Source organism: Schistocerca americana, chromosome 7 (assembly GCF_021461395.2).
Source record: "Schistocerca americana isolate TAMUIC-IGC-003095 chromosome 7, iqSchAmer2.1, whole genome shotgun sequence".
Classification (NCBI taxonomy): Eukaryota; Metazoa; Arthropoda; class Insecta; order Orthoptera; family Acrididae; genus Schistocerca; species Schistocerca americana.
Window position 1 is genome coordinate 233,442,006 of NC_060125.1, and position 72,089 is coordinate 233,514,094.

The 72,089-nt window shown below is 39.0% G+C and overlaps 1 protein-coding gene across 2 annotated transcripts; it reads right to left on the reverse strand.

Annotated features, from left to right (window-relative positions):
• Positions 1-16,800: 16,800 nt before the first annotated feature.
• On the reverse strand, positions 16,801-55,851 carry LOC124621880 (asparagine--tRNA ligase, cytoplasmic). 2 transcript variants are annotated; one of them, XM_047147346.1, is made up of 11 exons: positions 55,694-55,851; positions 55,454-55,551; positions 55,220-55,368; positions 52,899-53,160; positions 48,817-48,974; positions 36,050-36,342; positions 33,910-34,038; positions 33,625-33,760; positions 29,822-29,935; positions 29,141-29,313; positions 16,801-18,033 (listed from the first exon to the last, which is right to left on the reverse strand). In XM_047147346.1, exons 2-11 carry the CDS (start codon positions 55,491-55,493, stop codon positions 17,811-17,813), a joined length of 1,677 nt encoding a protein of 558 aa, XP_047003302.1. In that variant the 5' UTR covers positions 55,494-55,551; positions 55,694-55,851; the 3' UTR covers positions 16,801-17,810. The 2 variants fall into 2 exon arrangements, with proteins under 2 accessions (XP_047003302.1, XP_047003301.1); XM_047147345.1 differs by having other exon boundaries at positions 55,673-55,838.
• Between the last annotated feature and the right edge of the window lie 16,238 nt (positions 55,852-72,089).

Below are 72,089 nucleotides of genomic sequence, written 5' to 3' on the forward strand. Positions count from 1 at the left end.
AACTACAAAGGAGATTCTCTCTACAATTACGTGCTAGCAATAAACAATAGCTACACTAATTACACAAACTACAAGAAAAAAATCAGAAGGTTCCAGTTAGGTATCCTGGCAGGGTCGCCATATGAAACGTCCCCTTAGAATATTTTTTAGCGCAACGCAATCTGACTTTCAATAATCCCTACAAAAGAATGGCCCTGACTAACATTAACCTATACCTTTCACAAATCACTTACCTCACAAAAATCTTCGTTATTCGAACTACTGCAATACAGTGAGCGCCAATACTGCCAGCTAAATAAAAGATTCAGAGTACTGAAGGCACTAACTACTGATAGGCATAGTTAGCAAATGAAAGATTTTGATAGAGAACAAACAATGTATTTACCTCAATAGTGTTCAAAAGTCATAATGTATATAGCAGTTCATGACATCCAGTCTTACAAATTTCAAAACTCCGCCATCTCTCTCCCCACATCCACCACTGCTGGCGGCTCACCTCCAACTGCACAACGCTACGTGCTGTACACATCCAGCTGCCCAACACTACAATGGCAGACAACAATGCAAACTAGCCACAGACTGCACACAGCACAGACAGTGATTTTCATACAGAGTGCTACGTAACGTTGCCAATAAGAAAACACAAACAGCCCACTTACAAGACCTTTCGTCAAGTGAGCGGTTGTATATGATTGCTAAGAAAGGCGCTATTGTGTCTGCATACTCTGAGAGGAATCTGATTGGTATACCATCTGGACCGGAAAACTTCCTTTCTTAAGTGATTTGAGTTGTTTCGCAACTCCTAAGATATCTGCTTTTATGTTACTCATGCTAACAGCTGTTCTGGTTTCGAATTCTGGAATATTTACTTCGTCTTCTTTCGTGAAGGAACTACGGAAAACTGTATTTAGTAACTCCGCTTTAGCACCACCATCATCGGTAACATTTCCATCGCTATCGCGCAGTGACAGTATTGACTGTTTTTTTGTCACTAGTGTACATTACACATGACCACACTGTTCACAATGGAGTCAAAGGAAATGGCCATTGTTGAAAATTCATTACAATCTGCTATATGCAAGGATAGCGGAAATCCAAGTTTGGCAACAGTTGAAGGTAACACACCAACTCGTGAACTGGTCTATGGCAACCAACACAACCAGGTTGGTGTCCCATTATTAAAAAATGATGACACCGGTAATATAACTAGTCATGATGTCACTTTTACGACAATCGATGAGACAATTTCTCTGGTCTCACCGAGAAACATTTTCTCAAATACCGGTAGTGAAACTGAAGCAGGTGACAGCGAAAATTTCTTTGATTACCTTGCTCACGACATCGCGAATGCAAGGGCGGGAAACAGTTCACAAAAGCAATGCAAATACTAGAGCGGCACACACATTGACACAGCTAATGCAACTAATAACACAACAATTTGCACAGCAAAACCAGGCGTTTAACGATTTCAAGAATAGTTCAGTGAGGTGAGCAAAACTATACGCACTGAATTATCTGACGAATTATCTGGTAAGTTCACAGAGCTCAGTAAACAACTAAAACAAGAAATAATTACCGACATGTCCCGCATTATAAATACATCAACGGAAAGGGTAACATCCGTAGACTATAAACAGGAACAATCTGCAGGTGAGTTACAAAACCTTAGTGAAGCATATTCTCAAATTCAGATGACGAACACAGTCAGCGAGCTGCAAGATGTATGCAAAAACCTACCTAAAGAAATACACAAGTTGAGTCTAAGAGTAGATTATTTAAGTGTAAGAGTCAGATTTAGCAAAAAAGATAGATAAATTATGTGCAGATGTAAAGAAATAAATGAAAAAGCTGAAGTCGGGATGCTGGATAAGGGCAGCACCCTTGCTGAAAAGGGAGTGGTAGAATGCAAAATTTATGTAGATACTGTAGAAGAAGCTCTAAAAGAGAAGGAAAGTCAACTTCTAGCTAAAATAGACTCGGCTTTAAAAGTTGCAGAGGAAAGGTTGCAAGGTAGTGTCGAAACTACCGACATTCCAAAACAACATATGACAGAAAACAAACCTAATCTCTTAGAGAAGTTAGATACCGCGACTGGTTACCCACAATAAAATCGGGACAGTTTTCTGTACGATGCAATTTTTTGATAGTAGAGAAATTAATAGTTGATTGTTTAATCGGTATGGATAAATTTAGGACATACCAAGTACAAATTGATATAGGAAATGGTCAATGTAATTTCACTGTAAATAAACAATAATTTGCAAGACACCTGATCAGGAGAAATACTAATAGATATAAAACTGAAGTTACTCACGACCTTGAAGTTCAATTGATAAATCCCATAGTTATGTTTGTCAAAACATACAATAATGAAGCGTCATCGGCAGAAGAAATAAATGTCGACACAATAAACACAAAGGTAAGTGAATCAAAGTGCTTGTCTAAAGAACTGCAAGCGGAACTTCGGGAATTGATACTTGCTTATGTACATGTATTTGAAAAAGGACCAGGTATTATTAAGGATTTCGTGTGCGAAATGGAAATGTTATTAACATCTCAAAGAAGAGGGTATGCAGCCATTTCTACACCTCTAAGTTGTACATATGTATAATAATGTTAGATTTAGGATGCTGGAAAAACACAGTCTAGAATTTATGTTGTTAGTTGATAACGAAAAATTTTGTTTAGGTTTTTTCGTATATGTCAAATGTATAAATGATAAGTGGATGTAACAAGGAAGAATTTTACTATTATGTGTTTAGAGACGACGATACTTGAAACACGTTTCGCCCTGTGCGTGCGTGGCACAGTTGTAACTTGTGAAGCATACAGTACCACACTCTGCAGTAACAGAGCAATGCAGCACACTGGGGAGAAAGCTAGTCAAGAAACCGTAAGCTCGTGCGCGCCAGACACAGCTGAAAGTGTTAGATCATCCAAAACAAATAAACCCTACAAGCTACAGCCTGCGCTAGCATTTTAAAAGCCTATTGCATAAACTAGGACATAGAAAATTGGGGGAAGAGTCCATACAGCAACTGCGACTATCTACACAATACACACTCACAAAGATAAAAAAATGTTCAAATGGCTCTGAGCACTATGGGACTTAACATCTGTGGGCATCAGTCCCCTAGAACTTAGAACCACTTAAACCTAACTGACCTAAGGACATCACACACATACATGCCCGAGGCAGGATTCGAACCTGTGACCGTAGCGGTCACGCGGTTCCAGACTGAAGCGCCTAGAACCGCACGGCCAGCAAACAAAGATAAGCTAAGGGATTATATGCACGGAAAGGGAATCCTAAACTACGAGATATTTTCTAAAGTTACACTACTATGTACATTACATCTAAATATTTACAAATTTAAGTACTAAAAGTACACGCACTAATTATAATGAAGGGGCCAGAAAACCCTCGCTGCAGGTAAATAAGTGAGTACTGTATGAGTGGCGAACTAATAGGTTGCACCACGCTGATAATACACTTTACCTTTCTAATTTATAAGGTAAGTAGAGACGCACACATGACATTAAATGAGTTTGTGATAGCACGACTGCACGCTGAAGTAAATGAATACATGGCTGAATATATGAAAAGAGGTATTAGTGACCATCGAGCCACTGTACACTTGTCTATGAAGATTTAGTTTTAAGTTAGTATTAAGTTTTTCTTCCAGGGAACGATGATATGTATGAATGTGATAGTGTGAAAATATGTGTAGAGGTATACAGTTACGGTACATCGTATATCACGAGGCTGAACTAAGGTGGAGCACTAACAATCAAGGGGTCGAAACCTAACTACTGTTAGACTCGACTACTCACGAAAGCACCAAAACACCTCATTTACACTGAACGTTTTTTGGGCGTTTGTCACTTACATAAACACTATTATACGCTCATTGTACATGACATTTAGTATTGATGATACAACTCTGTATAGCTCGGCATATGAAATGGTTATCCTATATACGATGAACATAACAAGTAAATATTGAGGTGCACTTTAAACGCTGAATAAGTATTTGACACGTTTGGTATCATCAGTTTTGAGTTATGTTTATAAACAACAAATTATTTTTGTTCTGGGAATCACAATTAAGTCTAGTAAAGAGGCGTAACTGAGCACATAAATGCCTTTCTGTGAATTTTCCTCAACCCTGTAATGTGTAGATACTTTCCGGAAAATGCTAGAGAGGCGAGGCCACGCGTAGTTATTAAGCACCGCGTAGAATATGTTGTAACGACTGTTGTTTACTTCTTTGAAATTGATAAATATACTCCGACAAGAAGTCACTGTGAATTGGAATGAAACGTATGTCAATTTATGCCATAAAGGAAAAACGAATCTATTATTGTATGAGTGTCATGTAAAGAATGTAAAACCAAACGAGAGAAAAGTGTACTCATATAATTGGAACTGAACAATGTAACGAAATTATAAGTTAACAAAATGTTCTAAACAAAATGACAATCAGACTGTAATGTATATAAGCAATGATAACGGCATGTCAGCAAATGAATAGGATAAGTTCATTTTTGTAGTTGTATTTTTATTATTTCTTTCGTTGTGTGTATAGTATATGGAAAGGACACTACAGAAATTTTGTGTAATGTCACGGTATGAAACATGCTCTAAAACAAAGCGCAAAAACATGAAACCAGCCTGCAAAGCTAAGTGTGCGTGTGAGATATGTGGGTGTGCGCGTGATGACATTACTCCGTGTAACACGAATTGCCTGTGCTCGATAACGTCGCAAAAACATGAATTTTCTGTGCTCCACAATGTCGTAGAAGTGCAAGAGACTTGTCAGTGGATGTCAGATGTACACTGAATAACTGTGAGCAACGAGGTGAAATACTTTCCTTAGGCCGCTGATATGGAAACCAGTTGTCACCGCATCAAAGATTTCACAAAGGATTACGACACTGAACACCTGCTTCACGAATTTGTGCAGTAAAGACTATGTGGACGCACGGCACGCGCACTCTGACTTTCTATTAAGCACGTGAAACCGAGCAGGAACGGTAAAACGGACGTCGAGCTGCACGCGCATGCTCCGCAAGCTAAATACTGGGCACATGCTGACTGACAATGGGACTATGCGCTTACAGCACTTTGTTATGAAGGAAGACTTAAGTATGTGTGTGCTAACGGAGCTGACATGCCTATATAAACTGGTAATAATATAGGATAACTTCAATGGGCGAAAAATAAAGGCTATGCCCATACCGGCCAGGATTATCAACCCGTAAAAAAGAGAAATGAGCTCAGGCACAGTGGAGGGAGCAATTATAATGTAACATTATTATTTTTGTTTTCTTTGCTCCCCCGTGCTTTTCTCTTTATACATATAAGATATGTATAAGTGTGTATTCCAGTTGTGCGTTAGAAAGTATTAAAGACACTTATCGAGATAGCTAAGCCTATTCGTTCATTCATTCATGGTGATGATACCCGTCTGCTCATCTCTCTACGACGCACCGAGAATCCTACATCAAGAGGATCGAAGCTAACAAGAAAAAATCGCATGAGCAGAGAAGGGGCGATCTGGAACCAGTATTGTCATACCAATCTCCAAGCACAATAGCGGTAACAAGAAAAGGATGTATGTAAATTTACGAATGTTAAATGCTGAATACATGTATTGAATACTGAAGGTCTGTTTATATTAGCGCCAGTTAAAAGTTCACTCAAGATATGTGTACCTTCCAACTTTTTTTCTCCATCATTCTTTCAAAATTTCCCTTTTAATTATTCAAACAAATTTTTGAAATCAGTTTCTAATATATATAACATTCTTCCCCGCCACTATTCACCAAGGAGTAAGGCTCTATTACACACCAGCAACTGTTGCTCCTCCTCTTCATTTTTGCCAACTGTGCGCGACTAATTGAAATACATGTTCCACACATTGATTGCCATGTGGCCATAACAGAACCATGTGCCTAACACCGTGTGCCTAAACTGGCAACGAATCATTTATCACTATGCATGTGACAGTCAGTGTGATAAACAATGCGGAAGTAGGATTACAGTGTAACATACTCAATACGTTAGGGCAGAATCTATCTGATCCTCACAATCTTGGTGCTCCGAATGACCAACGTAAAATCTACAGAAAGCATGTTCAAGAGGTGGTCTGATTCACATGAGCAGATATACATCACACACTGCATCCTCTATTTCATACACTAACTGCCAATTGTCCAAAACGTAGAGTGCTCTTTCTCCTGTGTTTTCATATATCACTGCGGTTCTGGAATATTCTTCATATGGACACCCTCACCAATTTTGGTGAATTTCCAGGGGTGACAAATAATTGAAAATAACACAACTTTATTGACTTACAGTATTCCAGTATATACATCTGGCAATGCACATTCGACATAATTACTTTATAAAACAACTATTCTGTAATTATAAATGATTTAGGAAAAAAGGTTATAACCCACCTAACAGTAGAGACATTGTGTCATCAACAGGCAGAGAGAAACAATAATTTTGCTAGCATTTGGACAATTCCTTTCTCAAGCCAGAGGATTCATCTGAAAGCTAACGAAGTTAGTTTATGTGCCTGACAATGACTGATGTTCAACGAGTTGTTACTTTTACTCCTCAATTATTTACGTTCAGCCAGAACTTTCCATAGAATATCATGTTCTGTAATTCTAATAAACAACTGACAATATTTACCAATATACCACACAAAACTCACATATATCAATTCCATGTCTGTACCACGCCATTAACTCCTCGCCTTGCCCTCTTATATTAACTATGAGCATTATAATCTCTGAGATAGAAATTTCAAAGATCAAACACCACTGTCACTTTAATGTGTGATTGCACAAGAGTCATATCCGTGTATGATGTGTGAAGATGAATAGTATGCTATCGAATTTTAAATATATTTTAACAGTTCAAGTTTCATCAGCATTAACAGCCTAACAAGCAAAGTATATTGACTCTCAGAACACAAGAAATGGAAATCTGAGATGCCATAATGAAAGAAAACTTTGAGGAAAGTGACTTAAGTATAATTATTCTTAATTTTTGAATAGAGAAAGAAATCTGTGGTTTTGTATCCATTGATAGTTAAATCGGGGGGATATTATATTTGTGTTTTCAGGAAAGATTATCAGTACATACTTAGGGAATTGGAGCAAGCATCATATAGCAAAAAATAGTACAGTTTCTTTTTAGCACATACATCCTAAGAAAATTGCAAAATTTCAGACAGTTAGTGTCTTCTGTCCAAAGATAAAAGGCAGAGTTCAAGATATGGTCAATAGCCACACAAACAAAATCGTTCTGTTAAAAAGTTGCAGTTCATTTTCTGTGCTACTGGGTGAAAGTGCTAACCTTTCTAATACTGCTCAGTTGCCATTTAATGTCTACAATGTTGATAGTAGCCATTTCATTCTAGATGAATTGAACTAGTTTGCAAGGAAAGACACTGACAAAGTGGCAGACAATCTTGCGCATTTACACAGGGGCACACAATGGATTATAATGGAAGATTCTTGTTTCTGAGAGTACACATGGTGCAGTGAGCATTGTTGGATGGAACTTGTTCCCTCATACTTTCTTTATTGGAGACTTAAATACTACACATAGTTTATTCTCCACTGAATCCATTACAGAATACAAAGGGACTGATTATATAAGCAAAAAATAAACGGGGATCAGTAGCAGGTTACAATTATAGCTCAAGGAGTGTCTTATCGAGTTATCACTAAATTTTAGCAAATTAATACCTGAGCAGTGGACAGGCACCTAGGGGGGGGGGGGGGGGGGGAACTTTTCGATAACTATATAACAATTACTCAACTGAGATTGATAATAGGTTTAGGGCATTCAATGTTGGATATGAATGTATGCATTTAATGAGGTGAACATAGCTTTACCTCATAAAAATCATCTTGAGGCAATGGTCGAAGGGCATGTGTTAAACGTTTTAGTGACTGCTTGGCAGTGACAACATCTAGGAGGCAGAGGAACACCAACTCACAGGGCCACACCTGGCAGAGAGTGCAGACCATCCCCACCCATGCCAACACCAACACTGTCTGTTCTACTGCTGTCTCAGGCTTAGACATTTTACAACATTGTCTCTTCATACTGGAAAAGCCACAGACTGATAAGTGGGATTAAAGATGACAAATGACAATTCAGATTATTGAAATATGAATTGGTTTTTTGCCAATCATCTTTGTATTAAAGCTTTAGGAACACTTAAGAGAGGAATCAAATCCACAACACTTTGTCTCTCCTATTGCCTTTAGGAGCTGATATTATGTCATAGTATTCCATTTCGTTGTTGAGCTGACATTTAAATAATACTGATTATCAACAATTTAATAAAATATGATACTAAAGAGGAAAATTAACAATATTGTGAGTCTGAGAGAGTGGCAGGGTGAATAAACATCAACTGAGACAACTCTAAGGAAGGTAACACAAAAATCAGAAGCAACATTTCAGAACGACTACATTTTGGTAATGACTTTATGTACGTTAAATCAAACAATGGAAACTCCAGGTTGGAATATCAAAAATATAGGGAAAAAATAGACTGCTACTCACCGTAATGATGAGACATTGAGTTTCAGATAGGCAAAACATGTTCTTACATTAACACATATTTACCACTGAAGCATTTCTTCCTCAAACATGGTAGAAGTGCTCCAAACAGTCAGTTACCTCATGCTGAATCTTGAAATAATTTACACTCAGATAGTTTGGAAACTAGTTAAGTCAGTTTGTGTTGGAAAAGGTCTGCAGTAAGTTGGTGGCAAAACATTTCTCACAGAGAACTCATGTTTGTGTGTTCTACTTGTTATTATTCATTCTCAGGCATTTGGCAAGCCAGCCCATCCAGTCAACTTTTCAAATCACATCCGGTGCAGTCCCCAACAATAAGTCTTTCCTTCTCATCCCTACAGTAAGTCTCCCCCCGACCCGAGGTTCCGAGCGATTTTTCAGAACTCTGCCCCTTTTCCTAAACCGTGCATTCCTTTTCCATAATCCTGCTTCCTTCCCTTTCAACCCTTCTGCGAGAAGGAACCAGTGGCTCCGAAACATTGCAAACTAGTACTTTTTACATGTGTGTTCTCCTGCTGCTGCTGCTTAGTGAGGTAGATATTTTTACCCATCCGGTTACATTATATTTTCAAAAATTGATTATTTTCATTGATTTATATGATTACTTTGCAATTCACACTTAAGTGGTGGGCAATCACTTTCCAACTATTTCTTGACCGTTCCACTCTCGAATAGCACAGGTTAGAAGTGAACACACATCTTTTTGAGCATACTCATATTTTACTACAGATATTATTTCTCCCAATGTAGATGGAAGTCAAGAAAATATTTTCACGTGAGGAGAAAGTTGGTAACAGAAATTTCATGAGAAAATCCTGCTGGAACAAAAACACTTTTTTTTAATCATTGCAACACCAACTCGTGTATATATCTGACACTTTCCCCTATTTCATGATCATACGAAACAACCTACCTTTCTTTGAACTTTTCCAATGTCCTCTGTCAGTCCTGTCTAATAAGGATACCATACCACACTGCAATATTCCAGAAGAGGACAGTTAAGTGTAGTGTTGGCAGGCTATTTAGTAGATTTGGTGCAGCTTCTAAGTTTACTGCCAATACAGCACAGTCTTTGGTTCACCTTCCTAGCATGTGTTGGTTTCAATTTAAGTTGTTCATAATTGGAATGTAATGGGTTGGGTTGTTTTTGGGTTACAATATGGTCCACTCCATGTATGACGTGTCACCCAGCTGATATGTGTGCAAAAGATTGCCTAACAAATATTTTGCAGTTGCTTTTCTTGACGCTAATTGCAGCAATGGAACTGCTCTGCAGTACCATCAGACTGTTCAGTGTGACTTCTTCACTTTTGCAGAGGAGCAGGTGCCGAAAGAGAGCTCCAATCTATTCAAGCTCCCAAATGATTTAAAACATTCTGTGACAACACTTCTGAATTTTAATCACAATGTCTTCACTGTACAATCACTATTACAATTACGAGTGACACAGATATTTCATAAATTGGTAGCTCACAATAGATCATAACCTGTATTACTGTTTACTGTACTACTTTGACATTAGAGAGAGAGAGAGAGAGTTCTCATTTACGCTTCATTTGTTCTCCCTTTTCCCCATGACTTTCAAGGCACTGCCATGCTGCGATGCCAAAGCCTAAGAGCGTCTCCATAGCAGGTGGAGACTTGCATTTGCCATAACACCTTGTCAATATGATGAGACGACTTCTTTTGCAACAATCTGTACATACAGCAAACCAGAGAGCCTGCAGTAGGATATCCCACACTTAGTAATTACCTAAACAACATTTTTGATTTCCACAAACATCTTTCGCCAGCCTAAGTGGTTACAGGTGGAACATGCTTTTCTGCAGAATCGCCGTGTTACACACAGTAGTTGAATCGACAACATTTAAATTTAGGCAATTCATCATGTAACCAAAATTTAATGTTTTTGTGCTCTACTGAAGGGCTTCACGTTTTATTGTTTAGGATCAGTTGCCACTTTTGTCGCCATACAGATATCTTGTCTAATCAATTTGCAATTTATTTGGATCCTCTAATCACTTTACTAGACAGTTAACAATAGCATTATCTTCAAAAAATCCTAGAGGGCTGCTCCAACTGTCTCCTACACTTTTTACAGTGAAACCTCCACATATATCATTGTTGAAGAGACCAAGAACTCTGAACACTGTATGCAGGAAAATATTATAAAGAAGAAGACTTCCAATTCATAAGCACGAAACTTGAGTCAAATTTTACTGAGGATGTATTACAGAAAACACGGTAAAAGGTACAAATTTAAAAAAAGCATTAAGTGCAAAAAATTAGTGTAATAATTAAATTGTAAAGTGCAACTTTAGTCAAATTTTCACGAAATCTATGAATTGACAACTTGACATCACACACCTATGATTTTTTGTGATAGTTAAGCAAGCATGTTTTCTACCTATTTCTACCGGATTGTATCAGATCCACTTCTTGCTCCAAATTAGAAAGTTGTGGTACTGTTGTGTCTTCAAGTTTATGGGCAGTCATAAACCTGGATGTTTCAATTCTTTCAGCTGCCTTAGTGTATGTGGGAGGCACAGGGTTGTCTTCTGTTTCACTATCATTTTCATTTTCCATGCTTCAGTCACCAGACAATTCCTCAACACTCAGCACTCTTGTGGTTGTCACACTATCATCTATGGTCACAAAGTCTTCAAAACGACAGAATTATTACCTGCTAATTCACAGAACTCCTGCAATTTATGTCCAACTTCTTCCAAAGGAGCAACCATCTTGATCACATGGTTTGATAGTTTCAGCACTCACTTTGCTCCATGAATACATATTCCAGTTTAAAGCTTGGTAAACATTTAGCTTCAACTGTGAGTGAAATTGGCTTCCTGGCTTTCTTTGACCCATGGCATCCAAGGCCTCTCATTCCAGAGCTGTCCTGTATTTAACCTTAAAGATACATATTACACCCACATCCAGACATTGCAGGTGACTGGTGCAATTGATGGCCACTTTTACATTTTTCAGAAATGAAATATGCGAGGGATGTGCGACAAATCTATCTACAAACTAACTACTGCACTCTCCTTGCAGCACTCCCCATTTTGGCATCAAATTCTCTAAGAAAATTTAAAAATATTTTGTTAGTCATCCATAATTTAGTACTGTCCGTGTACTTGCATTGAGAGAGAGGGAAATATGCTTGAAGCATTTTGGAAGTTTAGGCTTCTCGATGACCAAATGCTTTAATTTCTTGTTGCCATTGACATTTGTGTACAACAAAATGTTAAGGCACTACACCCTTTTTGACTGCCATGGAAATTTTCACCACAAAAAGAAATATCTTGTCCAGCATTAAATTAAAGAACATGCTGTTTTTGTCAACATTAAAAATGTTAAGCAGCTCATGGGCAGGTTTTACAGTATTTCCACCTTAGACAGTCTGCAGCTCATGAGCTACAGTGTGCTGGTATTAGGACTGTTGATAAAATATTGATACTTTTTCCAAAAACTATATCAGTGATATTCTTTGAAATTGGCCTTTTGAAATTGTAGCAGAACATAATTTTACTTTCACTGTGTGAAGGAATCTTACTACTTTTTGAGCTTTCATCACATCCAGTCTCTCTCTCTGACTGTGTGAAGCAAGTACAGATGGCACAAAGTAGTAGTCAGACTGCACCGATGGGTGGCAGTGTGAATAGAATAATACGATATTCGATGTGAAAACAATTTTTAATGCAACTAGTGTGCTATTTCTTCACATTGCCATTCTCCAAAAACAGTTGCTGAAACTGATGAACAAAAATCTAAATGACAAGATTGGTCTTTGAAGTGAGTGGAGACGTGTGAGGGAAATGCTGACGTAATCGGCATTCACTGCTACCAACAGAAACTGCAACATTGAACTTCACCATGCAATTTTGACACTACAACTGCTAGTTTGCTGGCATTTGCAGAAATAAAAAAAACAAAAACAGGGAAGTCAACATGAAGTATTCCAGATAAATCAGATATGTGAGGAAACTGAACAACAGACCCATCGGACACCTTTTATTGTAACACTTCCATGCATCGTTTTCATTTCAGTTCTTGCTTTAAGAAGGATAAGCAGGCTGCTACCTTGTTGATGTAAAGAATATTGAATAATAAATCAGCACTTAAATATACAGCTCTAAAACTGGCAGCATATTTACAATGTGCGGCCAATATTTTTTTTGCCAGTACATCGATATTTTTCAAGCAATATATTGATAATTTATTTCGATTTATCACAGGCGAATAATGATACTTTTTTTTTAAACACGGATAGATTGGATTCCCAATATTTTTAAAAATATCACCAGTCCTAGCTGGTATACACCTTCATTCTGCCCACATTCTGCTTAGTACACAATGCCACCCCAGCGTCAAAATTCATCAATACAACCACTGGAAGCCTTGAAATTTTCAACCCCTAATTGTAAAGCTATTCATACTGCCTTCTCCTTCAAAGTAGTTTCATTTATGGGGATATTTGTGGCATGTTCTTGTTAAAGCCACATTTTTAATACTAGCGCCATTTGTCCTAGGTTGAAGGTTTCATCTGCACACAGTTTGAATTTCCACGTTTCTCAGTGTTGAGAGGGGCTAACTGAAGTGATGCTCCATAAGCACAGAGTTTGTTTGTAAATTGGTTGTGAGGGATAGTGTTAAAAACCATTTTAAATTACAAATGTGGAATTAACCTGAGACCCCCTGTCAATAACACTAATTATGTTGTGTGAATAAAGAGCCACTTTCCCTCTTAAAAAATATACTATCCAGATATGACACTCAGTACCATCTCTGTTTTCTTACATGCTGTCCAGCAAACTTTAAGGGTGTTGCAGGCCAGGTTGTGGTGATAAATAACTGCTAAGAAAAAAATTGGTACATAGTGCCATTTTTGAGTTAATTACCATTTAAGTTCACCATTCAGGCCATTGCAGACAGTCTCAAGTACACCAATATATATAGTTAGTGTAACTTGTTCTCACAGCATAGATGATAGCATATGAGATTGACAATCTTAAATTGACATGGCCAAATGAGCCTTTCATTTCCAGCACTACCGTATCACAAATTATGTCTACTGATCTGTGAAATGTCATGCTGCCAACAGAGGATATGGCAGTGGAACCTATTATGAAAAAATAAATAAATAAAATCTTCCAATTTCATTTACCTAGGTTTTGACACCTCTACAGATGTCTTCATCAGAATGAAAATTTAAAAGTCCTGAGTTACATTGCCAGAAGCCAATAGTCTAAGTCTTGAGCAAACACGCTCAAGTCAAAAAACAAAAGCATTTCAGCCTTTGGTACGTACACCCTGCAAGGTATATCAGACTTTTAAATATTCCTTCTTATGAAGACAGCCTTAGAGGTGTTGAAACCTAGGTAAATGTATTAAACAATTATTTACAACCAGTTGGCTGTGTCATTTCTCCATTGAGAAATAAATCTTCCCTTTTTTTACGGACTGGTATGGATACTTTAAGCATGATCCTGGATTTTACTATACTCTGTTCATTGTACGTTTAACATGGAAGTAAACCTTGCACTATGTATTCCTCCACATTTGTTGTTACCTCATTGGAGTCTCCTTCTCACTGAATTTAAATAACACTATGTCACGTACAGTTGCATGTGATCTTCACGCAGTTCACACATTGCCTTACTGGCACATTGAACTTGCATCTGTGCTGCCCTCCCCACTGCTGGAATCCATACCATGCAATAATTCCACTGCAGCTAGAGCATTAGCAGAGCTTAATAGCTGAACAACAGAAGTCAAATATCCTGCACATCTGAGCAAGCACAGGGTGCCTCTCCTATTGGGACAGCAGCTTATTTTCCTGCCTAGTCCAGACAAGTGCAGAGGGTGGGTATGCTTGTCATTGGGAGGTCCACTGTTAGGCAGATGATGGAGCCTCTCATGGAAATAGCAGGCAAGGTGCACTTAGTATATCTGCTGTGGTCTCATCTGTGATTTGGAGGAGGCCCTGCTGGCAGCTATTGAATGCACTGGGTGCAACCGGCTGCCCAAGTGACATGTTGGCACAAATGATATCTGTCACTTGGGTTCTGAGGGCACCCTTGGCTCCTTTCAGTAGATGGCTGGATTTGGTGAAGGCAATGAGCATCACCTTCTGGGTGCGGGCTAAGCTATATATATGTAGCATTGTACACAGTCTTGATTGTGGTCCTTTGGTTTGGAGCAGAGTGCGACAGTATTGGATGTGAATTTCTTTACCACTGCTACTGAGTGCAGTATTTTAAGGCTCCCCTTAACACGTCAGGGGGATCCTAGGATAGAGGAGTAGGTGTTGCATGAACATGGGCTTTTTTAGGCTAGAGAAACCCTCCCTTGGGATCAAAGGCGATTCACCTGATAAGTTAGCCACAATGTCCTCAGAGAATGTTCGTACTTGCAGAGCACAGATAGAAAAGAATAATATCATTTCAGTAAACTGCAGGAGCATCCAAGGAAATGTCCCCGAGTTAGCATAACTTACTGCAGGTCATAATGCACAGATAGTATTAGGAACAGAAAGATGGTTGGAACCAGATGTTGACAACGAAGTCCTAAGTTCAGAATGGAATATTTATTGTAATGATGGGTTAGTCGCCATGGGTGGTAAAGTGTGTATTGCAGAAAAAGAATTTTAAAAAAATCTAGCAACATTATCAATACTGTTAACAATTTTCCTTATGCCGTTGTAATAGGGAGTGACTTCAACTTGGCAGGTATAGATTGGGAGTGATATGCTATCAAAACTGGTGCCAGAGATAGGGATTCATGTGACATCGTTCTGGACATCTTGTCTGAAAATTACTTTGAGCACATATTTAAGAGAACCAGCTTTTGAGGAGTAACATCATAGAACTGGCAACAAACAGACCTGAACTTATTCCACCAGTTAATGGCGAGGAAGGTATCAGTGATCATAAGGCTGTGATGGCATCTATGACAACGGGTATTATAAAGCTTGTTAAGAAAGGAAGTAAAATATTTTCACTTAGCACGAGTGACAGGATACAAATTTCAGAGTGAGCATAAAATATTCAGTGATAACGATGAAGATGTGGACAACAAATGGAAAAAATTCAAAGGCATCATGCAATATGCTCTACACAAGTATGTTTTGAGTAAGGTCTTAAGAGATGGGAAATACCCACCATGGTTAATAGCCATGTTAGAAAATTGCTACATAAACAAAGAGAACTTCATATCAGATTCAAGGGAAGCAATAAAAACTTAGCTGACAAACAAAAGCTGAACGAAGCAAAAATGAGAGAAGGGGGTCAATGATTTTGAAAGTAAAATTTTGTCAACTAGTCTGAGTAAAAACAAACAGTAAGGGGTTTTAGTTGTATGTAAAATAAGTAAGTGGTCAAAATCATGTATTCATTCATTCAGTGACCATACTGGCACTTAAACAGAAAATAACAGAAGGAAGGCCGAAATACTGAATTTGGTGTTCCAAAATTGCTGCACTGCAGAAGATTGTAATACAGTCCCTTATTTCAATTGTTGTATCAATGTCGAAATGGCAGATATTGAGATAACTGATCGCAGAACAGAAAAACAACTGCAATCGCTTAGTACGGAAAAGGCATCAGGACCAGATGAGATACATATAAGATTCTACCAAGATTATGTGAAAGAACTTGCTCCCTTCTAGCAGTAATTTATTATAGATCGCTTAGGCAAGGAAGGGTACCTAGCAACTGGAAGAAAGCCCAGGTCAGGTCATTCTCATTTTTAAGAAGTGCTGCAGGACATATGCACACAACTATAGACCTATATTGTTGACATGAAACTGTTTTAAACTTTTTTGAAAACGGAAATGTTATAAAAATCAACAGTGATCCCATGAACAGAGGTCCTGCGAAACTCAGCTCGCTCTGTTCCTCCATGAGAGCCACAGCCCCCCCCCCTCCCCAATTTTCTCAGTAAAACAGAGGCCACAACACTCTCTTTGTGTATGTACTGTCAAGTCTGAGTCATCATCTTTCTTGTTCAAGGCAAGAATTCTGTGCAAGTTGCCCAATTTAGTAGCTGCTTTGACAAGAAAATGGTGATTCATACAATTTCATATTGAGGGTACTTAACCAAAATAGGAGGTGGAAGATGTAATAACTTATTCATGTTCACAATAATGAGACAAATTAACACATGAAGTGAAACAATTTAAAGTCATTTAATAAACATTTTTATTATTGCCATAAAGCACATTTTTTTATTTTGGTGCAATTTGCATTGAAGATGCTGTCAACAAGCCTTCATAATCCTTTCAGTTTTACACCTCCCTTAATAACATCCCACATTTGTCAGCTCTGTTACAAATGTTACTTAATCACATCCACATAAGAGAGCTTTTATTTTCATCTTGGTATGGTTGTACCTGAATAACACACTTTAATCACGGAAAATTATTTTCACCAATGTTATAGTTTCTATAAAAGTTGTTGATAAGATCTGATGTTCCTTCCACACAAAAACACATTACAGTTAAAAGCACTACTGCATCACTGCAACAGATCTAAACAGTAACAGCCATTGTAACAATAATTACAGAATTCAGCCAGAAATTAAAACCACTTTTTTTCCAGCATTCATTCCTCGTGCTCATTAAAATTTCGGACATTCTGTTGTGTATTAAACTTTTTCACTTACAAATGCTATGTCAGATCACTTTAAATAACAGATTCACACTCCTGTGAACCTGAACTGCCTCAATGCACAAAACTGCCTATGTTACATGCAATAGTGAAACTGCAAAAGCCCATTATCACAAGCTGGTTTTTCAATTGCAGGACACTTTGCCAGAAAAACAATACATTTTATGGATGAAACCTTGCACAGATTTAATAACACACCAAGATGAGAAATAATTGCCCTGAACAACATCAAGATCTTACAAGGAAAGTAAGTAGGAATGAGGCATGAACTAACTGTTTGCTATAATTCTGTAATAGCTTTACTGTTCACTGTCATAATTATTTCTTCTGATGACAAAGAACTTCACTTTCAAAGCCTGTTCAGAGCAATCATGTATTTAATTACATCCACAAAAGTTCTTAGCCCTTGAAACTCCTATTGCTTTCATTTTATAACACAATGTAACTATAATCCAAGTAACTATGAACAGTTAACAATGTGTGGAATGACCAACTGTGAAAGGAGCATATAAATTACAAACTGTTTATGGCTTACAGCGCTCAAGAAATCTTGGATAAAGACAGACTTCACGAATATGTTGTCTTGCAAGTAACCAGCACAGGAACCGTTCAAGACCTAACCCATAACCACCATGTGGGCAGCTGCCATACTGTCGTTGATCAGTATACCAATAGTATGGTGTAGGGTCAATTCCTTCACGGGCATAACCCTGCAGAAGAGGTTCCAACTGCCAAATACGCATGGATCTGTGAACAGAATATTATCAGAAATTTTTAAAAAAGATAAGATTTCATATTAAAAATGCTTTTCTGTATCAGAAAATTAGAAGACAATAGTAAATTTAGAAATAACTACAATGCAAGCAAAATAACTGCCATTTATGACCGACTGATTTTCAGTTTTAATCCACTGATCAATGTTTTTAAACATTGTGGATAGAGAATTAATTAAAATTAAGAAACAACGTAACACTGGCATATTACATCATTTGTAGGCACACCATGCTATTACAAGAACATCTCAATACCCTTGAGGCAAAATTCAAATATAGTTTAAATAATCTACATACTATTGTGCACAGGCTCAAATGACACACACTGACATCCATAGCGCTAATCCGAGGGGGTGACAGAGACACCACAACTGGAAGATTTCTATACTGGATGTATCACACTTAATAGCAGCTGCTTCCAGTTGAGTGTGTCATCCAAGCACAAGTTTTGTGCACATTGTATATCACCATTAGTCAGGAAAATGATACAGCAGAAAGTGTATGAAGGAAAAGGGGGGAGAGGGAGCTAAACGATACAGTTTTTGTGGAAAAATGTTCTGAAACCAGCCCTGATCGTGCATCCTTGTCATAACCCACTGGTCACTGGAATCTCTCGATATATATTTGTACATACTTTAATTCTACAAGTTGTGCCTCTACATGAATCTCTAATGGCTTGAGTACAATGAACAGAACCTTCATACAATGATGTGACACTGTTAGAGAAGTCCTCCTTTGGGATGTTGCTCATCTCCTGCATCAGACTGGCTTCAATGTCAGTTACATTGTCAAAGTGTTGATCCTTCATATGAATTTCAGCACTTTGATTTCATCGTAATTTGTATCTACAACACCAAGTCTCATCACTCATGATGATTTTTTCCAGAAAAGAATTGTCCACATTTTGCATTACAATCAGGCCGTGGCAAGCACCCATGCATCTTAGTTTTTGTTCAGGAGTCAGGGTGTACACAACAAACTTTGCACACAGCTTTCTCTGGAGAACGTCTTGAAGACTCAATTTAAAACTGCTGTTCCATTTCAGTTTCGTGGTTCGATGCACTTAATGCAACTTGCAGAGTATCCATGTAGATGTAGATGTGACACAGCAACGGTGACACACTACGGAAGCACGTCCATTACGTACCACTGTCCACTCACAACTGACGGACTTCTTTCAAGCTGCCACGGTAGTTACTGTGCTGATGTTGCTTATACACCACGAATATAATCGGTCTCTGGATGTTTTGGGTAGACAGTGTATAAATGACTCACTCCATTCTCTAACACTGCAGTCCACAATTTACACAGGCGAATGCTACAACAGGTTTTTGTAAGGTCAGTGAAAACCATGTGGCACTCTAAATACCAGGTCAGTCTTTTTTCCACAAGCTGTTTTAGGTGAAACATACTGTCTGCGCAAGATCTTCTGGTATTCTGTTTTTCTGCATCCACAATGTGTGATTCAATTAACACATTTACAATTTTTCCATATAATCTAGATGGTTGGTTGGTTTGTTTGGGTGGGGTATTTGGGGGGGGGGGGGGGGGGGGAGGGTGAAGGGACCAAACAACATGGTCATCAGTCCTTTGATCCACGAGTGACACATCCAGAAGTAGAAATGTCCACAGACAATGTTCTCAGATCTAGCCAGGAGATTCATAACAGTAAAAGCGAGAAGGCTACAAATGTAATGGATGTCTTTGTAGCATCAATAATAAAAACAAGATGAAGGAAACAGAGAAACCAGCAAGCGGGCATTCTAGGTGCTCTGCATGCAACAGGAAATTTCCCCCCCGTAGCTGTCCCCACCTAATCCTTTAGTCAAGAGTGCCCAGAATGTAACAGAGTTTGGCACATTGAATAGAAAAATAGGTGTGGCAGAAAGGAGGCAAAATGAATCTAAAAGTGATTGAAATACAGTAAAGAGGGATGAAAGAGTAACCTCGTCAAGGACATATGGTCCATGATCTATACTCCAGTGGGAGAAGCCCTGTCCCCCCAACCACCCTGCACCTGCTATGGAAATAGAGCAAAACCTTGTAACTCAGAATGAAAACCACTTTCATAGAGAAAACTGAGAAGCAAGTGAACCATCCATGAATCACCTGCTAATATTAGAGGTATTAAGTCCAGAAGTTCACACACAGCATCAAGGGAGCGAGCATTCCACCAAGATATAAACTACTGTCTGTGAGGTTCCACAACCACAATGTGGGGGTGGCCCATTTCACAAAACTCTGGGTGAATCTGGTACGACCAACGCAGAGATGTCTTAGGACTGTGGATTCCTTCTGGTAAAGGGGAAAGAAGACCGCCATGCTGCAGGAACCATGTTTATTGTGCGGAGTTTATTAGATAGGGCAGTAGCCCACCAGATGATGTTCCATTTCTGGGTGAGCAGAGATCTCAGATGCATCCATAAATCTGCATTTGGGATTGGCAAAGTTAATGGGGAGCAAGCAAACACTCCTCTAGCCACGGGATACCCACACGACTTTGCATCCAGAGAGTGACAACTGATTAGGCACATAAAGATCAGAAAGACGGTCATCAATAGCAGAGACTAAAGTGTGGCAAGAACAGCATTGGTCAATAGCCTGGAGACTGCTCTTGAGCCATTACATATTAAATCATGGTCCATGGAGGGCTCTGCTAAAGCTGTCAGCTCTGCCACAAACACAACACATGTTCCTGGCAGCGAACAGCGTTCCATAGCGGCAGTTGATGTAAATGCATCTCTCTTCTAATCCACATTTTTAGTCAGTGTAAAAGATGGTAGCATCACGGAACTCTTGAAGAAATGGACCTAACAGGTGCCAAAAGATCATGGGGGCAACAAACTTTAGGCCCCTGGAAGTGACTGGTCCTAATACGTAGCCTGGGCACCACCCAAAGGGGTGTGTGCAAGGAAAAATGGGTAGCACAGTCCATGGAAGGGTGATGGATATCTTGGCAGATGGAAGCTACATGCATTTCAACTGGTAATCCCACCTGATGGCAGGTATCAGGAGGACAACAGCCATCGTATGCTAAGACAATGGGATAGGTGGTATGATCAGGGAATTGTCAAATGCCAATTGCCTAGCAGACCAAGAGCTAGTACCATCTAAGCTGAAGAAGGAAGATCGCTGCTTTGGCAAGGAGACTGTGTATGGAACTAGTCCAAAAGACACCATCAGCCGGTCATTGATGGACTAAGTCTAAAAGTTTCAAAACTGAAGATGCCACCAAGCCATAAACCTGGAAACCATAGTCCAATTGGGACGAAATGAGGGCCCAGTAGATACGGATAAGAGTAGCAAGATTCAAACCCCAAAATGTGTGGTCAAGGAAGCACTGAGCACGAGCTTCTGCATGTAGATAGTCTTCAGGTGACGAATATGGGTCAGCCAAGTCCTCTTTTTATCACAAAGGAGGCCCAAGAAAAAAGACTATGCCACAATGTCCAGCTGCTGGATACCTATGTAGAGTTCTGGGTCAGGATGGGACGTGGTATGACAGCAGAAATGCATGACCCACTTTTTGTAGGTGAGAATTGGAAACCATGGGAAAAAGCAGAGCCCCACCAGATGGCACAGTGGAGCTAGCATTTAGCAGATAAGAGCTGTACTAAATGCAAAAATCATCGACATACAATGCAGGGGTCACCAGTGACCCAACTGAGGTCACTAGCCTGTTGACGGGATGAGAAGATGGTAACATTCAACACACAGCCCTTTGGGATGCTGTTCTCTTGTATCTGTGGGGAGATGAGTGAAGTGTTGACTCTAACCCAGAACAACCAGTGATATACAATCAGAGGAATAAAAAATCAGTATGGGCCTCAAAAGCCTTCAGGAGGGTAAGTAATACATGATGACACCAAGTGGTGTCTTTAACGTTCCCTGGCAGCACACACACTATTAATAAACTGAAATGACATTTAATTGTACTATGTACGCCGCTATGAAGCAATTCGTATATACTGTAATTGTTTAACAAAAAATATTATTTAATTTTGTATAAAGGACGTTGGTTATTATTGTAATATTTTCTGTAATAATATTCTCGATGTATTTATGATTTTAATATTTCTATAATCATAAAGTAATTACGAAATATGTTAATATCTGCGATGAAAAAAAGTAAAATACAGCCACAGAGGAAAATAATGTTGTAAGATTACAAAGAGATATTCATAATCAGCAATAGTATAAATAGCACTACATAATGTGCATTCTTTGTCGTCTTCCTCAAGAGCTGAGAGAGAGAGGAACCTGTGACGTAGCATTATATGAATGAGCAGACTTCTTTTGTCTGTATCTTTAGCCACCATTAGAGGAGAAATTATAAAGGTGTGTAATTTTAATTATTGTTATGGTCTAAATACATTATAATTTATCAAAATCGTGTATTACTAATGTAAATTAGCTTGCCCATGTCATCTATAATATTTCTTTAAAGAATTTTCAGCACTTTTAGCGATTATCGTTGGTGTTGCTGGGCTGTGCAGCGACCGAACGATTTGCAGCAGCGGTACATTTAAAAAATTGTTCCGCTATAAAATTAACCAAACCCGTAAATCGGGAGCAGGTAAAATTAGCAGTGAATTACGAAATATTTTTCTTTTACAGCGATCATGAGGCTGACTGAATTTATTACTGGCTTTACATTTGTGCATTCATAGGCGGATAGTTAACGTTGAAGTATCTGTTGGTTCTTTCAATTTCTAAAGCAAATAACTTAAACGTATAGTGAAGTGTGTTTTATCAATGATAATTAAACGTTCAGGTCGGCTTGGCAATATTTAACCATTTTATGCTAACAGAGACAGTCTTGTGCTCCATAGCTAATGCCGGGAAAGAATTCAGTAAATATTTAAAAACCCACTGCATCTAGAAAATATGTGCCAAGGCCGAAATATGTAAAAAAATTTAATTTAAATAATTTTCAAAGTCATAAATGTTATTAATCAGTTAGTTTGAATTTATCAGCATGAGAAGATTGCTAAAGTTCTCGTAATTTTAAATGTGCTTAATTCTGTCTAAATGAATTTTTATTACCACACGTAAAAAATGGAGTTCTACAACAAAGTTCATACTGAAAGAGTAAATAACAAAAATATTTAAAGCCATTTCTTCCCCATTTTCATCCATTCATTTTACATAATAGTATATAAAAACAGAGATGATGTGACTTACCAAAAGAAAGTGCTGACAGGTCGATAGACACACAAACAAACACTAACATACACACAAAATTCAAGCTTTCGCAACCAACGGCTGCTTCGTCAGGAAAGAGGGAAGGAGAGGGAAAGACGAAAGGATGTGGGTTTTAAGGGAGAGGGTAAGGAGTCATTCCAATCCCGGGAGTGGAAAGATTCACCTTAGGGGAAAAAAAGGATGGGTATACACTCGCGCGCGCGCCCACACGCCCACACACCCACACACCCACACACACATATATCCATCCACACATATACAGACACAAGCAGACATATTCAAAGGCAAAGAGTTTGGGCAGAGATGTCAGTCAAGGCGGAAGTGCAGAGGCAAAGATGTTGTTGAATGACAGGTGAGGTATGAGTGGCGGCAACTTGAAATTAGTGGAGATTGAGGCCTGGTGGATAACGGGAAGAGAGGATATATTGAAGGGCAAGTTCCCATCTCCGGAGTTCGGATAGGTTGGTGTTAGTGGGAAGTATCCAGATAACACGGACGGTGTAACACTGTGCCAAGATGTGCTGGCCGTGCACCAAGGCATGTTTAGCCACAGGGTGATCCTCATTACCAACAAACACTGTCTGCCTATGACCATTCATGCGAATGGACAGTTTGTTGCTGGTCATTCCCACATAGAATGCGTCACAGTGTAGGCAGGTCAGTTGGTAAATCACGTGGGTGCTTTCACACGTGGCTCTGCCTTTGATCGTGTACACCTTCCGGGTTACAGGACTGGAGTAGGTGGTGGTGGGAGGGTGCATGGGACAGGTTTTAAACTGGGGGTGGTTACAAGGGTAGGAGCCAGAGGGTAAGACAAAGAGTTTGGGCAGAGATGGACATATGTCTTTAAATATGTCTGCTTGTGTCTGTATATGTGTGGATGGATATGTGTGGATGGATATGTGTGTGTGTGCGCGCGCGCGCGCGCGCGAGTGTATACCCGTCCTTTTTTCCCCCTAGGGTAAGTCTTTCCGCTCCCGGGATTGGAATGACTCCTTACCCTCTCCCTTAAAACCCACACCCTTTCGTCTTTCCCTCTCCTTCCCTCTTTCCTGACGAAGCAACCGTTTGTTGTGAAAGCTTGGATTTTGTGTGTATGTTTGTGTGTCTATCGACCTGCCAGCGCTTTTGTTTGGTAAGTCTCATCATCTTTGCTTTTAGATATATTTTCCCACGTGGAATGTTTCCCTCTATTATATATATTCATCAATATTGTACTAAAATTTTGTGACAGCCTGTAGGCCAGATTATTCACTGAATTAACTACCAATGTAACTGGATTTCTCTATTTTTAGGTGGGGGGGGGGGGGGGGGGGGTTGTGCTCTTACACACAGCACTTTTGGGATCATAGAAATGACAGATTTATTTACTCTTGTTGCACGCAAGTAAATGTACAGTGAGATGGGTTTCTCTCATACTAGGGTGTGAGAGACCTGCCCTAGGTTTTAACTTTGACAGCCAATCTTGTCAATTAATGGGATGTGAAAATTTCAGTAGACTCTCAATCCTGTCACTTGACAGGGTATCGTTTCTTCCACTTTTAAATACGCAATGACATTGTGTTGTGAGGGACATGTAGTTCCTAAAAGCAGTGTTTACCATATGAAGTCAAACTGCTGGAGGGCAGGAGTGGTTCATTCAGTACATAAAGTAACAGAAGACATGGCTTTACATTTTTTATGGACGACAAAATTTTGCACGTATTGTAAGAACATGTTGTTGACAATGACAGTGAGGATCAAGATATATAAGAATTGGGTCATAGTGCAAGTGAGTATTTCTTGTTTTGATTTCGTAAAACGATATTTTGTTTCAAAGTGTATCAACATATAAAATTGTTTTGGTTAGGTGTTGTTGTTGTGGACTTCAGTCTGAAGACTGGTTTGATGCAGCTCTCCATGCTACTCTATGCTATGCAAACCTCTTCATCTCCAAGTAACTACTGCGATCTACATCCTTCTGCTTACTGTATTCCCACATTCATCTCTTGGTCTGCCTCTATGATATTTTACCCCCCTCCAGACACACACAAACACTGCTCTCCACTGTACTTCTATTCTTTCCATTCTATTCAGTATCTCCTCATTAGTTACGTGATCTACCCATCTAATCTTCAGCATTCTTCTTTAGCACCACATTTCAAAAGCTTCTATTCTCTTCTTGTCTAAGCTGATTATGGTCCACGTTTCACTCCCATACATGGCTATACTCCCTACAAATACTTTCAGAAAAGACTTCCTGACACTTAAATCTATACTTGACGTCAACAAATTTCTCTTCTTCAGAAATGCTTCTTTTGTCATTGCCAGTCTACATTTTATATCCTCTCTACTTCGACCATAGTCAGTTATTTTGCTGCCCAAATAGCAAAACGCATCTACTCTTTAAGTGTGTCAGTTCCTAATCTAATTCCCTCAGTATAACCTAATTTAATTCGACTACATTCCATTATCTTCATTTTGCTTTTGTTGATGTTCATCCTATATACTACTTTCAAGACACAGTCCATTCTGTTCAACTGCTTTTCCAGGTCCTTTGCTATCCCTAACAGATTTACAATGTCATCGGTAAAACCCCAAGGTTATTATTTCTTCTTCCTGAGCTTTAATTCCTACTACAAATTTTTCTTTGCTTTCCTTTACTGCTTGCTCAACATACAGACTGAATAACATTGGTGATACGCTAAGGCCCTGCCTCACTTCTCAACTGCTGCTTTCCTCTAATGGCCATCGACTATTGTAACTGCCATCTGGTTTCTGTAGAAGTTGTAAATAGTCTTCAGTTCCCTGTATATTGCCCCTGCCACCTTCAGAATCTGAAAGAGTATATTCCAGTCAACAATGTCAAAAGTTTTCTCTAAGTCTGCAAATGCTATAAACGTAGGTTTGCCTTTCCTTAATCTATCTTCTATGAGAAGTCACTGGATCTGTATTGCCTCATGTGTTCCTACATTTCTCCAGAATCCAAACTGATTTTCTCAGAGGTCGGCTTCTACCCATTTTTCCATTCTTCTATAGAGAGTTTGTGTTAGTATTTGGCAACTGTGACTTATTAAACGGATAGTTCAGAAACTTTCACTCCTGTATGCACCCGCATTCTTTGGAATATGAATTATTACATTCTTCTTGAAATCTGAGGGTATTTTGACTGTCTCATACACCTTGTTCACAAGTTTTGTCATGGCTGGCTCTCCCAAAGCTGTCAGTAGTTCTAACAGAATGTTGTCTACTCCTGGAGTCTTGTTTCCACTTAGGTCGTTCAGTACTCTGTCAAACTCTTTACACAGTAACTTCCTCCATCTATGTCCTCTTCCATTTCCATAATATTGCCCTTAAGTACATCTCCCTAGTATAGACCCTCTATATACTTCTTCCACCTTTCTGCTTTCCCTTCTTTGCTTAGTACTGGTTTTCCATCTAAGCTCTTGATACTCATACAGGTGGCTCTCTTTCCTTCAAAGGTCTCTAATTTTCCTGTAGGCAGCATCTTTCTTTCCCCTAGCAATATATGTTCCTAAATCATTACATTTGCCCTCTAGCCATTGCTGCTTAGCCATTTTGCACTTTGACTTAGGTAAGCCTTTATACTGTTCACAAAACTTAACCCCCATTAAAAATTTAAGCAAATAAACTGGTAACTCAAAGAAGATGGAAATTATAATCCAGAAGAAGAAATTTTATGTTTTCATAAAAGGTTATCATCACAGTTAAGTGCTGGCTTGCGTTCTCAATTTTTAAAAAGAATATTTGAAAAACCATTCTGAGACATGGCAAGGTTTACACGGCCAACAATTGATGTGTTAATCTTCCCCAACCTATCCCTCACACCTTCCTGATAAAGGAACTCTTTGTTTCAAAAGCTAGATATTCTATTATTATAATAGAGGGAAACATTCCACGTAGGAAAAATATATCTAAAAACAAAGATGATGTGACTTACCAAATGAAAGTGCTGGTAGGTCGACAGACACACAAACAAACACAAACATACACACAAAATTCAAGCTTTCGCAACAAACTGTTGCCTCATCAGGAAAGAGGGAAGGAGAGGGAAAGACGAAAGGAAATGGGTTTTAAGGGAGAGGGTAAGGAGTCATTCCAATCCCGGGAGCAGAAAGACTTACCTTAGGGGGAAAAAAGGACGGGTATACACTCGCGCACACACACACACATATCCATCCACACACATATACTTACTTTGATATCTATTTATTGGCAGTACTACACCTGTGCTGGTGAAACACTGACCTTGGCAATTTGCATGATGTCAAAATTAGGCTGGCTATACTGCAATAGCGATGTTGCAATAGCAGCCCTACGTAGACAATATGGTAAATGTAAGCTACTGAGTGAATAACTGTATATATAAGAATTCATTGGAGCAAAGAAATACAGAAAATAAGCATTTGGTGATGACCTGTATCTTTAAAACAATACAGTACATGGTTTACAAAATAAATAATAACCGAGATTCCAACTTCTCACTATACATTTTATAATGACAATCATGCACTAAGTAACCAATATTCGTAGCTTTTCATTCACCATTTTACGGTGATTGGTGCAATCTCACCATCTAGATCCCCACTGTTCCTGTAGTCTGAATCAATGCCAAAATCATCTTCATAGTTGTCATCACAAACACAAACTGAATGAATGTCTTTGCCCAAAATTTTGTACAAGAATATGCTTAGAGCCGTAACACTATACACCTTTTCTAACAGGACTGTGTGTTCGTCCACTGCTTTGTAATGGAAATCTGTACTTTTCAGCACAATTTTTAGTGACTTTTCCCAGCCCTGAAAAATTCACTTTCTTTTATCAACACTGATAACTTTGCTATGGTAGGATACCCTTTCCTGCTCCAGTAAGCATAAATATGCCTGCAAATTGCACTAGTCGTGAAAGAATTCCAGTTCGTGACAGGGTGAGGCTGCTTTTTCTTATTTCAGGGGTTGCTAAAAATACATCATCTGATCCAGAAAGCTTGGAATCGTAATGACTCGCATCTATATCTTTGAACTTTTGGAATAACACTCCTTTGCTTACTGTTCTTGCACTAATTCCAATAGTTTGATTTCATGTTATCAGCAGAACTGACAGCAGTCTGTGAATACTTGCATATTCTTTTTCCTTCTTGCAAAAATCACAAGTTCCCGGCAGTAACTTCAGTGGCTTGCTGTCTAGCGGCACACCTTGATGCAAAGGACAAATGAAGTTTTTCCGAGTATCAGAATTTTCTAAACCACATTGAAACAAAGCACAGGACAATGCAAACACATGGTAGCAACCATATACAACACATGTTTATGTTCACATCAAACAGAGCCAGCAATGCAGGAGCTTAGACATCACGACCAGCAATGATTACCATGCTGGGATTGGTTCACACCACATGCCTAGCACCTTGTGCTTCTCGTTCTTAACTTGTTAAGCTGCAATGCCAACTTGAAATGCATATGTAAAGTGCAACTTTTCAGCAGCTTGGGTATACACATTTTGCATCCTGAAAGTAAGTATTGGACAGCAATTGTATCTTATAATTTATGTCTTCTCAACTGAATTTTCTTTGAAACTGCTGCTTCGCTTCCTCATAATAACATGGGCTGACAAGAATGAGTAGTAACATGTCCACTAAAGTGAGAGCAATTAAAAAAAAGAATAAGAAGAAAAGTACCAAGCCTTTTCTGAGGGATTCTGTTGTGAACAACAAAACAACACTGGTGTGTTTCTGTGTTTGAAATATTATAGCATGCATCAGGACAAGATATGAAAGTTCAAGACAAAATTCCCAAGCAACATGCTACGAAGGTAACAGACAAAAACTATGTCAATAGTTTCCTTTTGAGAGACCATATGATAGCATTAATACTCACCCGCCAATGACTTCACCCACACCTGGCAGCAAAATATCAACAGACTCTGTCAGCCTGTTGTCTTCTGGGCACAACGACATATAAAATGATTTGATGTGAGCTGGGAAGCGTGTCAGCATTATAGGTTTCCCAATTGCATCTGTCATGCGTCGCTCAGGCATTTCAGGGATGTCCTAGTGCCAACAATAAATGACAGCAACATAAAATTCCAGGTAAGAAACTTTAATAAGTTATGCTGATTCACATATAGCATATTTTAAGTAAACTTTATAGTCCATTCTATTCTTGTCACTCCACAAATTATATAAAAGAATAGTGTTTCAATCCAGTTACTGTTCTGTGGAATTGTGCAGTAAACTAATGTAACAACGATATGGTTAGATAATCTGGATAAAAAGGACAATGCAGGAATTCATGAAATCAGTTATGGATTTTGCTCAAACTTAAAAAAAATGATAATATAATCCAGCTTTAAGTTTGAATAGAACACAGCACAAAATGTTAACAGTGTAATTTAAGAATCATACACAAAAACTAGATACAGGATAAGCAATGAATAAGAAACATTGTTATAATGATAACGTCATACATTTCGATGTTGGGCTCAATTCACATGACATTCTGAGTAATACCTGAAATTACATATTAAAGGGATTATTAAATTTTTGTTACATTACTTACCTCTCCAAACTCATAAAAACTGCCATCATCTTTTTTAATGTTATTTTTACGTAGATATTCAATGGCTTCACCGTAATCCATGCGCAGGAAAGGTCGCGACGGGGGCTTGAAATCCTGTAACAAATTATAATGATCAGCATTAACAACAAAATTACTTATCAAAAATAACCACAGCTGTTGTGTTAAGATTAGGACATGGTCATCATATACCACCTCAGTTTCTGTCTAGGTACCTTATTTTCTAATTTACATTGCTGACTTTCCTGCTATGTGTCTGAAAAGTTAGCAATGACAGGCACCAGTAACATTCTGTCTACAGATCTCCACTGTTTACACGTTAACTCTCCTTCAGCCAACCTAAGCAGCATCTACTTTGTTCAATTTAGTCTAGTCTTAAAGTGCGAGAGAAATTCACAGTGATATTTAGTAACCAGCTGCTTCAGGGAGTAGAAAGAGCCAAGTTACTGCAAAGTAGATGGGGAACACTATATACTTCAGACATTTAGAAACATATTCACTTCTTTTGTATTAAGAATGCTCTCTCTCTCTCATTGGTTACCGGATGATGCACTTCATTATGTCAAAAAGAATCAACATTTGCGGGAACGCTTCCCTTCTCAAAAAGGAAAGAGTGATTAGAACCATTTGTAGATCATGTCCAAAAACCTCTTGCAAAAAATTATTTGTGTTGGTGGTGCTAATCAAAAGTACATATTCCCTCTGCCTAATTCTTTGTTATGAAGGACCACACTCCCGACCAAAGGAACACAAATTTGCACATGCGGGACACGAGACATAGGGGGCAACATACACTACAAATTAAAAAGATCTGTCATTGGCTCAAAGCGGTGTTATGCAGGTTGTTGCCATAATTTTCAACTAGCTTTCTATAGACTAAAAATCTCAAGAGTCAGGGATTCAGTTTTTAAGCTTAAATTTTTGATAGAAGGCTAATTTTTTCTTTTCTACTGACGCGTTTCTGAATGTGAACATACCGAATGAGTGACTATCTAAAACAGTTTTCACAATTCCTATGTGCTGGTGCTAGAAGTGTGTGTACAGTTATCATCATTGAGTCACTGCGTAGTTTGTGTATGAATTATCATTGTATTCTAGACTGACAGTGCAGTATATGACAATTGGGTCAGTTAAACTATTCTGACCATGTCACCTTGTAAGACTGAAGATAGGGGCGTTTGTGTGTGTGTGTGTGTGTGTGTGTGTGTGTGTGTGTGTGTGTGTGTGCGTGTGTGTGCGTGTGTGTGTGTGTGTGTGTGCGTGTGTTTCATTGCTGGGATAAGGGAATAGACAGTGAGGTCACCAGTCCCTTGACGAACAGGTGGTTTATCTGAAGTTAGTGATGTCAACCAGAAACTAGCCTGAATTAAAATTTGACTGAATTACAAAAATATGTAGCAGTGATAAAAATTTAGGCATTGGAAGCAACATTCATGCCAGAGCTGGGAAATTACTTAGAGGTAAAAGTATATAGGTCAGACTGGTACACCCAGAACTCATCTGTGGCGAGAGAAAGCCTGCCCATATCTGACTGCCCATCAACCTAATTAAGGATTGAGACAAGTTATACAATAAAGAATCCTTCCTAGTTGGGAGACACACAGTAGTAGAAGTGAGGAGACTAACTCAACACACAATGAACATCAGTTGGACCTACAATAATAAAATAAGGTGTGAGAAATAATTAGGTCAGTAGGCAGGTGGGGTTATGTAAGTGTCCCCAGGGATCTGCATGCGCTGGGGCCTGTCACTCCCACAGCTGTCCAGTCCTGAACCATGACAGCCAAAGTGTTAAAGATGGGAACAGCACCCACTGTTCGTTGAGAGCTGCTCCTAAAATGGAATATATGGTGTGGCAGGAAAAAGGGCTATCCATATCTAAAAGCAATTAAAACAAAGTAAAAGTGGAGTGACTAAGGCAGTCAGCAAATGAGAGCTTCGAGCTTCAAGCCTCCCCCCCCCCTCCCCCTCTGATACAGCAATGAGGTGGGAAGACATCCCAACCCAACCACCCTGCATCCACTCTGCAAGTAGTTTAAAACATTACATCCAAGAATAAAAACAACTTTCTCAGTGAAAATGAAAAAACAACTTCGAATATGAGAGTTGTCCACCAATATTACAACAGGTAAATGGGGCACCACATTCTAAGAGGGTTAGGCAGAACAGGTCCCAGCAGAGGACCTCGACGCACGTGCCAACTGCTAATCCCACACAAAGATAGTTATCACGGATCGCTGCCCCTTACATGTAAAATTTGACGAGTTGGATGATGGTGACTGCGTAAGTAGGCATTAGTTGGTTCTGTTGGTACTTAAGCAGTAAGCTCACTGCTTTGGCAAGGAGGCTGCCTATGGTACTAGTCTGGAAGGCACCAGTGGCCAATCTGTCAAATAGCAAGGTGGGTTCTCCCTACTAATTATGTTTTTCTGCTCCCAACAATGAACCTACCTTTTTGTCTAATTTTTATCTTATATTAGAACAAATAAGCCCTCAGTCACAAATATTAAGTAAAAATTGACCAGGTTTCGACACTACTATGAGCGTCGTCTTCAGAATTAGACCAACTGTTCTAAAACATATTAAGTATATAATACATTAATAAAATTAAAGTTTTTACTGACTGGAAAAAGATACAGTACTTACAAGTCACATATAAAAAAAAGATCTAAGCTGGAAAGACGATGTCATGAATAGTTGTAAGTAAGATGGCGAGCTGCTAAGGGCTGCTCGTACTTTAGTGAACAGTCTTGTTGCAACCCTTGTTCACTAAAGAACGAGCAACCCTTAGCGGCTCGCCATCTTACTTACAATTATTCATGACGTCGCCTTTCAAATGGACAAGCATCTATTTCTCAGTTTGCATGGGGAGACAAGAGCTCGAGCACCAATAGTTAATCAAAATAAGTGGTGTAAAATAAAGCAACAAAGTGGGAATAGCCATAGTCAATATCATATGAGTAAACTAGGTTCTCAGCAGGGAATCTGTACTAGAGACAAAGACTGAAAGAAGATACAGACAGCGTGTAAGATTGCAGCACAGGAAAGAAATGGAGAAATGGCTTCAGGCCCTATAGCAGCAGCACACACACTCCCAAAAGAATCGTGAGCCCTGTACATCCATGTGTGTATATCACCTCCTTCCCCCCCCCCCCCTCCCCCCTCCCCCTGCCCTCCACAATAACAAGAAGCCTGTTGAGTATCTAATTACAACTAAATATAAGCCAATCTTGACAAGTTTCAGATTACAACAGACAAAGCTCATCTGCATTTATGGTACATATACACAATACCTTATTTTATACATATTTGTGAATTCAAATACTTTTTCAAAACTTTGTGAGAGGCACTTATAAATGTGCTCTGGTTGTAAACTCCCTCGGATATGCAACCTTCATTATGTACTTTACTTCTCATTCTGTGTGTGTGTGTGTGTGTCCCAATATATTAATAAACACACCTAGTAGAATTCAGAAAAAACCTGACGAATCATAAAAGCTTTTTTTTGTAAAATACCCTACAAACAATCCATGCAGCATCCCAAGTACAAGATATACATAAGCTCTCAGCGATCATATGCTGTTGGTGTGCAGTTTGTGGTTATATGATGTAATAATAAAGTATATGAAATATTAATTTTAAATGAGACAGGGAGAAGCAGCGCAGCAATGAAGCATATTCAAACAGAATGTGAGCTCAGTCATTGTAAGGGAAGACAATGGTCAATAAAGATGAAATGGCCAGTGCACTTCTCTTATTTCTTCTCCCTCTATGTATATACTTACAGGATTGAGATCACTGACAATTTGTCCTACAGGTGAATCCAATACCCTTTGCACAACATCACATACAAGATCCTCCAATCTCTCTAAAAGATCCTCAAATGTTATAAAAGGACATTCTGCCTCAATGTGGGTATATCTGAAACAAAATATGCCTGTTTATCTGCAGGAAGTTGACTTTCAACTACATTCTTCACTACATAGTCTAATGTCAAGATTGTAAAAGAAAAAAAAATCTAGTTTTCAGGTCAGTGAATACTTCAGATCAAATCTATTTTTAACACTCACTCCGCTAAGTGCCTCCTTGTGCGACTCTGTTCAGCACGATAGCTCTCTGCTATACAGTAAACATCCCCCAGAGAAGGCAAACAAGTCTCCAGGTAGAGCTGAGAACTCTGTGTTAGATATGCCTCTTCACTGTAAGGCAGTATAAAAGAAATTAAAATTAATAATTTCCTACAATTAAGGAAATTCCAGGATGGAAACAATGAACAAAAAAATGAAGAAAAACCATTGGTGTGCAAATGAAGAAAGGTGATGGTGCATCAATTTCAGTACTTTACACATAGCAGTACAACAAACACCTGCTACAATAAATTGTAATCCAATTCTCCATCTTTATTCTCACTCATTTTTCCCTAAATATAGTATCACAATGAGAAATTGTGTTGTTACTCTCTTGATTTTTTAATCTTTTGGCTGTCCTGCCTTAAAACATGTCATGCCAGAGTCCTGATTTTGAATGTATCATTACACTCATTTAATTCAACAGCTACCGTTCCTCCCAACTGTGAACACATTGTTTCCTAATCAGATAACTTGACATTATATAGATGAAATAAAAAAAATCAGTTTGCTTTCATTCTGTTTTCATAGTAAAATAATTATTTTTAGTGTAGTATTGCTTGGCATTATAAAGTATTTAATGCTATTTTGTTGAAAATTGAGATTTTGAGAACTGTGGCTGTAATACTATAAGTTTCATAATTGAAAGAGCAACCAGCCAAACTATAGTTTAAAATGGTTTGTTTGAATTGGCAGTTGACTCTAAATAACGAGAAGTGTGAGGTCATCCACATGAGAGCTAAAAGGAATCCATTTAACTTCAGTTATACTATAAATCAGTCAAATCTAAAGGCCATAAATTCAGCTGAATACCTAGGAATTAAAATTACGAACAACTTAAATTGGAAGGAACACACACAAAATGTAGGGAAGGCTAACCACAGACTGCATTTTATTGGCAGGACACTTAGAAAATGTAACAGAGCTACTAAGGAGACTGCATACACTACACTTGTCCATCCTCTTTTAGAATACTGCTGCGCGGTGTGGGATCCTTACCAGATAGTATTGATGGAGTGCATCGAAAAAGTTCAAAGAAGGGCAGCAAGTTTTGTATTATTGTGAAATAGGGAGAGTGTGTCACTGAAATGCTACAGGATTTGGGGTGGACATCATTAAAACAAAGGCATTTTTCATTGCAACGAAATATTCTCACGAAATTCCAATCATCAACTTTCTCCTCTGAATGCGAAAATATTTTCTTGACACCAACCTACGTAGAGAGAAATGATCACCATGATAAAATAGGGAAATCAGAGCTCATACGGAAAGATATAGGTGTTTGTTCTTTCTGCACACTATACAAGATTGGAATAATAGAAAATTGGGAAGATGGTTCGATGAACCCTCTGCCAGGCAATTTAAATGTGATTTGCAGAGTATACATGTAGATGTAGAATCAAACCACGACTGGTTTCAGATTTCTTACAAATCCACCTTCAGATGGTTGTTACAGGTTTTGTTATTTTCTTGCTGGGGCCTCATTTTTTATTTGTTATTGGTTTGCTGCACTAGGAGAGAGAGTTTTTTTGTTCATTGTTTGGTAAAATTTACTAGAGAGATACTTCTTATGACCTCTGTCAAACCATTTATAAAAAGTTTTACAGTTATTAAAAAGTGAAATGTGGTGAAGATTCTGGATGACAAAATCCCACTGTGTTTTTGTTACACAGAATCATACAGCACCCAAAGTTTTCGCCACATTTCATACTTTAAACCCTTTGCTTTGATAGAGGTCACAAAAAATTAAATCTTTAGTAAATTTTACCAAATAGTGAACACAAACTTTTGTCTACCCCAGTGCAAGCAAATGAATACAAAATGATGCCCCAGCAAGAAAACAATGAAACCTGTAACAACCATCTGAAGCTGGATTTGTTAGAAATCCAAAACCAGTCATGGTTTGATTCAAATAAACCTTTTTAAACCATGCTTGTGGCTGGCTGCTGTTTCAATTAAAATGATATAGCATTTAGTTTTGTAAACTACATCAGATACCAGGGGTCAAATTTTCCCTACAAAATAAAATAACTTTCTAGAGTCACTACCTACAACCTGAGACCTACAACCTGAATATACTTACCCAAAATAGTCAAGCTTAAACAAAGTTGAACCACCCTCAACTTGTGTTTGTACAAGAGTCGGTGGAGTGACTTCACAGTAGCCCCTGTCTGCATAATGGTCACGGAATGCCTTCAGCACTGCGGATCGTGCACGCAGCACTGCTGATGTGTTCTCACCACGAATCATAATGTGCCTGTTGTCTAATTGAACATCTGGTAAGGCTTCTTCATTGAGGACAGCATCTGCTCCTCCTGCAGGGGCTGTGCCAATTAGCTCCCAATAGTCGACATGAAGTTCAACACCTCCAGGTGCCTGCAATGTAGGTAACAATTACTAACAATATCACTAAAAATCACACAATTTTCCAAAGTACCCTGCTCATTAACAAGAACTCTTATCAGCATAGGAGTAAAGAAATCTCTCTCTCTCTCTCTCTCTCTCTCTCTCTCTCTCTCTCTCTCTCTCTCACACACACACACACACACACACACACACACCACAATTTTGACTGGCTGATTGATTATTGAGGCTAAATGGACCAAACCACAAGGCCTCATCTTCCTTAAATAATCAAAGCCTCAATGATTCCACATGGAGAAATGGTGGACAGCCAATTTTGTGTGTTTCAGTTTCATCCGAGGCACAGAACCAGGTAAAAAGATGAGCAAATAACAACAATAATAATAAAAACAATGATAAGTTGTAAAATATAGCATTGCTACGGAGGTGACCTGTCTCAAAACAGCCAGAGACTCTCTAGGGCTTGTCTTGTGATGGGAAATCATCTGACCAGCAGCCCTCCAGTTACTGTAAAAGAAGGCAGAGTGTGGAAGTCACAGAATTGGATCCTTTCAGTTTCCAGGCATGTACTTTACTGAAGACAACAAGGTCCAACTAGGTAATGTGATAAGGTATTATGCCATGAGTTGTTATACATGTTCTTTTAGTCAATGTAGACACAGATGAGAGGTTGGTGATGGTGCCCAGTAGCTAGTGTCCAGCATGTCATGCTTGAATAATTGTACTAAATACATAAGTCATGACTTATAGGAACAATGAGACCATAGGTATCAGAGCATCTGGGATTCCAGTGACTGCTATCAGAAAATGGGTCACACTCGGCACACTTCTCTGTGGGATTTCATTCTTCTGTGTATGGAGGGTACTGTAGGATGCACCAAATGAAACATGAAGTAACTGGAGAGGGAGAAAATTCTGATTAAAACCCAGGAAGGTGTCTCATACAGTGTGGTAATGCCATAATTATAATTTTATGTGGCTGAGGGGTTCAAATGGCTCTGAGCACTATGGGACTCAACTGCTGAGGTCATTAGTCCCCTAGAACTTAGAACTAGTTAAACCTAACTAACCTAAGGACATCACAAACATCCATGCCCGAGGCAGGATTCGAACCTGCAACCGTAGCGGTCTCACGGTTCCAGACCGCAGCGCCTTTAACCGCACGGCCACTTCGGCCGGCGTGGCTGAGGGGCCTGATGCAAGTCTTTGAATAGGACACTACTTCTGCTACCTGTGTGTCCCTAACATACCCCAGCTATCCAACCAAGGAAAAGGAATGTATAGTTTAATGTGGGATCCAAACCACATGTCATTTCTGGTGGATCCTAATACTATTGAGAGGTGAAGGTCAGTTTAAAACAGACTGAAAAAAATATGTGCTCCAACCAGGATTTCATTCTGTGACCTTTCAATTTCCAGGCATATGACTTACCACTAGGCTACAAGGTCCAACTGAGTGAGGCTATAAGGTGTCATGCCATGAATTATCATAGGCATTCTTTTAGTCAATGAAGACATAGATAAGTTGTTGGCAATGGACAAAAGCCACCCTTATATTAAGTAGTCATTTGTGGACCAGTGTTCCAAAAATCAGCACAGGGAGCCAGACTAAAGATCCCCTAAGACCTAAAGATATCAACAGAGCCACTGGTTCACCATTGATTTAAGCAACTCACACTAGAGACTGACTGGTCTATGCTGTCCATTCCATTTGGTTTTTTGATCTGGTTTGTGGACTGGGTCCATTGCAGCCAGAGTCAATCGATTAATACGAACCTTTTGTTTGTTTATCTTGATTCTCCTTACATAGTTTCATCTATAGTTGGGGGTATTAGTGTGAAAATGACTGGGAAGATGAACATACCATTCTGAGGTCCAAAGTCCACACCTCGTCCAACCACTTGGCTGACACTGGGGCACAGATCAGTATTAGTATGGGCTGTAAGATATACTGCTGGAGGGGGGGGGGGGGGGAAGAGGTGGATAGGGCCCTTTTCCATCATGGGATGAGGAAATGAGTTCCCTGATGTGAGTACAGCAAGAACAAAGAACAAAGAGGGAGGGTATCTTATCCCCCTCACAAACAAACCACAGCCTAACAGTGAGGGAAATATGGGTGTTTTCACTCCTGCTAGAAGAGGACAATCATTCATCATGTTTGAAATATTTGTTGTTGTTCGAACTGGATGGATACATTCCTGTTTTTTTGTTTACATCAAAATATAAGGATGATCAAAAGTTCAGAACTTCTATACCTTTCTTTCCTTCTTTAAAATTGAACACTTTGATCATCACAGGGAATATTGCTCTCCACTGGCGATACATAATGGCAGTTATGTTTTACGGAATGTTCTCATGCAACAACTGTCCACACAGAAGGAGTAATTTGTGTAGTGTGAAAACATGTATCCAAAACGGAAACATCTGGGGTTTTACATTGAAGCCATATACTACGAGGCGTGTTTTTTAAGTACACAACAAAAGGTTATTTCACAAAAGTAAATTTATTTTCAGAAAGTACATACTTCACTGTATTTTTCGACATAGTTGCCAAGTTTGAACAAACACGTATCATACCTCTCAACCAATTCTAAAAGACCCTCTTCATACAAACTTTCTACCTGCTCCGATAACCGAGAGTTCACTGCCGTTTTCATGTCATTGTCGTCATTATTGTAACGATCGCCACTGAGGTGGTGTTTGAGGTGGAGGAAAGATGGTAATCGCTCAGTGCAAGATCAGCACTGTAGGGTGGGTGGTCTAAAACCTCCCAGCCAAAACTGTCCAATAAATCGCGGGTCTCACTTGCAGTGTGAGGTCTTGTACTGTCATGGAGAAGGACAATTCCCCTTGTCAGCATGCCACGTCTTTTGTTTTGAATCACTGTACGAAGCTTTCTTAGGGTTTGGCAGTATGCTTCTGCATTGATAGTGGTTCCTTGTTGCATGAAGTTGACCAACAAAACACCAAGCCTATCACAAAACACCGATGCCATGATTTTGTGCTGGGACAGAGTCTGTTTGGCCTTCACCTTTACAGGCAAGTGTGTGTGTGTGTCTTCATTCCATGCTCAGTTGCTTCAATTTGGGCATGATATGTGAAACTCATCTTTTGTCTCTAGTTACAATCTGACTCAAGAAGCCATTACCTTCTTTGCGATAACAAGTCAAGAACTTCATCGCACACTCAAATCTTATGGACATTGTCACGGCCATCTTTGAATTCTCGCACCAACTTATACACTTTGCTTTCACTCATAACAGTGTCACTATACACTTCGCAAATCTGTTGATGAATTTCTGCAGCAGACAGGTTCCTTGCTGACGAAAACTGTATCACTGAGCAAACCTCAAACCTCATACGTGGCGGGCGAGTTGATAGTCTTAAACATTTTGAAAGCACAGAACAGAACCGTACAGGTTAGGTACAGAACAAACTGAGCATAGTTGTTCCCGAGGCATGGCGGTACATGACGCATGGATTCATTGTGGTATGTGCGTGAACTAATAGTATCTACAACAAAACAGACCTTACTTAAAAAACATGCCTCGTATAACTCTTACCTCTTCAGGTAACATGACCCCCTTTGAAAGCCAAAATAAAATCACCAGTATCAAATCTGTTATGTATTGGCACCCAATGGAAATGGGGTCAAATTGGTCATCTAGTTGCATAAGGTTTGTACTCAGCTTTTCATCAGTCTGAAATGTGAGGTTGCAATGGAAATTTAGATCCTGTATAATACTGAGGTTCTTTTGAGGAGAGAAGATTCCCGGAGTGGGGAGAGCAGATAAAGGGAAGAGACTGTAAGTGTGTTGGTGGAATAAAGGGAGTATGTTGCATTGGAGTGGGAGCAGGAAAGGGGATAGGTAGGTGGGGGACTGGGTCTAGTTAAGGTTGAAGCCCAGGGGGTTACAGGAATGAAGGATATGTTGTAGAGAGAGTTTCTACCTGAGCAATTCAAAAAAGCTGATGTTGGTAGGGAGGACCCAGATGGTGCAGGCTGTCTTGAAGCAAAGCACAGTCTCATATTACTGTTACTTTTGTACATATTTCTCTACAAATTATACTGCTGAAGTCTAGATCAGTGCCAGTGGCAGTCACGACAGTACTTACTTCGTTCTCAGAATTTAGAAATGCATCAGTTCATGTACCCAATGGGATGAGTCTTTGATGCAACCAACAAGAGGCAAGAAGAGAGACAATTTATTTCTATAAGTGAAATTGAAACCATTGTCCTGTTTACTGTTTTTCTGTGTATTACTGAGTTTCGAGAGAAACATTGTGTGATTATGGCAGCAAGTGCTATAAAGTGGACTGATTTAGTTCCGTATGGTACTGTCATTCATTGGTGCAAGTCTCATGAATTAATTGCAGAGACACGAAAATGTATCAGATGTGGTGGTGAACTGACTACGATCAATGTTTTATAATTAAATCACGGAAGAAGGTAGGTGGCTCTATGTTTATTATTAATAGAGTCGCACATTTGATATACACAAAAACATTGATCCTCATACCTTCTTCCATGATTTAAAAAAAAACATTGATCCACCTACCTCCTTCCATGATTTAATTAAAAACACTGACCCACTTTCCCAGTGTGCTTGCACAGATTGATTGCTTAGCAACACAGAGTAGAGAAACATTTCACTGCTTTTTCGAATATATCATGGGTTGCAATGCTGTCCTTGGTTAGCAGATACTAGAATAATTTAAATAGCTATGAATGAAACAAGGAGCAATTAAATTTATAATCCTCATTTACAGCATTGTTTCACACTGTCTTCCAACACATTACTTTGAAACACATTGTCTGCCTGCTGCTCTCTCATTGGCTGTGTAAAACAAACAGCTGACGCACCTTTTGTTCCTGTCATACCTCATGGCAAGAGCCAACAACATGTAAGTACACCACTGGCCCTATTTTAGACATTTAACAATTTAAATACATATCTCATTGTTTAGCCAGGCCATGAAAGCCTGCAGTAAACATTTCCTGTGGCAGATGTTGAAGCCAACAAGTGAGCTCTTAAAGTGTCCCAAACAGATGAAAATTAGTAGGTGTTCAGTCAGGGATGTTCCAAGCATTCCTAATAATTTGTTTCCAGTAACATTGGTGTTTGTCTTGCTGTGTAGACAGGCATTACCATTCAGAAGAATCACATCTGCTGTCAGAGGGCTGGGGGGAGGGGGGGGGGGGGCAGTTGTTGGAAGGATATGGCCTACATTAGATGTCTAACAAGGGGAGGCCGCCAATTGTGAAATTCAGATTCGATTCATACTGCGCATAATAACAGCTCATGGCCAGAGGTGTAATGTGGCAAAGCACCAAGATGCACTTCTCAGCCGTTGTCGAGAAAATAGAAAGTTAAAATAAACCGCTGCGGAGAAATACTCTCTACGATTAATGATTTCCTACAACGTCGTGGCGCAGCGGTAAGCGCTCGGGTTCGTAATCCGAAGGTCGCCGGATCGAATCTAGCGCCATCCAACTTTTTTTTATTATTTGTTTTTTGTAGTACACACACACACACACACACACACACACACACACACACACAGAAAGGCTGTCCTGGTAACCCGACACGACATTAACAAGGTGACGCATTTGTATACGTCACAATATTCAATCACGATGTCTGGACAAGTCTTGCCACTTGTTTTCATTGCCTCCAAGAGTCCACAGGTATGTTTGGACCCAGAGTACAGAAGACAGTTGACGAGTACGCCAAGAAATATACCAACGTTGTTATTACATCCTCCAAATCCGGTAAACTAACAACGGGTTTGTTCATGGACTTCTTGCGTAATGCTTTGCAACCACACGTACAAAAGAAAGAATTTCTCCTTCTGATCGACTCTTGGGGTGGGCAAACGAACCCGGCTTTATACGATGAGATGTTCCAGGACGATAAGAAGTTACCAACGTGCACTATAAAAGTCATTCCTCCAAAGTGCACTCCTCTCGTCCAACCGTGTGACGTGTATTTTTACCGGCAGGTAAAAAATTTGATCAAGCGCCTTCAAAATTGTGCTTTTTTAATCAAGCGAAACAGTGACATCAACTCCAGAGAAGATTGTATAAAAATCCAATCCATCGTCCACCACCAATTGTCTTCTCCGATTTTTGCCGATATGATACGATACAAGTGGTATGCATCAAACTTGACGAACGATGGAACAATTTTTCAGAATGTCAATCAGGTGTGTTTCCCAACAGATAATTTAAAAAACAATTGTTCTTGTAAAAACGCATCGTTCATCAGATGTGCTCGATGACGTGCTGTTTTCTGCTTTCCATGTTTCTATGATAACTGTCACTCTGGTTCCTCCGATACTCCAGCTACTTCTGGTCACTAATTGTTAATTATGTGCGAGTGTATACCGAACTTTTCAATAAATTGTATCCACTTGAATATTATTTGTGATATTGTGTTTTATTTCAAGTATTATTTTTCCACGCGAAACGACTTTCAACAACTTATTATATGCACAATTGTTGCAACTGATTGCCGGGAATTGTGTGTGTGTGTGTGTGTGTGTGTGTGTGTGTGTGTGTGTGTGTGTACACATTTGAATTACAAAAAAATAAAAAAATTTGCATGCACCGAGATTTGATCCGGCGACCTTTGGATTATAAACCCGAGAGCTTACTGCTGCACCACGATGCTGCAAGAAATTATTAATCGTAGAGAGTATTTCAGCGCAACGGTTTCTTTTATCTTTTAACTGTCTATTTTCTCGACAACGGCTGAGAAGTGCATCTTGGTGCTTTCCCACATTACACCTCTGGCGATGAGCTGTTATTATGCGCAGTATGAATTGAATCTGAATTTCACAATTGGCGGCCTCCCCTTGTAAGAGCAGTACAGCAGGTTACAGCATTAATAGTAACACCATCAAACTGGAGCTTCAGCATTATGACATCCTAGATTTTTTTTTTCTTCTTCTATGGTTGAATGATACTTCCATTCCATATAGAATTACCTTGATTCAGTGGAAAAACTTTATGAAAATTCAGCCACTTATGTACCCAGTTTTGTGAGAGCAATTTACCTAGGGTAAACACAAGTTTGACTGTAACTGAGTGATCTTCACAGACAATTTCTTCCACATGTTACAATGTGGCTTTATTTAAAATCTCCAGAGGGCCACCAGGACACACAGTGATTCTTTCATGTCCTTTGTCAAATTTCTGAATCAAACTGAACACAGCTTTCCATGAAATACAGTTCTCACCATTTAACTATGGAAGAACTATGCAGATAATTCCTTGGTTTACAAAAACTGCATAACTGCAGAATCCTAGTATTGGCTATATTCTGTGCTGACACTTTTAGAAAAACATGTGAGTGGAATTTAAAATGGTATGCAGTATTTTGGCATTCATTACATCTTCACAGACTCAGTTCTGTACTGAGACGAATCATATGAAGCATGTTGATTTCACCAGGGGAGTTATGTAAGAATTTTACGAAAGAGGATCAGGTAGTGATAGTGGGTGGAGCAGGGAACAGTCTCGATAGGGACGGGGCATATGATGTCAGTGGTGACTTGGTTAAGATAGCTACTCAAACTGGTGGCACTAATGTGCATTTCATGCAACTGTTTCAGCGTCATGATCGGCCTCACCTTAATGCGGCTGTTAGGTGCGTTAATGTGGGGCTGTGGAGGGCACTGATGGCAGAGGGCATGGATCACATCTCAGTGGTGCCAGTTGGGTCTATCAGTAGATGGGGTTTCACTAGGCATGGCCTGCACCTCAATAGGTATGGGAAGGGGAGGCTGGCTAAGCTTATAGGTGACAGTGTAGTGGGTGGTGGTGGTGGTGGTATCACTCACGGAAAAATTCCGGTAGTAGTTGGTGTTAGAGCTGCACCTTTTTTAGACTGAAGTCAGCTGATAGGTATACCTGCTTAAAGGAAGTGCCTCTAACTAAGGGCTCACCTCCAGAGGATGTAATGCTTCCAAATAGAGAAGGAATTAGCATATTTCATCAAAATACAAGAGGTATTAGAGATAAAGTTAGTGAACTGCTAATAGATGTTAACTCTGAAATTATTGGTATATCCACTCTGAATTCATGCAACTGTTTCAGCGTCATGATCGGCCTCACCTTAATGCGGCTGTTAGGTGCGTTAATGTGGGGCTGTGGAGGGCACTGATGGCAGAGGGCATGGATCACATCTCAGTGGTGCCAGTTGGGTCTATCAGTAGATGGGGTTTCACTAGGCATGGCCTGCACCTCAATAGGTATGGGAAGGGGAGGCTGGCTAAGCTTATAGGTGACAGTGTAGTGGGTGGTGGTGGCATTAAAATTCATGGAGAAGAAATAAAAACTTTGAGGTTCGCCGATGACATTGTAATTCTGTCAGAGACAGCAAAGGACTTGGAAGAGCAGTTGAATGGAATGGACAGTGTCTTGAAAGGAGGATATAAGATGAACATCAACAAAAGCAAAACAAGGATAATGGAATGTAGTCTAATTAAGTCGGATGATGCTGAGGGAATTAGATTAGGAAATGAGGCACTTAAAGTAGTAAAGGAGTTTTGCTATTTGGGGAGCAAAATAACTGATGATGGTCGAAGTAGAGAGGATATAAAATGTAGGCTGGCAGTGGCAAGGAAAGCGTTTCTGAAGAAGAGAAATTTGTTAACATCCAGTATTGATTTAAGTGTCAGGAAGTCATTTCTGAAAGTATTCGTATGGAGTGTAGCCATGTATGGAAGTGAAACATGGACGATAAATAATTTGGACAAGAAGAGAATAGAAGCTTTCGAAATGTGGTGCTACAGAAGAATGCTGAAGATTAGATGGGTAGATCACATAACTAATAAGGAGGTATTGAATAGGATTGGGGAGGTGAGAAGTTTGTGGCACAACTTGACCAGAAGAAGGGATCGGTTGGTAGGACATGTTCTGAGGCATCAAGGGATCACCAATTTAGTATTGGAGGGCAGCGTGGAGGGTAAAAATCGTAGAGGGAGACCAAGAGATGAATACACTAAGCAGATTCTGAAGGATGTAGGTTGCAGTAGGTACTGGGAGATGAAAAAGCTTGCACAGGATAGAGTAGCATGGAGAGCTGCATCAAACCAGTCCCAGGACTGAAGACCACAACAACAACAACCACTCTGAAATTATTGGTATATCAGAGCACCACTTAAATAATTTGATAATTCAGAGGCTTCCTTTACCAGGCTACAGATTAGCTGGCTGTTTCTTGAGGAGTTCCTTGCAGGGTTGGGGAGTGGCTCTGTACGTAAAAAACAGTATTTCATTTGAGTCCACAGACGTATCACGACACTGCACTGAACAGATATTTGAAAGTTGTGCAGCATTAGTTGAATTTAGTGAAACTAAACTTCTAATTGCTGTTGTCTATAGGTCCCCTAACTACAACTTCAGAGCATTTTTGCTTAAGCTAGAGAGGGTTCTTGATTCACTTTGTAGGAAGTACCAGAAAGTAGTTATATGTGGTGACTTCAATATTAATTTTGTACATGATTGTGTAAGAAAAAGGACTTGGTAGATCTCCTAAATTCATATGATCTGATGCAAACTATGTTTTTTCCAACTAGGGTGCAGGGGAACTGTAGCACAGTCATAGACAATATTTTTATTCATTCTTCATTACTAGATGGGCATTCTGTTAGTAAAAGGGTGAATGGCCTTTCAGACCACGATGCACAAATTTTAACACTAAAAGGTTTTTGTACTCAAACCAATGTCGTATTTAATTACAAACTACGTAGGAAAGTTAGTCCAACAGCAATAGAGAGTTTTTCAAAACTTGTTAAGGAACAAGAGTGGCAGGATGTTTATAGTGCCAAAAATATAGATGATAAATACAATGCTTTCCGTAACACATTTCTCATGCTCTTTGAGAGTTGCTTTCCATTAGAACATTCTAAACGGGGTAATGGACAGCCCGGTTGGCTGACTAGTGGGATAAGGATATCATGTAGAACAAAGCGGGAATTATATCAAAATGTTAGAAGTAGTCACAATCAAGCTACAGCAGCCCATTACAAACAGTATTGTAAGGTGCTTAAAAATGTTATTAGCAAGGCAAAAAGTATGTGGTATGCAAATAGAATAGCTAATTCATAGGATAAAATTAAAGCCATATGGTCAGTTGTGAAGGAAGTGTCTGCTCAGCACCACAAGGTTGATGATATAAAGTCAGTTCGCAGTAATAATATTTCTGTTACTGATAAATCAAATATATGTACAGTATTCAACAACCATTTTCTGAGCATTGCTGGTGAATTAAATAAAAATTTAGTTTCTACAGGAAATCATATAAATTTCTTAGCAAATGCCTTTCCGAGATTGATGCCTGAAATACTCCTCTGTGATACAGACAAGAGGGAGATTGAGTCAATAATTAAATCACTGAAGACTAAGGACTCTCATGGTTATGATGGAGTGTCTAGTAGAATATTAAAGTACTGTGTTGCACATGTTAGCCCTGTATTTAGCCATATTTGTAATTTTTCCTTTAGGAATGGTCAGTTTCCTGAGCGATTAAAGTACTCAGTAGTAAAGCCACTTTATAAAAAGGGAGAAAGGGATAGTGTAAATAATTTTAGACCTATTTCTACGCCATCAGTGTTCACAAAAGTTATCGAAAAGGCTGTGTATGTAAGGTTAATTGATCATTTTATATCACACGATTTGCTATCAAATGTACAGTTCGGCTTTAGAAGTCGTTTGACAACTGAAAATGCTATATTCTCTTTTCTCTGTGAGGTACTGGATGGGCTAAACAAAAAGTTTCGAACACTTGGCGTATTTTTTGATTTAACAAAGGCATTTGACTGTGTTGATCTCACAATATTGCTCCAGAAATTGGACCATTACGGAATAAGGGGAGTAGCTCACAATTGGTTCACCTCTTACTTTAGCAACAGGCAGCAAACAAAAGGTCATTATTCACAATGTTGATAACGGCTGTGATGTGGGATCTGAGTGGGGTACTATCAAGTGGGGGGTGCCCCAGGGATCAGTGTTGGGGCCGCTCCTGTTCCTTATTTATATAAATGATATGAACTCTAGTATTATGGGTAACTCTAAAATTTTTCTGTTTGCTGATGACACTAGCTTGGTAGTAAAGGATGTTGTGTGCAACATTGACTCTGCTTCAAGTAGTGCAGTACATGACCTCAGTTCATGGCTTGTAGAAAATAAACTAACGTTAAATCACAGTAAGACTCAGTTTTTACAGTTTCTAACACACAATTCAACAAAACCTGACGTTTTAATTTCACAGAATGGGCATATGATTAGTGAAACTGAACAGTTCAAATTCCTAGGTGTTCAGATAGATAGTAAGCTGTCGTGGAAAGCCCATGTTCAGGATCTTGTTCAAAGACTTAATACTGCCATTTTCACTATTCGAACGGTATCGAAAGTGAGTGATACTTCGACACATAAATTAGTCTACTTTGCTTATTTTCATTCACTTATGTCGTATGGTATTATGTTTTGGGGTAACTCTTCCCATTCTAGAAGGATATTTTTGGCTCAGAAACGGGTGGTTCGGGCAATGAGTTGTGTGAGTTCACGAACCTCTCGTTGACCTCTGTTCACGAGTCTGGGTATTTTGACATTGGCCTCTCAATATGTATATTCCTTATTGGCGTTTCTTGTTACCAATATTAGTTTATTTCCAACAATAAGCAGCTTTCACTCGGTTAATACTCGGCAGAAATCAAACCTCCATTTGGATCGGACTTCCTTAACTCTTGTGCAAAAAGGTGTGCAGTATACTGCTGCATCCATTTTCAATAAGCTGCCACTCGAATTCAAAAATCTTAGCAGTAATCCACGCACTTTCAAATTGAAACTGAAGAGTTTCCTCATGGGTCACTCCTTCTATTCTGTCGAGGAGTTCCTTGAAAAATTAAGCTGATTCTCATTGTATAGCTGATAGCGTTTGCTTAAACTTATGGACTGATTTTCTTGCACGTTCATGAATATTTATTTTTGTCTGTTATTACTTTTATGTTGTAAGTTCACGTACTGACACGTTCCATGACCTTGGAGATTTGCTCCTCAATTTGGTCCTACGGAACTTGACGTGTAAATAAATAAAAATAAACCATATCACTATTATATTTTTGAGAAAAAGCAAATGGTTGGTTATCATCACAAAAGCAATTTTAACACATTTTTGCAGTTGTCAGCGCAAGAACTTATCTGCAGAAATTTTAAATGACTGAATAATTTTTAAATTCACTATATATGTGTTGTCTTTGCTGTGAAGGTACAAAGTAAAGTTGCAGGTCTAACATTGCCCCACATAGCAGTCTACATACAAAATATTCCTTATACGTAGCTGGATTAGGCGGAAACAGAGCACGACTAAATATTATTTGTAGCAAGTAAGTCTGTAGTATCAAACGACTGGTAAATCAAGAAATGATGAGTTTTTATTATTAAGTTTGTTAACATACAACACTGGATGTGTAACTCACCGTTTTACCCTCAGGAACCTTCTTGACTGTTCCAAATAACTGGACCGATGACTCTGTAGTCAAGACAATAGCCTCATATGTCTGACACAACAGGTCATTCAGAACACACTGTAGAAAGCCAGACCCGTCACGCAGAGTGATGAACATCAAGGCCTTCCCTGGGCAAAGTAAAATGGTGTGGTACATAAGGAAAGGTTGTCATTTATTAGAGAAAATATTGTTGTATCACTTCATACCACTACCTGACAAACACGCCAAATTGATAACAGGCTTAAATTTATTTGAGAACAGTTCACTGTGTTCTACGAATAGTTTACAAGATAAAGATAAGTCGTATACTAATACAAAATCCAACTCAATGCCAGCATTGCTGAAGTTGAGAGAGGGGAAAGAAAGAAAGAGGGAATGATAACAGACATTATATCCATACTCTAAAGCTGCGGTTTCAATACTGTTACTTCAACTATAAATGAAAGTGCACAGTCCAAATTGAAGGGGTAATCAGTACAGCAATCACCAATGTAAATTATGATCTATGTGACATACTACGCTTGACTGCTCCATGCCTGAAATGTCTGAAACATTATGAGAAATTAAAGTGTGAAACAACATTACAAGATTACTGTAATGGGACAAGTGAGTAACAGAATTACAGAACTCCCTTATTTCAGCTGTCATGAATTAGAGCATTTATTATAAAGGCAAACAAAAAAAAAAAAAAAAAAAAAAAAAAAAAAAAAAAAAAAAAAAAAAAAAAACATGAACCTTGTCTTGTAGCTTACATTTATAGAAAACAATTTACTTTGGCACAAAAACAATAACAAGTATGACCCAGTGGAAGTTATGAAAAGGAAGTCTAGATGTTAATGTTCGTCAAAAATCAATAAACATTCAGCAGCAGTTTACAGTACTACCAAAAAATGCTGAATCAAAATAATTAAAGTGATTCAATTAGTTTAAAAATTAGGCAGAACTCCAGGGAGACAAGCTCTGAACATAAGTTAACTAACTGTAACTTCACAGAATTATCATTAAAAGGAAGAGCGTCAGGACTGTACATACAAAACCATGTCATAAATACAACTTCCCAAGAGACAAGCTGTGCCTTGTGCCACCTACGCACAGTTTTTCAGTAAAGGAACCAAACTTTGCCTTAGACCAACTAAATTTGGTTCTTTAGTAAAGGACTCAAATTTTAGTTCCAGTCCTAAATGCAGTTTAATCTGCCAAGAGTTATAGATTCATTCTGTTCCACAACACCTCTCAGGTTACACTGAGCACCTTCCTCTTGCTTAAAGTGGTCATTATACTTTGTCTCTCATGTAAAAGGCATATGTTTGTAACAGAAGCTAGACCCTTCCTGAAAGATTATTTTCTTGATCTGCCCCCCCCCCCTCTCTCTCTCTCTCTCTCTCTCTCTCTCTCTCTCTCTCTCTCTCTCTAATAATCTGGGCTCTAGTCTGATAGTGTTACCTCTCCCATCTTACACTAAAACCTTAACTGAGATGACAATGATCTGCAGCTGTTACCAACATTGATTCCATTTTTAATCTACTTTCCTTTATAAATAAATAACACCACCAGATAAATTCTGAAATGTGTGATTTCTGTGACAGAGAAACATCCACTGAGAAAATTGGTGCATTTGGCGCAATCATCAACATTGAAAAATATCAGGGGCTCATTATGAAACATTCACCACTAACATGAACTGCACTGCCTTCACAATCTGGATGCTTGTGTGTTGTTATAGAGATGAACTACATCCGAGCTTGTACACAACAAGACTTTCATATGGATGAACCAGAAACTTAGTAAGCCATCACACTTTAAAACTGGTTTATTTAAACAGCCACTGGGCTGCACACAGTCTGCCCTGCCCTACTAAGTACCAATTTTCACATTATCAGCAAAGAAACAACATTACAAATGCTCCTGGAGGCATAACTGAAGTCACTTCTGACCAGAAATTGTTACAGGATAGGTGTATGAACAACTGTTGCAGACATGCAACTGACTAAAATGCCACAGTAAGTCCTGTACAGTGAAGCTTCAAAATAAGATAAATATATGGGCAAACTTCAATGAACGCTCATAAACCCTCTATTAAGTAAAAAAGAAGCTGGAATGGAAAAGGTAACTGGCAGCAGGAATGCTGAATAAAAAACTGCTTCAATTTAAGTACTGATTTCCAAAAAATGAAGGTAAGTAATATCCCAAATTTTAACACTGTCTGCTGAATTTAAATAACTGCCACCACATGTGCATACTTCTTTGTTTTGTCAGTTCTGCCTCCAAGGGCTGTTACATAATAAAGTTGAGTTAAAAGGAATCTAAAAAATCTTATCTTTGTTTTTTCCCATTAACTTCAGTTTACTGGTAGAATATTGGGGAAATGCAAGTATACATAGGAGATTGCTTACAAATAATGCATGCAACACATCCGAGAATATTGATCAAGTGTGAGAGACCGGTAACATACAGGATATTAAATGCATACAGAGAAGACCAGCACAAATAGGTTTATCTGACAAGCAGAAGTTTGTCACAGAGATGTTGAAAGAATTGAACTGGCAGACTCTTGAAGACAGAAACTATCCTGAGAAAGCCCACTTACAAAGTTTCATGAAGCTGTTTTAAATGATAACTCCAGGAATATATTACAACCCCCCTACATATCATTCACATAGGGACTGGGAGACCAAGATTATATTAATAGCAGTATGCACAGACGCACTGCATATGTAAATGGAATGTGGAAATACAGAAGCATCCGATTCAACCCATCTGCTTTGACCCATGACATCACAAATATGGCGGAAACGACCATACATTACGACTTCAATATGGCGCCTATGACATCATTATGTAAACATGGCCACAAACACGTAAATACATTGAAAAACCAACACACACACACACACACACACACACACACACACACACACACACACTCACACACAAGTTCCACACAAAAACCTAATGAAACTATCGGGACAATCGTGGGAAATTGGGGGTTTTTGGGTGAGGGCAATGTAAATATAAACAAATTTAGACACACACCACCATACCAAACCACACAAAACGACGAAAAAAAAAAAACCAACACAAAACTCCCCAAATTCCACTAAAAACAATATCCTCTGGAATCTGACACTTCCCTTGACCTATGTAGGTCAACAGAAACTACCGATACCAAACCATAAAACCCAAAACTACAACCACGTCCACAATCATCACTACCTCAAAAAACACAACAAACCAACAAAATTGGAATCTAACACTTCCCTTGACCTGTTATCCTTACGACATCTCCACATACAGCCATCCCTGGTCAGAGACGCCGGAACTTTAGTAAGCCTCATTTCTTCACGGCATACTGAACACTTCACAACTTCATCCAAAAACCCGAATAGTTTAAGAAATTTTATTGGAGACAACACACTGTCCCCCCTCATCAAACGACAGCCGAAAACTGTTGACCTGGTCAGTCATATCCATACCTACCAAAGACATAAAAAAAAGCAATTTACCAAAATTCACACACGACGAACAGGAAAAAACTACAATAACGTCGAAATGACAAAACTAAAATCATTAACTCACTGAAAAATGTTCTGCTGAAAGCACAGTCCCAATACCACACACGTGCAATGCTATGATGCATAACCAGTGACCACAACAATACGCCACCTATAAACAAGCCACACATGCAAACTAAACCAGAAACATCACCCAACACACCACCAGAGAGAACCACCGATCACATCAAAACGACACCTACAAACACGCCACTCTCACAAACTAAATTCCACGCCGTCGTGACGTCACACACCACATCACCCTTACGTCACGGGTCAAAGCCGACGGGTGGGATTGGATGCTTCGGTCGACTTAATAACTGGCACAATGGGATGTATCCTCTCCCATGCACTTCACAGTGGTTCACACACTATAGGTGCAGATATAAATAAATGGCACATTCTGGTATCAGACATTCACAGTACGCGTAAAACTCATTGTACAGCAATTGGAACTATAGTTATCACATTCTGAAAGGAAATGCCCCCTTAAAACATTACCTTGCCTGCGCAATCGATGCACCCAGCCATAAATTTTTACTCTTGTGTCACAACTTGAAGGTGCAGATTTTATTTTTATCTCTTTGGCCTTTGGTAGGCTCTCATCTTGTTTAATGACAATTTTCTTGGCTTCTTCTAAATTTTTTGCTCGTTTTTCAGCATCTTCTTCTTCTTTCTTAGCAGCGTCTGCTTTCTTGTAATTTTCCCTTGTCCATATTTTCTGTATCTTTTTCAGTTGTGATTTGGCTGCTGGTTCATACCTCTGAAATTTATGATCCTAGATGTAGATTATTACTATTTTAATGGGAAAATGAGAACAAGTTTACATGACTACTTCTGGTTTACTCTAACAGTGTGTCATTACTGAACTATTAACCCAGTCCACAGCAATAGTATCTCATCTTTCTTAATTTCTACTACAGTTCAATCTGACAATGCTGTGACATATATGAAGACAGTAACTGTTCTCAAAAGAACAGATACTGTTGATGACTGTGCAGCTTTTCCCTGGACTAAATGATGACTAACTGAAACCCTCAGCTGCCGGCAGGTGTTGTTGATATACCTCGATGAGGGCAGTTGAAAATGTGTGCCCCGACCGGGACTCGAACCTGGGATCTCCTGCTTACATGGCAGACGCTCAATCCATCTGAGCCACCGAGGACACACATGAATAGCGCAACTGCATGGACTTATCCCTTGCACGCTTCCCACGAGACTCACATTCCCAACTGTCCACAAGTCTACATATTTAATGTACCTTATAGACATTTGCCCATCCACTCATTACTCGCGCACATTTTGGCGATTCCCGTAAGAGTTTGGGCAACCTGTGCGCATTTGCACAGACGAAGGTCAATGGCTGGGTATCCTTTAACTATATATATGAAGACAGTAACTGTTCTCTCACGGGAAGCGTGCAAGGGATAAGCCCCTGCAGTCGCGCTATTCATCTGTGTCCTCGGTGGCTCAGATGGCTAGAGCGTCTGCCATGTAAGCAGGAGATCCCGGGTTCGAGTCCCAGTCGGGGCACACATTTTCAACTGTCCACATCGAGGTATATCAACAACACCTGCCGGCAGCTGAAGGTTTCAGTTGGTCATCATTTAATGCTGTGACAGTTCAGTGAAACATGTTTATCTGTACAACACAGTAAACTTTTTGGTATATAAAATACATATATTTTGCTGTGACAGGTCTGCTTTGCAAACTATTACACTCCAGCTTCAAAGGAATTTCAGCAGTTAGATATTATTCAAAAAATTAGAATTATCCCTGTGACAGATTGAAGCAGACAGGTAAAAAAATGTCTGAAATTGTGTGGACATGCATAAGTAGCTAAAGCATTTCTTAATTTTTTATATAAATCCACTGTTTTATAAATGATTTCACACATCATATTGTGAGAATGAACTCTATGCCGAGGAAACCATATTGATAACAATATGTGAAAATTTACCAGGTGTTCAAAATTACAACAGAGGAAGGGTTGAGATTACTAAATACTACTATCTGGCCAAACAGGTGTCCATTAACAAAACAAAAACAGATAAACTTTATTTTAATCTCAGACAAACTAGGCCTAAGACAGAGGATAAGAATGACAGACAGACAGAAGAGTGTCACAGGATGGACTTAAATTGCAAACTTTCAAGAGTAATTGTTTTATTACATAAATTAAAATAAATGTCAGTAAGTATCTGACACTATAGGTGACTACTCTTATTATATGTTGTTCTACTCACATTGGCAGTATAGAATACTGGTGAGGGAGGAGGGGGTGGGAATGCATCAGCTTAGTTACATTCTCTAAAGGCAGAAGAAAGTTATTAAATGTATTCTAGGTTTGTCTCCCAGAGAAACTTGCAGAAACCAGTTCAGATCATTTAAACTGTCAAAAACATAGCTCACTTGAGTCCCTTACACAGGCGAAAAAAAGTTGTAGAAACTTTGCTAATTAAGAACTTGAATTTTATTTATGTTGTCGAAACAATGAAGAGTTACAGTCAAGAAATGTGCTATGAATATGTGTACTTATAGGGTAAACTGTACATAATAATCATACCATTACATTTATGCGTTTATATAGGCTATACATTGGTATATTAGCTGTATGTACCTCACATTTCTTCGTCTATTTCTCAGCTGTAAATGTGTGTGCACGTACGATATATGTAACTAACAATGTATGTAATTTGCTTTAAGCACATACACCCTTTGCTCCAAATGAACTTATTTTCACATAAAGCTGTTGCCATGTCCAATATTGTATAAAACCATACTGAACGGTTGATAATACACATTATAACGATTTCACTAACCTGATCATCTGTTTTGGAATCCACATAGATTACTGGAAACGGTTCACGTCCTGCGTGTCGCATTGCTTGTAGAATAGTTTTAAAAGGTTTACTTTCTGTTCCATCTCCGGACTCGTCGTTTCCACTCTTTTCAGAGGTGAAAATTTCACCTAGGACACGTCACAATAATAAATGTAACATTCCGATAAAATTTGGAAGCGTAATATATATATATTTCAGTTAGACAATACAAACCTATAGCCAATTTTCCGACGTCAGCTGTCACCTCCGGCATTTTCAGTAACAAGATGTATCAGCGACGGTCAAAGCGTGGTAACGTGGCCCGGCGTCGTCTGCAATGGTTTCAACACAGTTAACAGTAACGTCAAACTGCACAAGGAAGAAGCATGACGCAACTCCACAGTAGCAATGAAGAAGGAAACATGATGCAACTCCAAGGTAAACGTGACGTACCTACAAGTTTCGTCACTGTACCTGAAAACGGGGCGAAATACGTCCTAAATGACTGTCAACACAAACACTACGGTAAAAACATTCACACACCGCTCGACACTTAACCTACAATTCTTCCATTCCTCATCAATCTGCTCTGCGCTTCTGCGCCATCTCAAAGAAATTGCTCATCGTGGCAGTAACCATTGACATTGGTGGATAATATTTTTTATTTCTCTAGCATGAAATTTAAATTACCGTCAGATTATTTAACATGAAAGCCATTCCAGCAGGCAAATGTCTAAAAATGTGCAATAACTGTGCCATTCGTTTTAACACAGGGATGCATGCATTTATTTTTAGAGTTAAAAGCTCGGATTTTAATTAATGCAATTCTCTTTCAAACAAAATATTTTAATTCTGTTCTGTCCAGCATATAAGATAACTCTGTACTTCGAACTCACACTCCAGTACATGATGCGTTTGAACGGGAAATAATGAGGAATACCGGTACTAATTATTTCCTATTCAAATTTCTTTTCTTATTCCCTGCTTCATTAAAAATGCATTCAAGATCCAAAACTGAAGCACATAGGTGGAGAAAGGTCTACGGCTTAGAAGTGAGCACCTGAATGTGTACAGTTTATCAGTTCAAGTGAACACTCAGTGATTCGCAGGACGTCACATTGTTGTACGAATGGGTGTACTTCCATCTTTAGGTATGCAATACTAGCGCAAACTAAGTTGACACCCAGCGCGTTGACTGATGGGACCGACCTTAAAGGCTTTTTCCATTTACGGTCTACACATTAAGTTCACCCTTAAGTGGTAGCTGTCGGGAACGATAGGATGCGTGTCTTGCTTCTGCATTATAGTTGCAAGGGGAGGGGGAGTGGCAATTGAAATTATCGCATGGCATTATTGGCTGGGAGAACCTGATGGGGCTGTTTCCCCGCCTTCTGCATACATAGTCGTATGAGACGAAATGATTAGGGCAGCATAAATACCGCAGTCCACGAGCGAAGAAAATCTCTGACATAACCCGGAATCGAAGTCGCAACCCCCCGATCCAGAGGCACCCTCTTATACTCGCAGCACTGGCACCTTCACTCATGTTTTATGCTTATACGAAATCGTAGGTGACGCACACCGAAATATCGACAGTGCTTGGAGACAATATAATATATTCAAACCAAGTCTACATCCACAGTCAAGCTCAGAAAACCACTGTGATGTGTGTGGCAGAGGGTATGACCCATTGTACCAGTTACTAGGGCTTTTTCCCGTACCAATCGCGTATGATGCTCAGGAAGAGCGATTGTTAAATGTCTCTATTCATCCTGTAATTAGTCTGATATTGTCCTTACGATCCTTAATGTTGTGATATGCAGGGGGTTGTTGTATATTCCAGTTACTGCCGTTTTCTCCGCTACTATTAGTACCAGTAAAAAGGGTCATCTAATCGTGGCCAAACTATAGAGTGAGATGGACAATTTGCCACATCAGCCATGACTTATCGAGTATTGCCTCATTTTTTAACCACCCAATAAATCAGAACGTAAAATTCATATGCTACATTTTATCTTTTAGTTGTGGCGCCTCTGGCGTTCCTCCCAGCTCAGCATCCCAAGCAGCAGCTTGTGTCGTTTGTGCCTTAAACTGTACCTGGGTGCTGCACACGCAAGAAGAAGATGGATATCCGTCTAAACTACAGTTAAATCGAGCTTCAGGGTAACACAAAGAAAAAGAAAGAAGAAATTCGAGGAACTGATGCTGATCTGAACCATACAAACACACAGAAGAAAGAAGATATCAAGATGGCAATCACTGCAACAATGAACCTATTGTGTTTGTCACTAATGCTGTCTCAGTGCGGAGTGCGGTGTGTTTGACGTGTTTGGCGGTGTGTTTGACGTGTTTGCCAAACACAGACCTTTTGGTAGATGTCAAATTTGACAAGATGGCGGACGTTGTCTGTGTTGATGTTTCGTCACGTATGTCCAGTGAAAAAGACTTTTTTCATCGTACTAAGACTTTCTAAAATTCTGGAAACTATGATGTAAAGAGTATATGGATAAAAACAAATGAAAGCTGGCAGTTAACAACACAGCAGAGGTATTGCGTTTTTCACAGTCGCAATCAGAAATTGAAAATATTTTCAATAATCATTTTTTAAATTTTGTGAAGAAAATAGCTTCTAGATCTTCACTAGAAGAGGCAACGCTACTAATCGAAGAGGCCATACCTGTGCAGATTGAAACAACTGTATTTCCACCAACCTCTCCCTCTGAATCAGTAAAATAATAAACTCACTGAAAAGTAAAAGCTCTTATGGAATAGATGGCATTTCCAGTAAGGTACTTAAAGCTTGTTCCCCACAGATAAGTAGGATTCTCAGCCACGTATGTAATAGCTCTTTGGAGCAGGGTGTTTTCCCCGATAGACTGAAGTATGCCATCGTAAAACCATTGCATAAAAAGGGGGATATGTCGCATGTCAACAACTATCGCCCAATCTCTCTTCAGACAGCTCTACCAAAAATTTTTGAGAAAGTAATGTATTCAAGAGTAGCCTCCCACATTTGTAAAAATAAAGTACTAACAAAATGTCAGTTTGGTTTTCAGAAAGGCTTTTCAACAGAAAATGCTATATACGCTTTCACTGATCAAATATTAAATGCTCTGAATAACCAGACATCACCCATTGGTATTTTTTGTGATCTGTCAAAGGCCTTTGATTGTGTAAATCGTGGAATTCTTTTAGATAAGCTAAATCATTATGGTTTGAGGGGGGCAGTGCACAAATGGTTTAATTCATACTTAACTGGAAGAATGCAGAAAGTTGAAACAAGTGGTTCATGTAATGTTAAAACAACAGCTGATTCCTCAAACTGGGGGCTATCAAGTACGGGGTCCCACAGGGTTCGGTCTTAGGTCCTTTACTGTTCTTGATATACATTAACGACTTACCATTCCACATTGATGAAGATGCAAAGCTAGTTCTTTTTGCTGATGATACAAGTATAGTAATAACATCCAAAAACCAAGAACTAAGTGATGTAATTTTAAATGATGTTTTTCACAAAACTATTAAGTGGTTCTCAGCAAACAGACTCTCTTTAAATTTTGATAAAACACAGTATATACAGTTCCGTACAGTAAATGGCACAACTGCAGTAATAAATATAGACTTTGAACACAAGTCTGTAGCTAAGGTAGGATTTTCAAAATTTTTAGGTGTGTCCATTGATGTTAAACTGGAAGCAACACATTGATGGTCTGCTGAAACATCTGAGTTCAGCTACGACTGCTATTAGGGTTATTGCAAATTTTGGTGAAAAGAATCTCAGTAAATTAGGTTACTATGCCTACTTTCATTCACTGCTTTCATATGGCATCATATTCTGGGGTAATTCATCGTTGAGTAGAAAGGTATTCATTGCTCAAAAACGTGTAATCAGAATAATTGCTGGAGCCCACCCACAGTCATCCTGAAGACATCTTTTTAAGGATCTAGGGATCCTCACAGTAACCTCACAGTATATATATTCACTTATGAAATTTGTTGTTAATAATCCAACCCAGTTCAAAAGTAATAGCAGTGTTCATGGCTATAACACCAGGAGAAAGGATGATCTTCACTATGCAGGGTTAAATCTGACTTTGGCAGAGAAAGGGGTAAATTATGCTGCCACAAAAGTCTTTGGTCACCTACCAAACAGCATCAAAAGCCTGACAGATAGCCAACCAACATTTAAAAATAAATTAAAAGAATTTCTAGATGACAACTCCTTCTACTCATTGGCTGAATTTTTAGATATAAATTAAGGAAGGGAAAAAAAACCAACTTAAACATTAGTGTCATGCAATATTTTGTGTAATGTAATATCTTGTACAGATATCTTTTATTAACCTGACACGTTCCACATCATTACGAAATGTCATATTCATGATCTATGGAATAAGTATTAATCTAATCTAATCTATCTTGCTGTAAGACATAACAAGAGTGCCAATATTGTACGTAAAACATACAAGAGGGAATGCAATACAATAAAAAAAATCGAAGCTCTCCGGTTCTTCCACAGACGATGTATATGTTCTCACACTGTGTAATTTTACTGAGCTTTTTTTAGCTTTTCATTAGTATATTTATTTCTCAAGTTCAACCATTCCATAGATCAGCGTCTTGTTTTGTTTTCCTTCTTTACACACAGTGCTGGAATCAATGTAAGAGATCCTCTGTCTGTATTAAAAATCATGCCAACTTGTTTTAAAATACTTAGCGATAGCATCGACAGCTGCTTCAAAAGTCTGGTTAAATTTGGAAAACTGTACTTGTATGTCTGCTCGCCTGTTTGACAAACTTATGAATAGGAAACAGCTAATTTGGCAAACAGGTCTGGTCATTACCAGGGTACTTTGAACTTTACCTACATTGGATGTGAGGAGCCTTGCAGCGCCAGACCGTGCACGAACAGAGCAGCGCTGAAAAAAAGTGTGTTCGTAGGTGTGCGGCACGGTTTCTGTGCGGGCGCACACGCCAATAAAAATGAAACACGAAACTCTAAAATTTACGAGTGCTGAATTCATAGTTCTTTTTAATCAACAGAAGAGGAAAAATTTTAAAGAAACATCGTCAGTGTGTGACGCCAATATTGAAAATTTGAAAGGTATTTAGCGCAAATAATCTTGTAAGCGATTTACGTATCGGCAATGATGGAAAGTTCGAAAATTTTTGTCGCAAGTCGTCTGGAAACTCTGAACGTTTTGTCAGTTTCATTGAACCAGATATACAGAGACAGGACACAAATTGTAGGAAGGTCATGTGCTTCTAAGAGAGAATAGCAATAACACTGCGGTTTTCGGTTACTAGAGATGCATTTCTTCGAATTTTCTAAACAAAGCATGTCAGTGGTTATTCCTGAAATGTGGAAGGCTTTTAATGATGCACTGAAGTAATAGATATAAGCAAGTAAATTATATTCTTTATTTTAAATTTCCATTATTGCCAGTACAGCTTAGGAGCGGTCATTTTCGTTTACACATCAGCCCCAAAAATGTGTTTATTTTGAAAGCTGTCTGTTATGCAGTTTGGCACCTAACTGGTGGAAGTTAGATTATGAGGGACTATTCTCATTAGAGAAAAATCGAAAGATAGTAAAAGTATGTAGGAAAAAGCAATGATAATAGAGTGTATTTACGATCAAAGCCAAATACATAGTGAATGTTCTTTTCAAAGGAAAATTCTTAACACTCGTGAGAACTGAAAGAATAGGAAAAGTATCTCCAGACGTTTCAGGCTACATACATTTATTTGCTCCAGAAAATATATATTTTCAAACATGTCAAACAAAATCTAAAACGAAATAAACAGCACCTTTTTATTTTTTCCTTCGGTTCTTGGGTTCTTGCTAAATGCCACAAGATGTCGAAAATTATTCTTCTCATCAAATAATTCAGTATTTTTATCTGTTAAAATGAAATTCGTTAAAACACTCTCGTATCTATTTACGTTCCTATTTACATATAGTGTGCACTTTTTATGTGAAGCCAGCCCCTGTGGCCGAGCGGTTCTAGGCTCTACAGTCCGGAACCGTGCGACAGCTACGGTCATAGGTTCGAATCCTGCCTCGGGTGTGGATGTGTGTGGTGTCCTCAGGTTAGTTAGGTTTAAGTAGTTCTAAGTTCTAGGGGACTGATGACCTCAGATGTTAAGTCCCATAGTGCTCAGAGCCATCTGAACCATTTTTTTAATGTGAAATGTAAACACCTTTTTGCTTTCAGATATTTCGTCTGTCTTGTTGGGGAACACTAGCGGGAAAGATACCAGAACCTTGACCAATTTTTCCAGCGCGTAACGAAAATAAAATAAACAACACAATTAAGAATAAGAAGATACGAAAACACGAAATCCAGTCTCTTATTTCTGCGCATGTACAATGTACAATATACTGGGAAGTTTGGAGTTGAGTTAATTTGGGGGAGAAGACCAAACAGTGAGGTTATTGATCTCAACGGTTTAGGGAAGGATGGGGAAGGAAGCCGAGTGTGCCCTTTCAAAGGAACCATCCTAGTATTTGCCTAAAACGATTTAGGGAAATCACGGAAAATCAAAATCAGGATGGCCAGACGCGTGATTGAACGGTCGTCCTCCCGAATGCGAGTCCAATTTGCTAAGCATTGCGCCATCTCCTTCCATCGGAAATTTAGAATTCCAACTTCACGTCATCTGTAGATTGTTGATGTCATTGACATATTCGCGAAGCAGTTGGCTGCTCATTCACACACAAGCATGAAAGGCATACACACTTTGAGAAGTCGATTGTGAACAGAAAGTCATTTGTGTAAAAAGGGCTTAAGCGAGCGGTGCTTTCATTGCATGTGATCAGCGATCAGTGATCTCGAAAACTGAATGTGTGTGCACCCTTCCATCCTTCCCCTTCTGCCTACATTTTCTCAGTGATGTGTGCAGCCACCTCACTGAATGCTTCACTTACACAAGCTCAGCTTACCTATTGATGGATGATGTTTCCCCTGTTCCTCTCTAAACCTGAGTCATTTCAGTAGGAGGCTATTGCCCTGTAACACACTGAGTGTTTGTCAACCTTGGTTTCCATCGTAGGTCATAGTTAGCCATACTAGTGTACAGTAATAGAGCAGAACACAATGCTCCATGCCCTTCGACTAATTATTTTCCAAAAATTCAAAAAAAAGGAAGTATTCATAAAATGAATACATGCTCATATATTGAAGGATGCATCCCACACATTTCATCTAGCTGTCAGGAATAAGGAGGGGGACAGGGGTTTGGATCTTATTGCTCCAGGGATGGGGGAGGGGATGGGGGGGGGGGGGAAGGAACCCTGTGTGGGCAAGAAGTCTAACCTGATACTTGAAGTCAAAGCTGCCTAGCCGGTCAGGGTGGCCGAGCAGTTCTGGGCGCTACAGTCTGGAACCGTGCAACCACTACGGTCGCAGGTTCGAATCCTGCCTCGGGCATGGATGTGTGTGATGTCCTTAGGTTAGTTAGGTTTAAGTAGTTCCGAGTTCTAGGGGACTGATGACCTCAGAAGTTAAGTCCCATAGTGCTCAGAGCCATATGAGCTATTTTTCAAAGCTGCCTAGAATTGGCAGTGCCTCAGTTGTGTGGGCAGACCAATGAGGAAGGAAGTGGTGCTTTAGTGACAATAGTAATAAAAAATATGCATATTTCATTTCAGTAAATCATTGCAATTTTGTAAGACCACACATCAGTCCCTACTTATCTTTCTGTTTGATGTTTTCAGTGGTCCAGTGGCTGAAATTCACTTATAAGAACTGTTCAGATTGGTGGTCCAGGTTGCGATTTGTAAAAGACTCAAGCACCAATTTTCTTTTACAGTTGCTAATTTATTTCTCCATTGTTCTTGAAAATGGCTCTGAACACTATGGGACTTAACATCTATGGTCATCAGTCCCCTAGAACTTAGAACTACTTAAACCTAACTAACCTAAGGACATCACACACATCCATGCCCGAGGCAGGATTCGAACCTGCGACTGTAGCAGTCGCGTGGCCATTGTTCTTGAATCCAGACTATTATTTGCCATAGTTTTCATCACATTGTTCTTCAAGTCAGATTCGTATCTCTAATACACGACATAACTTTACAAAACAGAGACAAAAAACTTAACTGTGTCGAGCCCTAACTATAATAACACCATTACACAGACTGCTTTCTTTACCTATTCTTGTAATTGAACTCAACTGAGATGAAACACAGATTGTTTCACATAGTATCAACTTACAACTAAACACTCTCATATACCAGAGATGATTTTCGAAGAAGTAACATTAATCTATATCCTGACATTACAGCTGGGTTCACACACACAACGAAAGTGTCACCACAGTGAGAGACATACTGCAGTTGCATGCTGTAGCAGGTTTGAACTCCCAGTTTTTAGTGCCGCAATTTAAGAACGAACCTTTTATCAAGCCTCGATAGGTTCCATTTGTTTGTACTTTGTTGCGACACTTTCCTTCAACCACTGCTGTCTGGTGGCAGTATTTCGAAACACGAGCATTCTGCCACAGTTACCACAGAGTAATTACTGCTGTATGCCATTCTATTGCTATGTTTTTTCATTTTATTATTAAAAAAGTGGAAAACTGGTTGGCAGGTTCACTTATGCAGCTTCTAAAACTACAAGAACTGCCATCTCTGCGTGTGTGTGTGTGTGTATGTTTAATATTTGGAAACCAATTATGTATACCATAGTCTTAAAAAGTTTTTGGATGGATAAATAAATAAATGTAATACATGTAATCAAAAAAGCAAGTCATATAATGTTTATGATTTGTGAGACCAAAAATTGTGTAAATTGTGGATTATATGCAGAAAATAGCTCCTGAGTGTGATGTGACAGTTGTTAAACAACGGTAAAAACTAGTTATTGAAAATGCCTATATCACCAAATATATAAGATTCTAAAATCTTGGAAGAGTGGCATGCCAGCAGGTGATATTTACACATCGTCTTCAAATGTTATTTCCTTTATAAATGTGTTTATGGCCCCTGGTTTATCCCTGTGCAAAATATATTTTCAGATCCAGCATCTGGGTTTTGTCTTCCTCATATTTAACTCTTGTCACAGCTGTAATGCCATAACCTGAAGTGTTACAGTCATACCCACCCATGTGATTTTAATTGATGCCATACTGAAAGCTGTGCATCCTGTGTGAACAGCAACACACAATGTCACTACAGAAATCCATAGAGTGTGGCATCACATCAGTCACATGTGTGAGCTAGGGTAAAAAATAGAGATTCATGCATTACTGCAAAAATAATTTTATCCAACTTTGTATTAAATGTACATATTTTAGTATAAACTGCATACCAAATATTTTCATAACCATCTAATACAATAAAGAAATAGTAATAATGGATACATAGAATAAAAAAACAACTCCACAGCAAAAGCTGAGAATTATGCAAATAATGCCAAAAAGTGGCATCAGAGGATTTATTAACAGTGAGACTAGGAGGAATAGAGTCAATATGCAAGAGAGAAAATCACCCTTGGGTTGTTACAATTACTCTCCCCACACAATTTAATGTGTAGCATATGTATGGCATTTTGTGACCATAAGGGACATACCAGTTCCAAAAATATGGGCACCCAGTATAGTAAAACAAAACTTTTTTTTGTATGTGCAATTCTCGAATCTTCTGTGAATGTAATGTATGTGATAAAACTTTTCATATTAATTAACTGTGTTATAACAAAATTAAATCTTAATTTTTGTAAAGTTGTTGCTTAATTAGTTGTGTCATAAAGTACGAGAGTCTTGAGTTTTTCACAGCATGATGTATAGTCTGCCTGTAAACTCAAGGTAGGCCGTAGTGGTCTCGCGGTTCTAGGCGCTCAGTCTGGAGCTGCGGACTGCTACGGTTGCAGGTTCGAATCCTGCCTCGGGCATGGTTGTGTGTGATCTCCTTAGGTTAGTTAGGTTTAAGTAGTTCTAAGTTCTAGGGGACTGATGACCACTGATGTTAAGTCCCATAGTGCTCAGAGCCATTTGAACCATTTTTTGTAAACTCAAGAGCGAGCAACGCTTTTGGTGGGGGAAGTGGCCTTTCCGGGTAGAACGTGGTCACCGGCCCACAGGGGCACCCAAAATCTGTTGCCCATTATCTGCCTAGCAGTACAGATCGGCGTGCAGTGATATACGTCATTTCTGTTATGGGATCTTAGTTGCCAGTGTTAGTGAGTTAACTTTGTATACTTACTTATGTACTTCGATATCTGGAAGTGATGGATAATTATCTAGCATTGCAAGACAACGTGCAGAATACGAAGAAGAGGAGGTATTTGGGGAGTAACGAGCGTTCGATCGTCTCTAATGTTATTACAGCGTATATTAAAGAGGCGGCCCAAAAAGAACTGTTGGCTAATATTACCAGTCCAAATCAAAGGGCTGCAATTTATGCAAACGCCAGCCTCACCTAATAGGACACATAAGTAAGGAATGGAAAAATAAGCTGCGTGGTTTACTGGAGTCGCCATAAAGGAAAACTAATAATTTTTTGAGGAAACCCATCGTTATAGGTAGTTTCAAAATCACGTTAAACCTTTGATGCTTATGGAAATCTCTATCTTGGTCACTATTCACCTGATTCTAAGACATATTGCTTAAAACGTGCGCAATAGCTATTCTAAACAATGCTGAAGTTTCCTTCGAAACATGTACACCGATTCTGGACTGCTAAGTAAAAAGCTTGACATACGAGGTGCGTTCACATGTTGATTTTTATTTTCTGGTAAGAACTTTATTTGTTAATCTACAGCAATGTTATCTTCTTCAAAAAATTCCCCATTACATACTGTAGACTTACGCCAGTGCTTTTTTTAGGAACTGTTTCTTTGGGGTTGTTTATAGGTTTCTTAAATGTGCATTTTTAATTTCATCCACGCTTGTAAAACTGCTGTCTTTAAGACCTGCTTTGAATTGTTTATACCACTTGTCTGCCCTTGGTTTACTCATAATAGGCTCACCAAATGCAATGTTTACAATTTCTAGAAATGTCATACACTTTACTCCATTCTTATAACAAAATTTAATACAGATTCTCTAATTTATTTTTATACAAAACAAATAATTGTTGATGCTACCAAAACACATGTAACCTTTCTGACAGCTGACAACAGAGTAAATATTCAATATGCATAACACTGAACACATATTTTTGAGGCATATTTACGAAGACAGTGACAAAAAAGTAGTGCAAATTGGACTAATACAACACACAAAATTACAAATTTCTGCTTACTTTTTAAACACGCTTTGTGTTCCAAGAATTGTTAAGTTTCAATGCAGTCCTTCAAAGAAAACTTCTACCTTTTAGTAGAAACACAAAATAAGAACAAGCCTTAAATTCTACAGACTGACTGCATTATATGGGATTCGTTTTATGAACAGCAACAGAGGAACATACATTCACATGAACAATCATTTGGTTCTATGTTTGTAGTAGAATCCTGACTTCTGTTCCTATGTTAATATTATTTACTCTATAATGTTGTGTTCCAGAAGAAGCTATCGTTTATGGTCTTAATGCATTTGTCTAAAAATAAACGCAGCCAAGACGTATTTGTACACGGCTCCACCACAGATTTGAAGCGCATGCAGCAGCAGAGCCGGTACTATGTTGTGAAACAGCCTGTAGAAGTACCTTGTGACGTAGCCAGGTTGGCAGAGTGGGGACTCGCTCGCTCACTCTTCAGTTTACCGACAGACTACACAAGTTTTCTATGTCTGGTAAATGACAAGTAAGTTTTAATACGTCAAATTTTTCCAGAAATTACCTTCTAATAGGTATCCAACATATTAGTAATAAAAAAATTTACTCATAAGGTACAAACTGACAATATTTGCTTCCTTTAGTGAAGTAAATGTTTTTGAAAACTAGTTGCATATTTTTAACAAGGCACATCCTATATTACTAATAAAAATTTGTGTTGTATTAGGATACACATGTATAGTAAAACTATAAATGTAAGTAAGTTTATCATAATACATATGTAATATGAGGAAAATATGAAGCAATTATTTTTTGTTGCCACTAATTGCAGGGTATATGTGCAGTGTCAGCTTTTAGTTGAATGTTTAGTAGACAGTTTTGTATGCTAACTAAATTAATGTATAGATTTATGAAAATAGTAACGAATATGAGAATTTGTCTGTCTGTACACTTTAAAGATATTTGTCAACACAACCTTTAATGAAAATGCCAAAGTGTCTTGTAAGATCCCATAAGTTTAGTGGTATTATTTTGTTTGCAGTTCACAAGTTCAATCCTGCTTTTTCAATGTAAGTCCTTTAACTTATGTTTCCACTTGATGTTCATTCATCACAGTGTTTGTCCATTTACCAGGGAAATCACGAATCTAGTCGCACAACTGAGGCGATATTCCTTAAGCACGCCGTTTGGTTATAAGACGCTTGTGAGAAACGGTTTCGAAAGCCTTCTGGGATTCTAAAATTATGGAATCAATTTGACATCCCCTGTCGATAGCACTCATTACTTCATGAGCATAAAGAGCTAGTTGTGTTCTGCAGCAACGATATGACTATGTGTCAATAAATCATTTTCTTCGAGGTACTTCATAATGTTCGAATACAGTATATGTTCCAAAACCCTACTGCAAATCGACGTTAGTGATATGGGCCTGTAATTCAGCGGATTACTCCTACTGCCCTCTTTGGATATTGGTGTGACGAGCAATTTTCCAGTCTTAAGGTACAGATCTTCCTGTGAGCGAATGGTTGTATATAATTGCTAAATATGGAGCTGTTATATCAGCATACTCTGAGAGGAACCTGACTGGTATACAATCTGGACCGGAAGCCTTGGCTTTATTAAGTGATTTAAGCTGCTTTGTTACACCGAGGATATCTACTTCTATGTTTCTCATATTGTCAGTTGTTTGTGATTGGAATTCAGGAATATTTACGTCATCTTCTTTGGTGAAGGAGTTTCGGAAAACTGAGTTCAATAATTCGTTTTAGTGACACTGTCATCAGTGTCTTCACCGTTGTAATCGCTCAGTGAAGATACTGATTGCGTCTTGCCACTGGTGTGCTTTATGTATGACCAGAATCTGTTTGCGTTTTCTGCCAGATTTCGAGACAGAATTTCGTTGTGGAAATTATTAAAAGCATCTCGAATTGAAGTACGCGCTATACTTCGAACTTCTGCAAAACTTTGCCAGCCTTGGGGATTTTGCGTTCTTTTAAATTTGGCATGCTTTTTTCGCTGCTTTGGCAACAGCGATCTGACCCGTTTTGTGTACCATGAGGGACCAGTACCATCACTTATTAATTTATGTTGTATACATCTCTCAATTGCTATAGATACTATCTCTTTGAAAGCATTCCACAATTTTTCTACACATACATAAATAGATCGGAAGGAGTGAAGACCGTCCTTCAAAAGGTGTTAACAGCATATTTATCAGCTTTTTTAAATAGATATACTGTGCATTTCTTTTTTATGGTTGTAGGTGTTACATTACTCAGCCTAGCAACAACTGCCTTGTGGTCGCTAACCCCTGTATTCGTGACCATACTCACTATTTTTCCAGGATTATTTTTTGCTAAGAGGTCAAGTATGCTTTCGCAACCATTTATGCTTCGAGTGGGATCATGACCTAATTGTTCAAAATAATTTTCTGAGAAAGCATTCAATACAATTTCGGTTGACGTTTTATGCCTGCCACCGGCTTTAAATATATAATTTTTCAAGCATATCGACGGTAGATTGGAGTCACCAGCGACTATAATTTTATGAGTGGGGTACCTATTTGAAATGAGACTCAACTTTGCTTTGAACTGTTCAGCAACTATATCTTCTGAGTTGGAGGTCGGTAAAACGATCCAATTAATAGTGTAGTCCCATTGTCAGATATAACCTCTACCCATACTGTTTTGCAGGAACTATCTACTTCAGTTTCACTGCAAGGGAAAATACGTCTAGCAGCAATAAATATTCCACCACCAACTGTATTTAATCTATCCTTTCTGAACACTGTTAGATCGTTTGAAAATATTTCGGGTGAACTTCTTCCCGGCTTTCTATTAGGATTTGCAGCTCTGGTTCTTCCCCAACACACCTATGACAATTTACAGCTGCAATACCGATCGTTTCTACAACTACCTTATTGTGTTTTACCTGCCTCCTTTTAGACGGGCACCCTTTATGTGGTTCCCTGAGAATCTCTAACCTAAAAAACTGCCCAGTCCCTTCCACACAGCCCCCGCTATCCGCGTAGCCACTTCCTGTATGTAGTGGACTCCTGACCTTTTAAGCAGAACCCAGAAACCCACCACCCGATGGCGCAAGTCAAGTACTCTGGAGCCTACACAGTCACAGAACCACCTGAGCCACTGATTCAGACCCTCCATTCATCTCTGCACCGCAGTCAGTTCTATCGATTATGCTGCAGATGGTGAATTCTGCCTTGATCTCGGAAGCATTTACCATTCCCGCTAGCTGCCCGAAATCAGAGAGAATCTTCTTTGATCCAAAGTGACACACCTCATTGGTACCGACATGAGTCATCACCTGCAATTGGGTGCACCATGTACTATTCATGGCTCCCGGAAGTACCCTTTCCACATCCGGAAAGACTCCCGCCGGTTTGCAAATGGAGTGCACACTGGCATCCTTCCCCTCCTTGTCATTCATGTTCCTAAGGGCCCATTATGTGCCTAATGTTCGAGCTCCAACAACCAGCAAACCCACTCTCTGTGAATGCCCAGACAATGCGGGCCAACAAGCTTCCTATGGAACAGGGTGGCTGACCGCATCCAGCTCAGAGACATCGTCAGCCACAGATAACACCCATAACCTCTTCGTCAAATGAACTGGAGAGGCCCTACGACCGGACCCTTGGAAAGTTTTTCACTGCCTGCCAGACTTTGTAATGATCTGCCACTCAGCCACAGGTGAGGATCAAACTTCAATGCAGGCCACAGCAGTGGACCAATTGGGGGACATGTGGTACGTTCTCAACGTCCCTCACATCCCTGTGCCTGACCCCTCACAGTACAGTGTTGCCTCTTGGCAGCAGCCTCAAACTGTGTGACAGAAGCCAACACAGCCTGGAAATGTGAGCGAAGGGTCACCAACTCAGCTCCTATCTGTACACAGCACGGTTTCTATCCATTACTGCAGTCGCTCCTGTTTGAAGTTCGTAAAAACACATAACAAACGAATGCTGTACTTGGCTTATTAGCCTTCTCACAGCCATTGTTTAGTAACCCATGATTTAAAAGAAAAATTTAAGAAATTACGACATCACTCTCTTGTCGAAGCTTATATTTATTTGCTCATTACAAGATAATTTCCAGTTTTTTAATAATATGCAATTTATTTGATTTATGCATGGCATTACATGATTTGTTAACTGAGTTTTTTGAGTCCACTCTCGCTGCAAGATTTACATGTTTTCGCAGCATGCACAAGATGCTTCTTGGGTAGGATTCAGGACTTTATGTAGACAATTACCATATTGACGTCAAAAGTGCACAATATCTTATTAATGCATGAAGTTTTGGGCAGCCATGTATTGTGGATACAATTTGTTTTATTAAATTAGACTTTCATTGCAAGAAATTTTCTTGACAATTGTTCAATATGTAGCGAGAGAGGTACACATTCGAGGGTGCAAGAACAGGCACTGCTTTCCAGCCAAGCTCCTGGATAGGTTCTTTAGTGAAATTAGCAATATATATATGGCAGCTGCAAAGGATCTTACTTGTTGGCAACTGTGATGGACACACTCCTGGGATGCAGTTTGTAACACCTTCTTTGTGTCACCAGATGTATAAAACTACGTTTTGTGGACTCATACTGGTCTTTGCTTCAGATACTTTTTGTTAGGGTCGATCACTGCTTTCTTTTATGAAGTTAACACATAGTGGTTCAGATCCCCATCTGGTCATCCCCATTTAAGTTTTCTGTTATTTCGTTAAATCGATTGAGGCAAATGCTGGATATTTCCTTTGAAAGGGCATATTCGACTTCCTTCCCCATCCCTGCCAATTCTAGTTTGTGCTTCGTTCCTAATGACCTCATCGTCGGTGGACTGGTGGAATGTTTAATCTTGATCTTCCTTCTTTCCCCCCCCCCTCTCCCCCAAAGATGACCACTGAATAGAAGTGTCTCACTGAAGCTAGGTGATCACACTTCATCATGTTTACCAATAATCACTGGCAAACCGTAAAAAGTCATTCACTGGACTTTTCAACATGAAAAATAAATCTCGTCGAAAAGATCCTACTTGAAAAGAGAAAAATGTTTTTTTCTATGCACTTGAGATGTTCAAACTATTGATAGTGTACTGGGATTTGAACTCTGATCTCTCCTTTCCTCACATTTGACCCCTTCAGGGCGATACATTTCCATTGCTTTGTTGTTTACCCAAAATTCAAAAGTCCTTAAGGTCTCCACAATATGTGCGTGCCTAGGTTCGAATTGTGGTGCAGCACAAAAATTTTCATCATCTCATTTCAAGCTGTAGTATATCCACACAAAACTACAAGTGTCTCTGTGTGTTGTCAACAATAACGGTTGGTGCTATTCATACATGCCACCCCTAGCTATTGGTGGAAAAGAATTCGATAGTTAACATCTCCCCGCATTTAGTCGTCAATGATGATATGTGTGGGTTCGACTCCCAGCCTGCACAGAACTATTCATCAAGTTATTTCCAGTTCAAACAACGCACTTCCAACCACTGGTGAAACACACCAAATTTAATGACTGCTCTTGGTTAGAAAGCATCGACGATAGGTGCCTGGTTTGAATTCCAAAAAGGCAAAACTTTTTCGTCTCGTCATTTCAGTTTTAGTCGTTTCGCTACTTATGAAAAATGTTGACATCTAA

Coding starts and splice junctions, on each gene's coding strand:
- LOC124621880 (XM_047147346.1), bottom strand. CDS start 55,493: ATGCCGGAGGTGACAGCTGACGTCGGAAAATTGGCTATAG. Junction 53,161..55,219: donor ATTCCAAAACAGATGATCAG/GTTAGTGAAATC, acceptor CATAAATTTCAG/AGGTATGAACCAGCAGCCAA. Junction 34,039..36,049: donor TTTAAGCTTGACTATTTTGG/GTAAGTATATTC, acceptor ACTGCCTTACAG/TGAAGAGGCATATCTAACAC.